General features: G+C 37.4%; 3 protein-coding genes and 1 long non-coding RNA gene across 7 annotated transcripts; all 4 read right to left on the minus strand.

Moving 5' to 3' along the window:
• Window positions 1-21685: 21685 nt before the first annotated feature.
• On the minus strand, window positions 21686-25932 carry LOC103407708 (putative disease resistance protein RGA4). 4 transcript variants are annotated; one of them, XM_070818180.1, is made up of 4 exons: window positions 22822-25932; window positions 22627-22734; window positions 22170-22486; window positions 21686-22001 (listed from the first exon to the last, which is right to left on the minus strand). In XM_070818180.1, the coding sequence occupies exon 1, from the start codon at window positions 25739-25741 to the stop codon at window positions 24878-24880; it is 864 nt and encodes a 287-aa protein (XP_070674281.1). In that variant the 5' UTR covers window positions 25742-25932; the 3' UTR covers window positions 21686-22001; window positions 22170-22486; window positions 22627-22734; window positions 22822-24877. The 4 variants fall into 4 exon arrangements, with proteins under 4 accessions (XP_070674281.1, XP_070674282.1, XP_070674283.1 ...); XM_070818181.1 differs by having other exon boundaries at window positions 25418-25877; XM_070818182.1 differs by having other exon boundaries at window positions 22610-22734; window positions 25418-25877.
• Window positions 25933-26464: 532 nt separating this feature from the next.
• On the minus strand, window positions 26465-28265 carry LOC108171367 (uncharacterized). Its single transcript, XR_011578727.1, has 2 exons — window positions 27639-28265; window positions 26465-27175 (listed from the first exon to the last, which is right to left on the minus strand). It is a non-coding gene; the product is annotated as an uncharacterized lncRNA (long non-coding RNA).
• Window positions 28266-28496: 231 nt separating this feature from the next.
• On the minus strand, window positions 28497-32868 carry LOC139194034 (putative disease resistance protein RGA3). The gene is made up of 3 exons (XM_070818183.1): window positions 32704-32868; window positions 29147-32033; window positions 28497-28988 (listed from the first exon to the last, which is right to left on the minus strand). The coding sequence occupies exons 2-3, from the start codon at window positions 31837-31839 to the stop codon at window positions 28958-28960; spliced, it is 2724 nt and encodes a 907-aa protein (XP_070674284.1). The 5' UTR covers window positions 31840-32033; window positions 32704-32868; the 3' UTR covers window positions 28497-28957.
• A 1405-nt stretch (window positions 32869-34273) lies between these two features.
• On the minus strand, window positions 34274-37385 carry LOC103420048 (acyl-lipid omega-3 desaturase (cytochrome b5), endoplasmic reticulum-like). The gene is made up of 8 exons (XM_029099637.2): window positions 36802-37385; window positions 36609-36698; window positions 36242-36308; window positions 35618-35710; window positions 35174-35359; window positions 35005-35085; window positions 34737-34874; window positions 34274-34619 (listed from the first exon to the last, which is right to left on the minus strand). Exons 1-8 carry the CDS (start codon window positions 37119-37121, stop codon window positions 34428-34430), a joined length of 1167 nt encoding a protein of 388 aa, XP_028955470.2. The 5' UTR covers window positions 37122-37385; the 3' UTR covers window positions 34274-34427.
• Window positions 37386-72089: the final 34704 nt, after the last annotated feature.

Below are 72089 nucleotides of genomic sequence, written 5' to 3' on the forward strand. Positions count from 1 at the left end.
TACTTACATAATAAATAGATTTAAATCTACTTAATAAATATATATATACCATTGAACTTGATGGGATACGAATTATACGAAACTAATTTCAACGATCCAACCGTCAAACTTGTTTGTATATGCTTCGAGATTGCATCATTAAAAAATCGTAAAAAACAAACATTCAGATATCAAGTAACCGAACAAAACTTTTCAACAGTTATAAAACGAAAAATCACGATTTAACTGTTATTTTAACTTCGATTTTTATGATTTTTTACAGCTACACTCCTTGACCCTATATGAATACAATGAATGAATTCGATCTTCAATTTAAAATATTTACACTAGTGGATATCTTATGTTATACTTAATGAAAGTACGAATAAACTCTTAAGTGTTAGTGAATCTATTGTTTTGATGGGATACGCATTCTATGAAACTAGTTTCAACGATCCAACCGTCAAACATGTTTGTATATACTTTGAGATCGCATACGCCAAAAATTGCAAAAAACAAACATTCATAGATTAAGTAACCGAACAAAACTTTTCGACGGTTATAAAACAAAAAATCATGATTTAACGGTTATTTTAACTCCGATTTTGATGATTTTTTACATGTACACTCCTTGACCCTATATGAATACAATGAATGAATTCGATCTTCAATTTAAAATATTTACACTAGTTATGTTATACTTAATGAAAGTATGAATAAACTCTTAAATGTTAGTGAATCTATTGTTTTGATGGGATACGCATTCTACAAAACTCAACGATCCAATCGTGAAACATGTTTGAATATACTTCGAGATCGCATACGCCAAAAATTTCAAAAAACAAATATTCAGAGATCAAGTAACGGGACAAAACCTTTCGACGGTTATAAAAAGAAAAATCACGATTTAACGGTTATTTTAACTCTGATTTTGATGATTATTTACAGCTACACTCCTTGACCCTATATGAATACAATGAATGAATTCGATCTTCAATTTAAAATATTTACACTAGTAGATACCACAAAATCTTATGTTATACTTACTGAAAGTATGAATAAACTTTTTAAGTGTTAGTGAATCCATTGTTTTGATGGGATACGCATTCTACGAAACTAATTTCAACGATCCAACCGTCAAACATGTTTGTATATATTTTGAGATCGCATACGCCAAAAATTGTAAAAAACAAACATCCAGAGATCAAGTAACGAGATAAAACTTTTCGACGGTTATAAAAAGAAAAATCACGATTTAACGGTTATTTTAACTCCGATTTTGATGATTGTTTACAGCTACACTCCTCGACCTAATATGAATACAATGAATGAATTCGATCTTCAATTTAAAATATTTACACTAGTAGATACCACAAAATCTTATGTTATACTTAATGAAAGTATAAATAAACTCTTAAGTGTTAGTGAATCTATTGTTTTGATGGGATACACATTCTACGAAACTAGTTTCAACGATCCAACCGTCAAACATGTTTGTATATACTTCGAGATTGCATACGCCAAAAATTGCAAAAAACAAACATTCAGAGATCAAGTAACGGACAAAACTTTTCGACAGTTATAAAAAGAAAAATCACGATTTAACGGTTATTTTAATTCCGATTTTGATGATTTTTTACAGCTACACTCCTTGACCCTATATGAATACGAGGAATGAATTCGATCTTCAATTTAAAATATTTACACTAGTGGATACTACAAAATCTTGTTGTACTTAATGAAAGTATGAATAAACTCCTAAGTGTTAGTGAATCTATTGTTTTGATGGGATACGCATTCTAAAAAACCAGTTTCAACGATCCAACCGTTAAACATGTTTGTATATACTTCGAGATCGCACACGCCAAAAATTGCAAAAAACAAACATATAGAGATCAAGTAATGGGACAAAACCTTTCGACGGTTATAAAAAGAACAATCACGATTTAACGGTTATTTTAACTCCGATTTTGATGATTTTTTACAGGTACACTCCTTGACCCTATATGAATATAATGAATGAATTCGATCTTCAATTTACAATATTTACACTAGTGGATACCACAAAATCTTATGTTATACTTAATAAAAATATGAATAAACTCCTAAGTGTTAGTGAATCTATTGTTTTGATGGCATACGCATTCTACGAAACTAGTTTCAACGATCCAACCGTCAAACATGTTTGTATATACTTCGAGATCGCATACGCCAAATTGCAAAAAACAAACATTCAAAGATCAAGTAACGGGACAAAACTTTTCGACGGTTATAAAAAGAAAAATCATGATTTAACGGTTATTTTAACTCCGATTTTGATGATTTTTTACAGCTACACTCCTTGACCCTATATGAATACAATGAATGAATTCGATCTTCAATTTAAAAAATTACACTAGTGGATACCACAAAATCTTATATTATACTTAATGAGTATGAATAAACTATAATAATTATATATATTAATTTAACAAATTTATACCCCTAAAAACTAAAATAATTATATAATATAATATAATTATATATATATATATATATTAAATTATGTGTTTTAATGTTTTGAAGTAATATTTATGTGGCAAAGTGTGGTATGTGCAAATTTAAGAAAAAAATATATTTTTCTTAACAGGTCATAACGGGTTATAACGGGTCGGGTCACTTTACCCGTTGGGTAAAGTGACCCGACCTGTTAAGGACCTATTAAGATAACAGGTGTGACACGACACGACCCGTTAAGATAACATGTGTTACACGAAAACGACACGAACACGACATACACGACCCGTTTGCCAGGCCTAATGCCCGTGCATCATCGCCCCAATTATCTCGTTGACATCTGCCACAAGAATGTCCCAATGGGCCTGGTAGAATATTCTGGGGAATCCGTCTGGGCCTGGAGCCTTCAAACCCCCCATTTGCATAGCTGCATTCTTCACCTCTTCTGTCGAGACCCGACCCGAGAGGGCTTCATTCATTTCTTCTGATACCTTATGATTAACGCAGCTAAGTATTTCTCCCCACTCTCATTGTCGAGACGAAGTGAATAGATTCACGAAGTGCTCATCAACAAGCCTCCTCACCTGTTTTGGATTCACCATTGACTCTGTTTACACGCCAAAGAAAGTAATAAAGAATTTAACCTTTTTTTGTGCTTACATTCTCTAATATCTCTTACCTTCTAAATTTTATAAAAATTAACAAACTATTTTTGTTCTGCGACATTAGAGAGGGAAAAAAAATTCAAACACGAAATTTGTGATGTGGCTACAATATCAGTAATTTGCACGATTGAAAAAAAATCGTCACATTATAGATGCATATTTAAATATTATATGATGCATTATTTTGTATATGACGAAAATATTCTTATATTATTTGATATATGTTGCAGTCTTATTAGATTATGAATGTGATTGTGTAAATCCTAGTATATCTTGGAATATCTCTTATATTCTTATTAGGAGTACATTACCTATTAAATGTTGTAATCCTAAAGGGAAAGGTTATTACCTATCTTACTACTATAAATAAAGGCACAATGAGGTGGAATAGAACACACCCACAATTACACATCTCTCTCTTTCTCTCTATCTATGCCGCACCCCTCTCTCTGGCCTCCATAATTGTTCAATAAATTATGCCTACAACACGTTATCAGCACGCTCTTGATACTGCGCTAAAGAGAGTTTGATTTTCAATCAGGGGAGTATTACGTTTTAATCATTCTTTTTATGATTAATTCTTATTTTATTGAATTGATCTACATGCTATTGATTCAATTTAATTTTTTCTGTGTTGAACGTGATACAACGCATTGGAGATGCAATTCCGGCTTTATGAGAAAGATCTCTTACAAGTTCAAAGGCTTTTGTTGTTTCCTGCCAATCAGGTATGCTTAAAATAAAGTAAGATATTTGAAACGACCTTGAAGCATGAAAACATTCCCCATGATGCATGAACCCCCCTATGTTTATATTTTCCTTCCAATATATATATTGTATATGTTCATATATTTGTCAATATATATATTTGTTTCATGCATCGCACAATTAAATTGTTATGTGGAATATGTGAGTCAATGTATAAAATTAAATTAGAAGCAATTTTAGGGTTTCTTAAACCCTAAGGGATTTTTGAAAGAAAGGAGAATGGAATATGGTGCGGCACACCACTGCACCATCACTATGGACACAGCAACCAGGCCACGGCCTGGACTTCACCTCGACAGGGCCTGAAGCCCCGAGCCCAAAACGCTGAAACCAATCTCATTTGGCCGAGTCCATTCACCCACATGTCGTAACCTTATGGTTGCTAGGCTTGTGCAGCAGCAAAGGGCCTGTAGCCCTGGCCTTCAGTCCACGCCAGCAAGCCGTAAAGTTTGCTAGGCCTTGCAACACCCCGGCTCGTTTTGCATGACAGCCAGCTCATTGCGGCTAAGCTTTCTCGCGCCAAACCGAAGGCCAGCTCATGTTGGGCCTTGTCTCGTGCCCTCCATTGGTCTAAAAATTGAAACCCAGTTGCGGCTGGGGTTTCTCCCTCACCCCGTGACTTGAAGTTCACACCCGAGGCCTTTTTTGGGCTATGCCTTTTACTCACCCAACCCGTGCCTAATTATTTTTTTGGGGCAATTTTTCGACCCAATGCTATTATTTTAGCATTCTAAATAATTTTAACCCGTCTGTTATTATTATTTTACTTCTACAATCGACCCTGTATGGCCCGATTTATTGAATTAATTAAAAGTGACCTGCAGTCCATTAATCTGATAATGAATCCAAAATTATTGACCTGAAAATCACTTTTGGACATTAACAATTCAATAATTTATTTTTATACTTTGAACCATTGACATACTTTTGTAGTCTCGAAGCACTCACACTTGAGTTCCTGAAGCAACCCAAATCCACTACACTTAGTTGTATATTGCATTCTGTGTTCTTTCAGGAACCTCTCTTTTATGAACTAAACGTTCATAAACTAAATTGAACCTGTAGTTTCAAATTTAGTGCATTTGAAACCTGAAGTTTTCATAAAACAATACACCCATGAAAACCTGACGTTTTCATGAAAATCATGTTTTAGAACACGAATGTTCTAACCTTGATGTTTATGGATGATTCATTCCCATAGCACCAATCACAATATTGTTTCTTCCAATTCAGTGGATTGTCGAACCGTCACAAGCTCGATTTTCCTGATTTGGACGTTTATAATAGAAACCACTTTATGTGAGGTACAAGACGTGAATCTCCACTTGACTATCAAGAAGCTGAGAAACCATTGAAGCCAACAATAGCATGGAAGAGCTAAATATGATTTTCATTCAAAGACTTATGCTCAAAGCATTACAAATGGAAATACCTCCTGATGGAGGATTCCATAGCTCTTTGGCTCGCTCCTACGGACTGTTTAATCATGAAAGACATTGCCTGAAACACATCATGATTACGTCCATGAATGAGTACAATTATGAAGTTTATAAATCTGATCTAATATTGACTAGAAAATACTTTTCTCGTCATTCCTTGTTTCTAACTCGCCCCTGAAGCAGCAGTGTAGATAGCGGAAGTTTACCAGATTCTCGGATCTGATTACTACCACAAACGTGAGAGCAAGGTATGGACCCAGTTTGGCTGGAGTTTACCGAATAGCTCGACCCAGATCGGTCAAAGCCTACCAAATGGTGATGCATTACTTCAGCAGCGATACACCGAATGGCACATTCTCTCATAATCCAATTTCGAGTTTGTTTTTACAACATATGGTATAATCAGGGCATGCCAAGGTGTGGCATCATGCCCGAAGCATGATCCTTGGTACCTAAGACCTAAAACTTAAAGAATAAGGGAAAATATTCCCGAACCTCAACCCTGCATAATCTATTTTCGTCTCGATAGAATAGATCATTGGTTATGCACATGTTCGTGCCCCTACCAATGTTGTTGAGAAGTACCATTCTAGTAGTCAATACGTGAGACTAATTTTGCTCCACCAAACACCGTTGGAAGAGCAGAATTTTGACATGGATGACCTTGTTGGCCGAATCCTCTTAGTAAACCATTTACTTTGTGAACATTTTTCCATGTTCTTGGATTCAAGTTTGTTGTATGTTTTACTTATGGATAATCTTATTGATATTGTCCTCGAATATGAGTTAATTGAATCATGTTTCTTAATACATGTGACTGATTCAATTAAACACGTGATTAGGTAGGAATGTGGGAATGTTAGTTGTTTAGATGAATGCGTACAATGCAACCTAACTTTACACCTAAATCACATCTCTAACAATGACTTCAGGTCTATCCAACCTGATTAAGAGCATTGGCACGCTCCTCGTTGTATGAATGGTACTGAATCACCATTTAAGGGACCTTAAATTCTCCTTGCCGTTGAGTTTTTAAGGATATTCGAGATGACAATGATCATAAATGAAACCACTGAAGAAAATAGAGTGAAATATCTTTGCACCACCTCCAAAAATAAGCCTGAAGCTTTGATTTGAGGCCAATGGGTTGTCTCCCAACTGGGAACACACCATATGTGGCCGGCCTCGAGCTGGGTGATTGAGCAGTTTACTTGCTTTGGCATGACCTTTTGGGACACTTAAGTTGAACAATGATGCTACAACGTATCTCCTTGCCCGAAGTAAGGACCTTGTGCTTACACGCACACTTTGCCAAGCATGCTCATTAGGGAAATTGATTTTCTATATCATTCATCGCAAAGATATGACACAACTTTCTTTTCACAGTGGATTCAAGGGAATATATGTGGACTAATCCAACCAAAATGCGGACCATATAGATACTTATGATTTTGGTTAATGAATCGACAAATTGGTCACATGTTTGTCCACACACATTACTGGTAAACCTCATGGCTGATTAAGGGTTCACCATCCTACTTATCCCATAAGGTCCGGGAGACTGGATAATGCCGGAGAGTTTATATCGACAGTTTTCGATAAAGTATTGCATGTCGTTTTGAGTTTATAATTGAACATCGAATTCCTATGATTCACCCCAAATAGCCTTGCCTAGTAATCATAAAGCACAATTTAAACGATCGTCTGAATTTTGGTAAACGTACCAAGTTTTCGGTTTCTGGCTAAGGCTATGCAATCTTGTATGCAGTTATGTTGGTCCGCCTTGAGGCCCATTGCCACCCAACCTATATGATGTTACAGTCGGTTACTGCATACGAACCTGACAATTTTCGTATTTATGCATTTGGGTGTGCATTCCATGTGCCAAGTTGCTCCGCCGCAACGTACCACCATGGGTCCTCAAAGAAGGATGTGAACCTTTGTCGATCATGATTCTCCTTCACACTAGCTCTCTTTAAGCCCTTGCATGCGATCTTTTTACTGCTCATTTGCGGGTTGTCACTTTAATGAGACAGTCTTCCCTCCGTTAGGTGGAGATAAGAACGTCAACGTTCCTGGAGAACGGCGTAAATTTCCGTGGACGTTGCCCACTATGTCTCATCTCGATCTCCATACCGCACAAGTGTGATAAGCAAGTGCGATGACTTCTAGATTTCAAAATGTTGCTCCAGACGCATTCCTCTGATCTAGCTAAAGTGACGAGATCATATACCAACTGCAAACATGCCTGCAAGGATAGAAGTACTTAACGGACATCGAGTCAACATCCCTGGAGGGTGTGCTGCCCTTGTTGGACGGTTTGGACGCCCTTGTTGGACGGTCTGGTACACCGGCAGATAGCCAATCAATTTGTCTTGGATTAGAGCACGACAGATCAATTGATTCATAGGATTTACTTCCCTGTAAGAGGAAGACATGGCACAACAATGAATCTAAACTCGATCGCTGTCTCAAATCATTTCCATCTTATGAGATTAATCCATATTACTTTCGAGACTTGAAGTTCTTAGTCCAGTATACTAGTTTGGATGAGCTAAATGGAATTGAAATGAGATTATAATCGATGACGTTTTCACTTATATGGTAGCTACCGACATAAATGAAAAGTGACGATATCGAACCGTGTTCCGTTGATTAAGTGATAACGTAAAACTGATTGGACAACTAAAGTTACAATCCAGGTCAAATTCCTTACCAAAATGTGTATTGGACCTGTTGTTCCTACACTGCCCAAGGTAACCTTGTTGTGGTACAAGTGGGAAAGGAAGCGTTATGAGATGAATGAAATAGTGTCATATGATGCATGCGTTATGGCGCAAGGTTTCTTTCAAAAGTCTTGTGATTGATAGCAGCATTATGAAATGTGGTTAGTGTTTCTCCATGGGGATATAGATATGGAGATTTACATGTAAGTTCTCGAAGAATTACATGGACTGGTTCAAATAGTTCCAAAACCACGGAACACCATTTTAACTTGTTTTGAGGTGTTCACTTATGGATTGAAAAATCCGACGGATGTGGTATACTTGTCTAAGTGATTATTTGATCAGTCAGGGATATGAATTATGCTATTGCGTGTCAAACTATGAAGTCTTATTCCAAATTGTTAGAGTTACAGTTTATGTCGTTGACAAGAATCTCACTAAGACTCTGAAAGAGCTTGAGAAAAGTGCCTCGCACCTGAAAATGGAATTTGAGATGAAGGATATTAGGAAAACTTGTTTATGCCTTGACTTGAAGTTGAAGCATTGTTATGATGATATTTTGGTCTACCAGTCGAACTACACCCCGAATGTGTTTACCCTTGAGTATACTTATAATCGTCCATATGTTATATGCAAATGAGACCCTTGAAGAGGTTATGGAATTCGAAATTCTATATCTAAGTTCAATTTTGCACTTCGTTGTACTTAGCTCATTGTATTTAGACAGGACATCTCTTTTACTGTTGATCTTGGTAAAGATGCAGCACTGCGCCTCCACGCAACCACTGAATTGGTATTAAAGACGTACCCTGAAGGTATTACGAGGGCAAATCTCAACACATCTCAAGTGGATCCAATCCCCCTGATCCTCGAAATGATGCTTGCCTTGTTTGTTATGTTGACGTATGTTACTTATCAAACCCGCACAAAGTAAAATCCCCAAATGGTTATGTCTTTACCGTTAGGGATATCACAATATCTTGGAGGTCCATGATATGACCTTAGTTGCAAAATCTTCGAATCGTTCCAAGACTCACCTCACTTCACTACGCCACAAATGAGACATGGTTAGAAGTTCTTGTTGAGCATATTCGAAGTACTTGTTATGTTTTTATCCATCATTGAGTCCCAACGATGATCCATGAAGATTATGTCGCATGTATCCACCCGAACAAGCCATGATACATCAACAAAGTCAACACCAAGACATATTATGTCTACATCAGCAAAGCATCAGGAGATTGAAGTCATGCAAGCTGATTCCAAACAACCTTGCCGACCTCTACACGACGTCACTGCCGAAGTCAACCTTCCAGAAGCTTGTCCGAGGAATTGGTATGCCTAACTATTCATATGCAAATTCTTGTAGTTCTCATTTGGAAGTTATGTCAAACTCAGAGGGAGTATCCAGAAGTATACTCACTTGATCTTAATGTACTCTTTTTTCCTATGATTAGGAGCATTTTTCCCACTGGTTTTTGCTACCTAACTAGATTTTAACGAGGCACCCATCCTGGGCTGATCATACCCTTGTGAGCTATTCTACTTGCGTCCAAAAGACGTATAGTTTTGACTTAATGCAACTTCTCACGTTTCTCCTTAGACTATGGGTTTTTCCCCACCTTGGGTTTTACCATAACGAGGTTTTGTGAGTTTCACTTTTTATGCATTCTTCCGTTGATTTGAGACTCGCATTTGCTCATTATGTCGACGACTTCATCAACTATATTTGCTTCATCACTGAAGACCTAATACGCCATTTACTTGAGTATTTACACGCTCAAGGGGGAATGTTGCAGTCCTATTAGATTAGGAATGTAATAGTGTAAATCCTAGCATATCTTGGAATATTTCTTATATTCCTATTAGGAGTAGATTACCTATTAAATGTTGTAATCCTAAAGGGAAATGTTTTTACCTATCCTAATACTATAAATAAAGGCACAATGGGGTGGAATAGAACACACCCACAATTACACATCTCTCTCTTTCTCTCTATCTATGCTGCACCCCTCTCTCTCTGGCCTCCATAATTGTTCAGTAAATTATACCTACAACAATACAATATTTTAAGCTGCTTTTGAATTTTTTCGTATAAGGGCATTTTTGTCCAAAACATTTTTGGTGAAGCATATGACCCCCTAATAGGGTCTTCTGACTTTATATATAAAAGATTAAACTCAATTAGTGAAATTATAATGCACAAAAAATATTCAAGTGACAATATTTTTTTCAAGTTCTAAGTTTACTTGTTCAACCATCAGAGGTGGATGGAAAGGGATTCTCTCTGCATCCCTTCAACCAAATTCATCAAATTAATAAATTCGAGCCTATTAAAATTTGATCCAACGGTTAAAATTATTATAACTTTTAAAGAAATTCCTTGCTTTTAACCGTTTGATCAAATTTCAAATATTCGAATTCATTGATTTGGTAGATTTGATGGAAGGGATTCAAAGAGAATTCCTTTCCGAGTTGGATAACTAGAACAAATAATTAAGTAAGGCAGTAGTATAGTTAATTAAGTAATGATGGGTTGGTGGCTGACAATTACACGTGCTTAGCTGCTTATCCCAAGGCTTAAGTAATGATATGGGTTGGTGGGTGACAATTACCCGGCTTAGCTGCTTTGTTTTCTCTTCAAATTACGCGTGCTTAGCTGCTTAATCCAAGACAATTACGCATTCTTAGCTGCTTAAACCAAGGCTTAAGTTATGATCTGGGTCGGTGGGGGACTCGGCTTCTCTGCCCTCCCACTTCTCATACACTCATCCTCTCCTATTTTGTGCAGTCACGGTTAAGTTACGTCAACATTTTATATTGATTTTTTTTATAGAGATAATAAGACAAAAAACAATAGTAATATAAAATGTTAACGTGGTTTAACCATGACCACACAAATATGAGAGGATGAGAGTGTATGGAAAGTGGGAGGGCAGAGAATCCAGGTCCGTCGGTGGGTGCCAATTACACGTGCTTGGCCACCCAACCCAAGGATTAAATTTAAATTTAATGGAAGTGCCATTTAGTCTCAATCTACCATCTGAAACTAATTTTGTCTAGCTTTACACCATGAGACTAACATTCTTAACTTTTTTGGTCTCACTTCATCCTATTTCGTTATAGAAATGTTAAATTTAAGAGTATTTTGGACATTTCACTTTTTATAAATTTAAGAAATTTTTACAACTCAAAGCAGTAGAGAGTAAATTAATTGAAATATTAACAAATGTGAAACGTGTTGTTTTAAGAGAGTCTCCCTAGCAAGTGGTTAATATATAAACGATAACATTTAACATAAAATAAAACAAATTACATAGTTTGCAATCATATTAACATTTTCAAGCAACAACTAAAATTGCTAATAAACAAAGACCTATGCCATTAAGTGGCTGATAAACATAAACAAAGACCTATCACATAAACATAAAGAAAGACATATTACCAAGTGGCTGATAAACCTAAACAAAGACCAATCACATAAACATAAAGAAAGACATATTACCAAGTGGCTGATAAACATAAACAAAGACCTATCACATAAACATAAGGAAAGACCTATTACCAAGTGGCTGATAAACATTTTCAAGCAATTTCTCCGCTTCTTCTAGCTATCACACTCTACCAATTTCAATGTCCTGCACACAACCAAAACAAAAAGCAAAGCTACACATTAGCAAGAGAACCCAATATCATATGTAAAGGAATTCGAAGATAAAACACCAAACTCACAGTCAACGAAATAGAGTAATAGGGAAAGTATGATATAGACTTCAAAGTCACAATTCCTCTTCACTTGAAAGTAAGAGGTCTTATGTTCTAATCTCGTAAATGAGGTATTCGATACCAAATTAGATTGTATATTATGTGCTTTAAAAACCCAATAGCACATGTAAAAAAAATTATCAAACTTTTCTTTATTCTACGACATTAGAGAGGAAAAAAAATTTAAAAACGAAATTTTTGATGTGGCTACGGTATCAGTAATTTACGAGATTGAAAAAAAAAATCATCGTCACAATATAGATGCATATTGAAATATTATTTACTAATCTATATTTTTCAATAGTTTGATAAATATATTATTTATAAGTTTGTATTACATGTTGTTTCTATCAAATGAAAAAATTGGAAACAATGACATTGTACCAAACTTGGAAGAAAATGCCACCTAAAACAACCAAAACCAATCAAGTCATAGTCACTTGTGGTTACATACACCATGTTAATTTTAAGAAACAAAACTCTAATGGAGACCTAAATAGAGTCCCTACAACCTTATCGTCCTTAAATATAGGGACAAATAACTTCTAATGGGTTGAAATTGAAGTTCTCCAAGTATCTCAATACATAGGGATTCGTCAGATACCTCAAAAGAATTCTTAAATATGAGGACTACAAATAGGAACTCAAATAGTGGACTCCATATTAATTTTGAGTGGAAATGATGCTGCTATTTATGTATTTTTACTTATTTTTTGAACCCACTCAAGTGGGACAACTTCTGATTTGCCTTTTTTTCTTAATTCTTAAAAAATTAATAGTAGAGATAATTTTTTTTATTATCAATGATTACAATATGGAGTCCTTACCCATAATTGTAGGGTTACATTAAGGTTCATCTTTAAGTCCTTACCTTTTTGTATTGGTAATAGATGAGTTAACAAGACATATTCAAGATTATATTCCTTAGTGTATGCTTTTTGCAGACAATATAGTGTTGATAGATGAAACTCAGGAAGGGATAAATGTGAAGCTCAACAATTGGAGAGAAGTGTTGGAATCTAAAAGTCTTCGCCTAAGCTGATCAAAGATAGAATATATGGAGTGCAAGTTCAGTGCAAATGGAGGCCAAAATGAGTTAGGGGTGAGGATCGGAGATCAGGAAGTACCAAAGAATGACCGCTTTTGCTACCTAGGATCTATCTTGCAAAAGAATGGAGAATTAGATGGAGACCTCAACCATAGCATACAAGCTGGATGGATGAAGTGGAAGAATGCATCCGGCGTGTTGTGTGACTGTCGTATTACATTGAAGTTCACGGGAAAATTTTATAGGACGCCAATAAAGCCAGCGATGCTGTATGGGACAGAATGTTGGGCGGTGAAGCATCAACATGTACATAAAATGGGTGTAGCGGAGATGAGGATGCTTCGTTGGATGTGTGAGAACACGAGAGAGGATAAGATTAGGAATGAGGTTATCCGAGATAAATTAGGAGTAGCCGAAATTGAAGGAAAGATGAGAGAAAATCGGTTAAGGTGGTTTGGACATGTGCAAAGAAGGCATACTGACGCTCCGGTTAGAAGATGCGACTACGAGACAGAAGTCCAAGGCCGAAGGGGTAGAGGAAGACCTAGGAAAACTTTGGAAGAGACTCTAAGAAAAGACTTAGAATACTTGGATCTAACGGAGGACATGACATAGAACCGAGCGTAATGACGTTCTAGGATTTATATAACCGACCCCACTTAGTGAGAAAATGTTTTGTTGTTGTTGTTGAATGATTACAATATTTTAATCCCTATATTTAGGAATTATACTATAATTTTTTTTGTTATAGATAATATTCTTTTAAAAATTCGAATATTACTCTAAAGTTTATAAATAAGTTCTCAAAGGTTGTGGTGCATTGAAGATGCTCTTAAATACTTACAACTCGCACTAATTATATCTCAGAACTGGGACCCATTACTTCAATTATTCATCGAACAAATCACTTTCCAACTCTTCGACCAAAAAAATCACTTTCCAGCTCTAAAACCATCGCACCTTTCAAGTGGCCATCACAATCAACTCTAGCTTGCCATTGTTGTCAGCTGTCACGATGATCATGAAAGAAAATAAAATAAGACTAAAATCACAAAAAACAGAAAGGTGAAGTAGAAATAGGCACATGCAACAAGAAAAGTGTTAGACCCATTTTGCGACGACGTAGATGCAAACTCTATCGGTGACTAATTTAACAAAATCTATTACTAGACAAAAAAGAAAAATAGGCCCACGTCCTTCGACTTGAAATCATCCCACCACCAATCCAACTACCAATTCACCTAAGAGCAACTCCACCCTTGGAGCCCTCCCCCTAGCAATCCACTATTCAATCCACCTAGTGAACAGTAACTGCCCTTAATAAACAGTAATTGTCATTTGCATCTCCACCCTTAGAACCATTCCCCCTGGAAATTGTAGATTCATAGAATCAATTATAAGAACATAAACAAATAAAACTAAATTGAAAATAGGTGTAGTATTCATGCTTAAGATAATGAATTAAAATTAATGATGCTAATATTCGATTGAAAATATATTTATTGAAAATCGAAAGACTTACAACAGTTTCGTCTACTGACATTTTTAAACACAGAATCGGGAGCTCGTAGGCATCCTTCAAGATAAACTAAATTGTTTCAAAATGAAATACAAGTGTTTGATTCAAAATAAAACTCTGATCAGAGATGAATGCGCAGAGTTCTTCCTCCAAAAAAAAACCCCCTTCTCTGGAATCGGAGAAGTCCTTTTATGGAGATGGGAGCAGGCCGAATTATTGAAGGAGAAGCGGGATTCTCGCTTGCCATGTGCTATCGCTGTAAAGAGGCCGAAAGCGGAAGATGCTGTCGAGGACTGTAGAATCACGAGAGTGGATGAAATGATGGATGAATAGTAAAAGTGATTTTACTATTCATGAATAGTAACTGGTCTGCTACTGTAGTTTTGCCTGAAATGATGGCTGCTACTGCTGCTTTCACTTGCGGCAGACTTTGTCTTCATCTGCTGCTACTGCTGCTACTTACAGAATACAAAGTACTCTACTGAGTGTACATATAGAAAACTACTGATTTCCTATTGGGATACAAGCTATTACATTTTTAAATAAAATTCAAAACTCGTAAGGGTCTTGAGAATCAGGCGGGAAGATATTTCCTTGTGTAGCTACTGCGCATTGGGATGAAGCGTCTGAAGAATTGTCGGAGTCCGAACTATCTTCATTTTCTTCTTGCAGTTCTTTCATGAGGATTTTGGCTAGAGCCTTGAGCTTTGAAGTCTTCTTCTTTTTCGAACTGCTTGAAGATTTGGATGATTTGGGCTTGCCTTTTAGGGAGGAAGAAGGACTAATGTCTGATAATGATTCGATTTCTTCCTTGGTTGGTTCAGGTAGGGCTTCAGCTGATGGGGCTGCGACTGCAGGTAGTGGAGAAGATTCCATGGGGAAGTCTCTGAGAACGACATCAATAATCTTCTGATGGTTGAATTTGTCCCACCATTTGATCATTCTTTGTCGGAAGACTTGACCGGATTCGAGTTCGTAGTTCCACCGGAGGATCCAGGGAACCTTGTATTTTGCCATAAACAGGGCGAACAAAGAGATTCCTTCATCAAAACGTGTTCTATCGAATTTCTTTTGGAAGGTGCCTGATAAGACTTGCTTGAAATCATCTGGCATGAGATCGGAGATTAGGCCATGATCTGACCACCATCTGGGAAACCATGCAGGAAAATTCAATCTGAAACTTCGATCAAAGGTTATAAACCATGAGTGACTAAAATCTTCTGACTGATGCAAGAAAACATTAGTCCAAGCTTGGATGTAATCAAAATAGTTATAATGGTTTGAATGGCTAGGGAAGGTATTACTCTTAAATGGTTTGGGTTGAAAGAGAGGTACTCCCCATTCTGATTCTATCAAGAATTTGTTAATAGTAAGGGAATGATACAGGATTCTGTTTTGGTTACCATGGGTTTTATCGAAAATAGGTTTTATGGTGATGGATGAAGTCTCATTGAGAATGGTGGTATAGTATTTGAGGGTTTTGTGGAATTCACTTGGTTGAAAATGGGAATTGGTTGGGAACATCTTTTTGGCTATAACCTCAGGTGTTTTCAGGTGTTTGTAATTGAAGGGTATACTGAACAGATGCTCTTTAGAAGGTTTAATAACATAAGGGGATGTTTTGGTATAGCTTACTGAGGGAGATGGCGATTGCCTGTAAGTAGAAGAGAAAGGATCATACTGGTTTACTAACGCTGTTTGGTAATTTGGTCGGATACTTCCTAGAGTTGATCCTAATGGAGTAAATCTATTGGTTATGGCTAGGGCCGAGGAACCGGGAATAGGTTCCTGTTTTGGTGGTGGTAATGAGGCGGGAAGCCTCCTTTGTTGGCTACTGCCTTGTGAAGAAGAAGTTGTGTTTTTATTAGACATTCTTCCCCTGCAAAAATTCTCTGGTTAGGAAATCTGGAATGCAGTTATGGCTGCCTTTAATGTATTCAATGTCAAAATCAAAGATTGATAATATGGCTTGCCATCGTGCAAAAATCTGTTTTGATGCAATGTTTTGAACATCCTTTTGTAAAACATGTTTTGCAGATTTGCAATCGACTCTAATAAGAAATTTTTGATTTAATAAATCATCTTGAAATTTACTAATGCATAATACTATAGATAATATTTCTTTCTTAATAGTACTATAATTAGTTTGAGCAGGATTCCATACACCTGAATGAAAACGAACAATTTGTTCAGGTGATCCGGAAGAAGTTTGCTGTTTGAGGATACCTCCATAACCAATGTCAGAGGCGTCGGTTTCAACCATTTTAAAAGAGTTGGGAGTTGGAATGCCAAGACAGGGCAAAGTCTTAACATGATTTTTTAATTTCTGAACAATAGAAGTGTGTATAGTAGACCATGTAGGAGGATTCTCCTTAAGGCGATCAAACAAAGGTTTACACTACTGACGCAAATGGGGATAAAATTCAGAAACATAATTCAAAGAACCTAGGAATCTTTGAAGTTGGGTTTTTTCAGTAATCTGATCTGGGAATTTATCTGCAAATTGGATGACACGGTCAATTGGTTGGATAGTAGATCTATGGATATTATAGCCTAAAAATCTAACACTAAGTTGGAATAATCTAATCTTAGTGGCTGACACAACCAATCCGTTTGATCTAATGATCCTAGCAAACAAGTGCAAATGTTTCCAGTGTTCATCTATGGATTTAGAATAAACAAGAACATCATCAATATAAACAATAGTAAAATGGCTATATTGATTAAAAATCTCATTCATTATATTCTGGAATTCGAACGGTGCATTTTTCAAACCGAAAGGCATAACATTCCATTCATAATGGCCGAAAGGCGTTACAAAAGCAGTTTTATACTTATCAGATTCATGGATTTGAATTTGCCAAAAACCTGATTTCATATCAAACTTTGAGAAAATAGTTGCTTTATTAAGCATTTTTATTAAATCTCTTTTGTTGGGAATTGGATACCGAATCCATTCCAAAACTTCATTTAAAGGTTTGTAGTTAATAACTAATCGAGGAGATCCTCTTTCAAGCTCTGCATTTTTCTGAACATAGAATGCAGGACACGACCAAGGAGATTTACTTTTGCGGATAATTCCTTTATTAAGAAGATCATGGATTTCTGCTTTACAGAAGTCCATTACTTCATGACTCATTTGAATGGGTCTGGCCTTAGTAGGGATTTTTGACTCATTAAATTCCTTGATATAAGGTAATTTTACAATGTGTTGTTTACGATGCCAAAAGGCGTTTGGGATGTCAGAACATACTTCTTTAACAAGCTGTTCTTCAAATTTAATGATTTTCTGAGATACAATCTCTTGCTTGAGTTGTTCTTCAGTTCTTTTATGATGAATATCATCTTTCAAGAATTGAAGGTGTTTAGTCTTATTAGAAATTATATTTAAGAATCGTGAGGTACAATTCTTTTGAAGATGTCTAAGTTTTTTGAGGTCTGTTTCTAAGCAGAACTCAAAGGTGACTTTCTGTCCTAAGACTTTTGAGGTAATCCTATTATGATGAGTTTTAAAAGGATAAAGGAGTGCTATAAAAGGTAATCCTAATATGACAGGGTCAGATAAATTCTTAATCAGAACAAATGGTGTCTTGAAACAAACTTCATTTTGGCAAACATGCGCCTTAGGAAGTTCATATTTAATTTCCATTGGAGATTCGTTAGCAGCACTAAGGATTTCCTTTGACTTGTGGAAATACCTAGTGGGAATTAGTCCTTCTTGAATACAATTCAAGTCTGCACCTGAATCTATTAATGCTATGGTTTCGAAACGAAAATCTTCGATTACTATCATTACTTTAGAATACCATTTTTGGATTCTAATTTTGTGAAGGAGATTTAGAACTAAGTGTTCTGAAGGAGTGTCAGAATCTGACTTAGAGTGGCTACTGGAAGAAGAGGAACTGGATAGTTCTTCTTCGTGAGGGATTTTGACTTTAGTGAGTTGTGTACGAATATCGTGGTTATCAGATTTCAAAAATCAGATTTCCTCTTTAATCGTATTAATCTCTTTTTGGAGGTCACTGACCGTAATTTCTTTCTTAGTCTTACTAAACTTTGCTAGTGTAGTGCTAAGTGAGATTTGTGGTTTCTGGATTTGAGGTTGGCTAGTGCTTACCTCATCTTGGGAGACTAAGTTTTTAAGTTTTTTGAGGTAGAACCTTTTTAGATCGGGATCCTCAACATTGCTTATTAGTTCTAAGAGTAATTCTTCTTGTTTTTCTTGTTTAGTTATTACTGATATGTTTTTACAACAAGCATCGGGACATCTGAGCTTGATGTTTGGGGTAGAGTGCTTACTAGAAGCAGATTGATATGAAGATGATGAGGTATAACCAAGATCATCTTCGGATGAATGACTATTGTCAGTATCCTGGAGTTCTAGAGTTTGGATAAGTTGAAGTTTTTCTTCTTCAGAAACCTTCAACTGGTTTATAATTTGTTTTACTTTACACTTATTAGCGTAATGACCTTCTTTGCCACATTTGTAGCATTTTCCCTTATGACTATTGTCTTTAGAATGGAATTTTCCAGAGGATTTTCTCTTTCCTTTCCATCTCTTAGGTTTGGGATTTTCGTAGAATGGGTTTGGTTTGGCATACTTGCCTTTACGATACTTGGAGTAGTTAGGACGAGGTTTAGAAATCTTAGATTTATTAAAGATTGTTGATTTTTTCTTGAGGTTGGAGGGAGCTATAGGTGGTAAACCATATTGCTCACAGAATGTTCCTAACTCGTACTTGGCTATAGCCTTTTCCGATTGTGCTTGTTTAGATATTTTCATATCTATGCACATTTTTAATCCTTCTTTTTGGATGGTACTTATGATATGTCCATAGGTTAAGCTATCATATGGTATAATGCCTTCTTCGTTTACTAAGGTATTCCTAATTTTATGTGCGAAAAGGTTTGGTAATCCATTTATGAACTTTTCTTTCCAAAATGGTTGATTACTATCATCTCTAAGCATAACTCTTGACATAAATACATCTTTATACCATCTAAAATCACTTAGGGTTGGACACCTTAAGTTGCTTAGTTGGTCATGGATTCTGGATGTAATGTTGGAAGGGATTCCTATGAAATGTTGTATGATTGTATATAGTAAGGTATTGACTGCATCCGGGACACCACGTCCAAGATGTTCATCGAAGATAGGTATTCCTTCTTCATCTTGTTTTACGGCATTTCTTATTAGATTTCTGGATTCTTCTGTAAGGTGTTTCTCCCACCAGGAATGAAGCATTCCCGTGAATCCAGAGACAAGGATGTCTACTATTTGGGTCTGACTAAGGTCATGATTGGTGATATAACTATTTGCTACCATGGAGATATGTTGGAGTTTGTTTAATAACTCTTGTTCTGATAGACCATCTATATTCCATTCATAGAGTTTATCAGAAGAGACAGTGAATTGAGAGTGGAAATTCCGTTCTTCAAACTGAAGATCAGGAGGTGTTGGTCTGGGATACCAGTTTTTGGTTAAGGATGTGGGATTAGTTCTTTTGACGTTAAGACGTTTTACTTCAAGATTCTGAAAGGCTTTTTCCATTTGATAGATGGAATTAACACTTTCATCGTTTGAATCCTGAGTGGAGGAAGATGTTTCAGAATCGTGTGGATTATTAATCACACGAACTGATTTCTCTTTTTCTAGCTTATTGAGCATTTGTTCTATCTTAATAGACGTCGAGGTTTTTAAAGAGGGTGACTCTCTAAAACTTGGGTATTTCTTTACTAAGAGGTTTGACCGACAAATTGTCAATTTTTGTTTCAATTTTATCCAACTGTTTTCCTATGGTATGTAGGCTTTGGTTGGTAAAATTGTTTTGTTCAATAACAGGTTTGATACCTGCATCTTCCTTTGGAAGTTTGAACGGTGAGGCTAGGACTTGCGTATTCACAGTACCAATAAGAATTGTTTCTTTTGGAGGGTGGCTGGAGGAGACAATTGTCTTGTCTTCTTTGAGCCAATTTTCTTTGGTTATTACTTGTACTTGTTTTTCGGACTCATAATGTTTTTCCACGAAGTCGAAGAAAAATATTTCAAGTCTGTTGGTTTGCATGAAATTTTTCCATGCCTTATGGATTTTTAGTTTTTCTTCAGTAGTATACTTACTTCTGAAGATGTTTCGTCGAGGGACGTTTTCTAAGGCTTCGATGTCTCTACATAGTTTTTTACGATCATATTTAAAAGGTTCTTGTCTGGTTAAAACCAATAGCTGGTGATGTACTGGTTCTGCCTCAAAGTCAGAAGCAGTTGGGGATGTTTGTTCTTCCTTATTAGGAATGGATGGGAATTGGTAAGTAGGCTGGACTACTTGAGCGTTTGTCTCAAGTGATTGAAGTTTAAAATTTAAAAGATCATTTACTAATTCTTGCTGGGTGACTGAGGAGCCTGTATCTACTGATTTTAATTTTCTATTAGCTAAGGAGTTGATTAATTCTTGGTCTCGACCTTGCCTATCGTTTGGCATAGATCCAGAGAAAGAATTCCTACTGGAAGCAAAAGATTTAATTGATCTATTGGAGTCACAAGACTTTCTGGCAGGACGATCAAAATTAATTTTAACCGTTCCGTCAAAATATTGTTCTATGTTGTCTAAATTGACTAGACTATTTTGGATGGCTACTGGCCGGCTTTCATTTATCAGACACCAATCTGAAGGAAGATTGATTTCTGACCACCTAATGGTTCTAGGTATTTTAATATTGGCATTCTCTTGATTGGTTTGGATCAAGAGAGTATGATCCTTCGGACTTTTGGTTAAAGCCTGAAAGTTCATATTTGTGCCAGTGACTTTATAATAAATTCTGTAAATTAAGGCCAAAGGCTGTGTTCCTTCGAGGACTTTATATCCTGAAGTTTTAATATTTAGTGTAAGTGCTTTCAGTATGTGTGGGTCGGATAGACTTATGGTGAGATCTGGAAAGCAATCAAAATGGATAGGTCCATTACAGAGACTGGATTCAATCATTCCGAGAATGCTATCACTGAAGTCAGTGAATCTAGCATCGCAGAGACACAAAAGGATAGAGGTATTAAGACCTCTACGTGTTAATGGTTTAGCTGCAATTTGCACTAATCCTATATGAATATAATTATGACCATCTTTCCTATGGGAATTAATTTGTTCTGGGATGAACAATTGACAAGTTTCATGTTCTTTACTAAGAGCATAAGCTTGTTCAACCGTTTTGACATGATGTTCAGTTTTAAAAGAGGCTAATGCCCATTTCTTTTTATAAATATTTTTTGAAGATATTTTTGGGATATTCCATTCAGAAAAATCAAGACTACTGTCTGTTTGAAATTCAAATTTTTGTTCTTCATTGACAATATCAGGTATTGTTCCTAAATTTGATCTAGAGCTAGTGCTGGCCATAGAATTAGATCTAAACAATCTACTCATACCAATAAATATCAGACAATCGAAATACAGAAACTCCAACCACAATCATTTGGACTTTCCAATCAAGCTGCTAGACTAGGACCATAAAGCCGAGTCTGGGATTCTTGAACTACTCAACTTACTCACAATGGCACTCTTAGTTCAATCTCTCCCGGAAATCTTCCCTCCTTCAGCTAGAGAAAACCTGCAATATACAAGAGAACAGAAGCTAACACTAAGCTAACAGTAAATCGTGTGCATCAATCAAAGACGAGCGTTATTGAAAAGGCCAATAGCTGTTTTCGCAAAAGGAATTAAACGAATAGGAAATGATAATCTAGCTCCCAGCAAGAAGAAAAAGGGGTTTGCGCACCAATTCATCGAGGTAAACTTCGAAAGCACCAGTGCCTTGGAGGAAGGACTGCAATGCATTGCCTAGAAGCCAAGGGGATGCAATGGTTACCAAATCTATTTGCACGAAGAGAATAATACCAAGCAGGAGGTGTCGTAATCCCCAACATAGGAAATATATGCTCGCCCGCCATTATAATCCCAAAAACTCCAACTTGAGTACCCGGAACCAGCTTGCTGACCACACGCTTTGGAAGGGGCGGGGGACAGTTCGAAAGTTCAACATGGATTCCAGGAAACGCAGCCTCCAACATCTTCGTCATTGTTACCGCATTCCCCCTACCAAATGCAAATTCTTTCGATAAGAAAATATAGTCCAACCCCGAGGATCCAATCTAACATGTTCAGAGCCAAACAAGTAGAAAACCCTACCCCTTCTAGAAACGAAAACAAAAAAGATACAAGAAAGTGAAACAAACCCTCTAGCTTAAATCAAACCATGCATCAGTAATCCTCGGATTGCAGTAAGAAGATGTTGGGACTAAGTGCGGCATTGCTCCTTTAACAAAATCATGTCCAGAGATCATCTGAAGATTTAAAAGAAAAATAAGTAAACAATACAATGGCAGTGACAATTGATAATCTCATACATAAATATGTACATAATAGTTCACCTCTGATAACCAACAGCTCTACCATGAATGAAAATCCAGGGTCCGCCAATTTCTATTTTCAGGATGCAATGGATTTAGAGTCCTCGTTTCGGATAGAAAATGGATGTTTGGGATATGAGAAATCTTAGGCCACTCGTCTCCACTGCGTTGTTTGCAACACTTTTCAAAGATGCTCGAACATGTGTTGAAGATAAGATTCTGTAGTTGTACTTTGCAAAGGAAGTCTGGCACTGTCTTTAAATCAGGGCAGCAATTAATTTCGAAGTAAGAAAGGCATGGCATGATTGTAATTTCAGATTCTTCTTTCTTCCACCCTTCCACGCCTTCCCACCCTTCCCAGTTAAGCATTCTGCGAAGGCGGAGTTCTTTCAATTTTGGGAATAACAATGGCGATGATTTGAATGATGTTTGATCTTCTATTCCCAAAAATTCACCACCAACCTTTCTCAGTCTGCGCATCTCAGCTATGGTCAGTATTTCAAGGGACGGAAGTTTCCCAAGAGGAGGCAAAAATTCACACTCTTCCCACCATACAATGGTAACGATTCTCAAGTGGTTTAACGATGCCATCCAAATTGGCCAGGCGCTCCCAGTATGCCCAAGAATGTCCAAAGTTTCCAAATCTTTGTGCGGTCGTAAGACATTCAATATTTCTACACTGCTTTTTGTCTGCCTGTAGTGCATATCTCTACAATCTATTCCGAGATGAAAAAGTTGGTTTTGATCCCACAACTGAGCTTTCTCAACCTCACTCACATCTTTTACATCCCCAGAAAGCTGTACGACGAGACTACCCTGAAGGTTCAAGGTTCTCAGATCTTCAAATTGTAATGCTTCTTCCTTGTCACCGCAACACACAACAAACGTATCCAGTGTCTGCAAACTTGTTAACCTCCCAATCCCTTTTGGTAAGTACTCGAGAAAACAACATCCTTCAATATAAAGATGTTTTAAGCTAATCAATTTTCCCATGTTATCAGGTAGTTTTCCAAGTGAGCTGCAACAAAAAAGGCGCAAGGTACGCAAATTGTATAATTCACAAATAGCATCCGGTAATTTCTTCAAACTATTATTCAGAGACAAATCAATATGCTTCAAATGTATCAATTGTCCAATCTCCTCTGGAAGTTCTTCGAAGCCATTACCATACACCAAGTCACCACTCAAATTTAATGTCCTAAGACATTTCAATTGCAAATAAACTCTGAGCTTATTGTAGTTATATTCCATTTAAAAGTTGTGAGTGTGCGCATATTTTTGTAATTGGAAGATGAGATAGCTGTGAAAGTGGACCTTTGGGTACTGAAGCTAAGGTCAAATGGCGAACCTTATCACCCAATACTGCTATTTCATTGGTAGCACCCTCACCCTCACCCTCAATAATCAAGCATTCATTCTTGGTGAGAAATTGTAGAAAGTCATGCACAATATCATGCATTTTGCAACTTACAACTTTACCACTGCCACGATCTTTCTCAAAATCTTGGAAAAAAGAACGTGCTACTAAGTTATCAAAATATGCTTGGCCATCCAGAGAATTACGATAATCTTGTGCCATCCAAAGATTAATCAAACAATCTCTGTCAAACTGATAATCTTTAGGAAAAATAGCACAATATAATAGGCAACATTTAACTTCTGGGGCCAAATCATAATAACTTAGTAATAGTGGTTGGAAAACTTCTTGCTCGACATCTTTTAGACCCCACATTTTACTGCTCAAAACATCTTGCCATTCTCTCCGTGTTGTCTTGTTGTGCATCAGACTACCTAAAGTTTGGGCAGCAAGAGGCAAACCTTTACACTTCTTTACAATTTCCTGACTAATATCTTCAAACTTATTGGACTTGTTGACTTCCTTACCGTAAAAGGCCATGTGATTGAAGATTGATAAACAAAATTGTTCACTCAATTCTCCCATACTGATCATGTGACTTTTTGCTCTCATCATATCAGCAACCTCATGCTGTCTTGTTGTCACCACTATTCTACTGCCTTTAGCACCGCTTTGAATCAATGCTGCCTCTAATTGTTCCCACTTTTTACGGTCTCGAGTCTACACATCAAGGACAAGGAGAAACGTTTTGCCCTCAATGGATGCAGACACAGATCGTAAGACATCGTCCAACTCATTTGAACTTGGGGGATTATTACCAATAATAGCTTTGGCAATCTTAATCTCCTCCAAAGGATCTGACACACAAACCCATGTTCTCTTTTCAAAATGGGTTTTAACTTTGGGATCATTATATACTAGTTGTGCCAAAGTTGTTTTGCCCATTCCTCCCATCCCTACAATAGGGATGATAAGGGTTCCCCTCCCTTGTTCACTACTATCAGTCAACAACTTTGTTATCAAAACATCTTTTTCGTTTTCTCGTCCAAAGATGTAAGATACATCAACGAAAGACGAAGTTAACCGTCGTTCAAGTCGTTGAGTGCCTTTCTCTATGTGAAACCCATACCTTTTTCTTTGATTATAAATCAAAGTTAAACTCTCATTCAGCTCTTTTATCCTAGCAGCAATATCATGACGAATAAAGACCTGACTGACTTGGCCAAAACAAAAACAACCAGAGGAAACAGAAAATCTGACCTTCTTTTCAGGAACAAGAGCAGCTGCGCCTTCTCTTTCTTGCTTCTCAACCTGTTGCCTCAGAAGGTCATAGTTCCACTCGTCCAGCACATCCCCCATCTGGTAAGATATTTCCTTGAGGCTATCCAACCAGTTTCTCACACTTTCGTCCTCCACTTGCCTTCGCTCTGCGTCCTGAAGCACAGCTTGAATAGCTTTGAGATTGCTAGTGAATTCTTGAACATATTTCTTAACGTTCAAAACATTTTCCACCTTATCTTCTATGTAATGAAAAGTTGCTGAAGCCAACCGCTCTAGCAGCACGGAAACGATCGCATCAGCCATGTTTAGTGTTTGGAATCAACTAACAGTGGATTACTGAAACAAGTAGGGAAGTAGGTATGAAGAAGAAAGGCAGGGTGGTTGTGCAAGTGCCTTTCCTTTACCAAGTTTATAGTTTTCAAGGCAAACTCCAAGTCAAGACTCAATTATATTTGAGTTCAACGAAAATTATTAGATGGGGACACCCTGTCCTGATACAAGAATCCAGCTCAAATTATAATACATTAAACTCAATTAGTGGAGAAATTTTTCAGTATGCCCAGAACACAGAGCGGTACATCACGTGTTCTTAGATAAGTGGTGAGGAATTTTATTTTTTATGGTATTAATTTTTTTAACACAAAAATCTCATCACTTATAAGACACGTGATGTACTACTCTGTGTTCCGAGCACATTAAAAAATCTCTCAAATTAGTGAATTATAATACATTAAACTCAATTAGTATCATTAATTAAGTTTAATGTAATATAATTTTCTCTTTGAAACTGATTTTATCTCGCTTTAACTCCTAAAAGAAATGTTAAATTTAAGGATATTTTGAAAATTTCACTTTTTATAAACTTAAGGGATTTTACAGCTCAAAGCAGTGGAGAGTAAATTAAATGAAATAGTAACAAATGTGAAACATGTTGTTTTGAGAGAGTCTCCTTAACAAGTGGTTAATATAAAAACGATAACATTTAAAATAAAATAAAACAAATTACATAGTTTGCGATCATGTTCATTGTTCAAGCAACAACTAAGATTGCTAATAAACCAAGACCTATGCCTTTAAGTGGCTGATAACATTTAAAATAAAATAAAACAAAATTCATCATAACTCTCGCAAATTAGATTTGTTTAAAATATTACAATGTGGAAAGAAGAAACTAATCTCTTACGTGTATACACTCGCAATCACATTGTGTGAATCGAACCCTATGCCCTTAAGTTGCCCTCGTTGTCATCTTTTTATTTATCAACCCTTGTTGTCTTCTTTCGGTTGCCCTTTCCTGTAATGAATCACTTTCCAGCTCTTCGACCAATAAAACAAATCACTTTCCAGCTCTAAAGCGATCGCACCTTTCAAGTGGCCGACACAATCAACTCTAACTTGCCACTGTTGCCAGCTGTAGAGGGTCCTACCCTGCCTCTTGAGCGCATAGGCCACATTCGTGGAGGGTCCTGCCCTGCCTCTTGAGCGCATAGGTCACGGTCTTGTGGCTAGCATGCTCAGTGTATGTCACGACGTCTATGATAACGTTCTCCAAGAAGATCTTGAGCACGCCATGTGTCTCCTCGTAGATCAAGCTGCTGATACGCTTCACACCGCCTCTGCGAGCCAAACGGCGGATGGCCGGCTTGGTGATGCCCTGGATGTTGTCGCGGAGAACCTTATAGTGACGTTTTGCCCCTCCTTTGCCACGCCCAGTCATTTTGTTTCAAGCTTGGATTTCTGCGAAAAAGAGAAAATACTAATTTCACAATTTCCATTAGAAATACACTTGAGAATTGAAAAATAACGAAAAATTTGGGAAAATTCGAGTGGGTGAAGAGATGAGAAAGTTTTGTAACTTTCAAATTTCAACATAAATATGCAAATCCCATCATATATGGAGTTTTCGTTTCTAATTGCACATTTTCTCGGAACCAAACAAAAATTTCAAATTCAAACAATCAAATTCATATTGAAATAGAACAAGTACGGTGAATTGAACATAATCTAACCGAACAACCAAATTTCGAGATTCAAATTTGAATTTGATTAAACAATTCGCAATGAACACTAAGAAATCCATAAAAAAAACCCTAAATTTTATTCCAATCAAATCTATCGAAATTCCAAATTTTTCAAAAATCAAAGGGAAAAAAAATGCTCAGAGAAACGAAATGGTTGAGAAATTGAGACGAACGCGAACCTGGATGGGGAACTGTTCATTACAACTATCCACAAAACATTCTATTGATGTGTCTTGTGTTGTATAACAGTGACAATTCATCACAACTCCTAGCTCGAAGCCTTTGAACCTACTAACCAAGTATGCGATGCGAGCTTGAAACTCCAACTTGAGCAACCGGAACCAGCTTGCTGGCCTCAAGGAAACTTTGGGCTTCTGGCCCATAACTAGCACATTGATGGTCATTTTTCTCATTTTAGACGAATATGAACAATGGAGGGAGACATAATGATTTAAAGATAGGAAAATGATACACACACACCGTTTGTAGCTTCATACAACCCTGTTTAATTCAGTCCGTTAATTTTGTTTGATTTATTCAATATGACGATAAAAAATAAAGACAGATGCATGAAGCTAAAAAGAGTGAAAATTACCTCATTAAAGGTAAACGCTCTTACCTACTTGAGTTACATATGTCTTGCTAGACAATCGTTTTCTTTGGAGAATTATATAGCAATTTTATGAAGGAATTTTGATATGTAAGAAGCTTGAAATTCAGTTGGTTAAGGTATTCATTCCTTAAACAAAATTGCTTGCCTAACAAATGAAAAAAAAACATTGGTTTGGATACCCAAACAAGTTTACAAATAAACCAAAATTAAACCTTTACAAGTTACATTTGATTTGATATAATAGAGAATTTAATAAACTGAAAAAAAAAATTTTAAAAAAAGAAAAAGAAAGAAAGGAGGACGAAGAGTATGACATCCATTGATAGCAAAGAGAGAAAAACCGATAAACTCTTCGTAGATAGAACGATAAATACAACATTACTTAAGTCGTTAAGAACGCTCGTGCATACAAAGTCAAAATTACTTTTATTATTATTTTTTTTTAGAAAACCTCGACGGTACGAGAAATTTTTTATTGATAACGAAAAAAGAAATCACACCTAGTCAGAGGGAGACATAAACATAAACCCTCATAGTACAAGAAAAAAAGATAAAAAACATGCAAAAGAAGGGAGGACATAAACCTAACCCTTCGTAGTTCAATAAAAAAAGGAGAAAAAACAACATGCAAAAGAAGGGGGGACATAAACCTTACCCCTCTAGAAACGAAAACAAAAAGGATACAAGAAAGTGAGACAAACCCAGAGCTTAAATCAAATCATGGTTTGATATTTGAAGAAATTACCCATCAGCATCAGTAATCCTCGGATTGCAGTAAGAAGATGTTGGGACTAAGTGCGGCATTGCTCCTGATCATACATATCCCCACAGGAGTACAGGACAATTTAAACTTGATGATCATCATGTGCCATAAGAAGATTATGCCTAGCGAGTCACCGCTTGATCGACATGGCTCCTTTAACAAATCATGTCCAGAGATCATATGAAGATTTAAAAGAAAAATAAGAAAACAAATTTAATGGCAGTGACTATTAATAATCTCATACATAAATATCTACATAATAGTTCTATTACCAGAAGAAGTAGACGAGATTGGTATTTCAGGGTTCGTACTCTGAAATAAGCTCCAGGGTCCGCCAATTTCTAGTTTCAGGATGCATTAGATTTGGAGCCCTCCGTTCGGATAGAAAATGGATGTTTGGGATATGAGAAATCTTGGGCCACTCCTCTCCACTGCCTTCTTCGCAACGCTTTTCAAGGATGCTCGAGCATCTGTTGACGATAAGATTCTGTAGTGGTACTTTGCAAAGGAAGTCTGGCAGTGTCTTTAAGTTACGGCAGAAATAAATTTCTAAGTAAGAAAGGCATGGCATGATTGTAATTTCAGATTCTTCTTTCTTGCACCCTTCCACGCCTTCCCACTCTTCCCAGTTCCCCATTTTGCGAAGGCGGAGTTCTTTCAATTTTGGGAATAATGATGGCGATGATTTGAATGATGTTTGATCTCCTATTCCCAAAAATTCACCACCAACCTTTCTCACTCCTGGCATCCCATCTATGGTCAGTATTTCAAGGGACGGAAGTTTCCCAAGAGGAGGCAAAAGTTCACACTTTTCCCACCCAACAATGGTAACGATTCTCAAGTGGTTTAACGATGCCATCCAAATTGGCCAGGTGGTCCCAGTATACCCAAGAATGTCCAAAGCTTCCAAATCTTTGTGCGGTCGTAAGACATTCAATATTTCTACATTGCTTTTTGTCTGCTTGTAGTGCACATCTCTACAATCTATTCCGAGATGAAAAAGTTGGTTTTGTTCCCACAACTGAGCTTTCTCAACCTCCCTCACATCTTTTACATCCCCAGAAACCTGTACGACAAGACTACCCTGAAGTTTCAAGGTTCTCAGATCTTCAAATTGTAATGTTTCTTCCTTGTCATCGCAACACACAATATACATATCCAGTGTTTGCAAACTTGATAACCTCCCAATCCCTTTTGGTAAGTACTCGAGAGAAAGACATCCTTCAATATAAAGATATTTTAAGCTAATCAATTTTCCCATGTTATCAGGTAGTTCTTCGAGTGTGACACAATAGAAAAGGCGCAAGGTACACAAATTGTACAATTCACATATAGCATCCGGTAATTTCTCCAAACTACTATTATAAGACAAATCAATATGCTTCAAATGTATCAATTGTCCAATCTCCTCTGGGAGTTCTTTGACGTAAGTATAACCTATCCATTCACCACTCAAAATTAATGTCCTAAGACATTTCAATTGCAAAATAAAATCTGAGCTTATTGCAGTTATTTTTGATTTAAAAGTTGTGAGTGTGCGTAGATTTTTGCAATTGGAAGATGAGATAGCTGGTGAAAGTGGACCCTTGGGTACTGAAGCTAAGGTCAAATGGCGAACCTTATCACCCAATACTGGTATTTCATTGGTGGCACCCTCACCCTCAATAATCAAGCATTCATCCTTGGTGAGAAAATGTAGAAAGTCATGCACAATATCATGCATTTTGCAACTTACGACTTTATCACTACCACGATCTTTCTCAAAATCTTGAAAAAAAGAGCGTGCTACTAAGTTATCAAAATATGTTTGACCAATCATTCCCTTATCTTTATTCCCTTTCGAATTAAGGTAATCTTGTGCCATCCAGAGATTAATCAAACAATCTCTGTCAAACTCATAATCTTTAGGAAAAACAGCACAATATAATAGGCAACATTTAACTGTTGGGGTCAAATCATAATAACTTAGTAACAGTGGTTGGAAAACTTTTTGCTCGACATCTTCTAGATCCCATATTTTACTTCTCAAAACATCTTGCCATTCTCTCCGTGTTCTCTTGTTGCGCATCAGACTACCTAAAGTCTTTGCAGCAAGAGGCAAACCCTTACACTTCTTTACAATTTCATGACTAATATCTTCAAACTTATTGGACTCGTTGACTTCCTTTCCAAAAAAGGCCATGTGATTGAAGATTAACAAACAAAATTGTTCACCCAATTCTCCCATACTGATCATGTGACTTGTTGCTCTCATCATATCAGCAACCTCATGTTTTCTTGTTGTCACCAATATTCTACTGCCTTTAGCACCACTTTGGATCAATGGTACCTCTAATTGCTCCCACTTTTCACGGTCTTGGGTCCACACATCATCAAGGACAAGGAGAAACCTTTTGCCCTCAATGAATTTAGACACACGCTGCAAGACATCGTCCAACTCATTTGAACTTGGGGGGTCATTACCAATAATAGCTGTGGCAATCTTAATCTCCTCGAAAGGATCTGAGACACAAACCCATATTCTCTTTTCAAAATGGGCTTTAACTTTGGGATCATTATATACTAGTTGGGCCAAAGTTGTTTTGCCCATTCCTCCCATCCCTACAATAGGGATGATAAAGGTCCCCCTCCCTTGTTCACTACTATCAGTCAACAACTTTGTTATCAAAACATGTTTTTCGTTTTCTCGTCCAAAGATGTTAGATACATCAACGAAAGACGAAGTTATCCGTTGTTCAAGTCGTTGAGTGCCTTTCTCTATGTGAAACCCATACATTTTTCTTTGCTTATAAATCAAAGTTAAACTCTCATTCAGCTCTTTTATCCTAGCAGCAATGTCATCATGAAGAAAGACCTGACTGACTTGGCCAAAACAAAAGCAACCAGAGGAAATAGAAAATCTGACCTTCTTTTCAGGAACAAGAGCAGCTGCACCTTCTCTTTCTTGCTTCTCAACCTGTTGCCTCAGAATCTCATAGTTCCACTCGTCCAGCACATCCCCCATCTGGTAAGATATTTCCTTGAGGTTATCCAACCAGTTTCTCACACTTTCGTCCTCCACTTGCCTTCGCTCTGCGTCATGAAGCACAGCTTGAATAGCTTTGAGATTGCTAGTGAATTCTTGAACGTATTTCTTAACGTCCAAAACGTTTTTCACCTTATCTTCTATGTAATGAAAAGTTGCTGAAGCCAACCGCTCTAGCAGCACGGAAACGATCGCATCAGCCATGTTTAGTGTTTGGAATCAACTGACAGTGGATTAGTGAAACAAATAGGAAAGTTTATATGAAGAAGAAAGGCAGGATGGTTGTGCAAGTGTCCTTCCTCTACCAAGATCATAGTTTTCAAGGCAAAAGCCAAGTCAATTATATTACGTATCCTAACTTTGAATTCAACAAAAATTAGACGGGGACACGCTGTCTTGATACATGGATCCAGCTAACTGAGTTGAAAATTCTCCAAATTCTAATATATTAAACCCAAATAGTCAAATTATAATGCATAAAAAAATTCAAGTGACTATTTATTTCAAGTTTTAAGTTGAATTTGTTTAACCATCAGAGTTGGACAACTAGAACAAATAATTAAGTAATGAGGTGTTGGTGGGTGACAATTACAAATAATTAGCCATCAGAGTTGGATTACGAAAACAAATTATAATGCAGTAGTATAGTTAATTAAGTAATGAGGGGTTCGTGGGTGACAATTACAGATGCTTAACTGCTTAACCCAAGGATTAAATTTAAATTTAATGGAAAATAACACCTTACTGTAATACGCCAAAGAGTGTTTCTTGAGCTTAATTACCATTTGACAATTAACAGTTTATTGACTTTTTAATTAAAGATAACTTTAGTTTGGAAAATACCTGCAAGAAGAATTCTCAGATTTCTCCGGAAGCTGGAAGTGATGATGGTGGTGAAAACCCTAGCAGAACAATCTGTGATCGATCCATTGCTGCACTCTACAGATATGAGAGAGAGAGGAAGATGGTTATTTGGACCTTTTGAGATATGCTTTATCGAATTCTGCACTCAAGTTGTGGGTCCGGTCAGAGTGTTGTTTGGGCACCCAATTTTTATCTTTAGACACATATTCTTTGGACACATTAAGGGTAGCATTGTAAACCAAGTTGATTATTTTCTGTTAGTTTTCCTAACTGTAATTAGTTAGATGAGCTGTCATTAGCTAGAAGGAAGGATCTCTTACTTGGATATATATGAACCAGAATGTTACCTTGTTGATTAAAGAAATACATAAATAGTTTTCTCATCATGATTTTATCGTCATTTGTCTAACAACCTCTCGATCCTAACCACTTCACCTCTGCTTCTGCACCACCTTTCTCCTGCGCCTCTGCGTTCGAATCCTAAATATACACAAATCTCTTCACACCCTTAAGTGTTTAGCAATTGACTTTTTTTTTATTGTTTAATATTTTTTTTAGTTTTATTTATGGTAGATATTATTATTTTCATTCAAATATATTTTAAAAAATAATAAACGTAACCACCCATAGTCCTAATATGTAGGTTTTCTTATGATTTTTTTTTTTTGAAATTCTAATGGGAGAAGAGTAATTTGGATATTATGAAAGTTTCGCCTTTTTGCTTTCTCTCTTTATCTAATCTAAACTACATATTAATAAAACTTTTATTATCAACCAAAACACAATAAAAATTACCATGCTAACCTTTTAATTAAAACTGAACATAAATAAAAATTATGGGCAATTCAATAATTACATGAAAACGAATTTTACTGTTTTTTACTTGAACCTCAAGGTAATAATAACAGTCTTATTTAAAAATTAAAATTAACTTAAAAGATTCGCATCTGCAATTGAAGTGATTGGCGCTGGGGATTTGGTGGGTATAGTTGGGGGCGATGAGAAGTGGGGATGTACGAGTGGGGAAGGAAGGGGAAGGTGGGGGAGGTGGCTTTGGTACAGTGTGAAACATGTTGGAAGATGGAGAACAGAGAGCAGCATGGATCAGTCTCTTTTTCTTTTTTTTTTTTTTTATTTTTCAATTGCTATTCTTAGTCATTATAAATTTCAGTAAATTAAAAAACAAACTTAATTGTACACGCGTGCGTATTGATTGCTAGTGTACCTATTAATAAAACATTTTTTATCAACAAAAAAATGATGAAAAAACAATTTGATTTTATATCACAAAATAAAATCATCGGCAGTAATGTAATTTCATACAAACCAAATCTTCTTGTTTTTTTTTTTTCCCCTCACCCACATAACATCATACCATATCTCTAAATTTAAAAAATAAAAATGCAACACATTATTCACGACTACACTTCATGTGAAAAACTTTAGGGGGGTGGTGAAGAAAAATATTTTGTGTTTTCTTGCGATTTCATCTACTCTTTGGCCTTGTTTGTTGTCTAAAATTAGCTTGGATAGGATAACTCACGGGACGAGGCAAACTAACAATCTTGTTTATTGTTTATTTGCTAGAAACTAAACAAATCACCAAATACAAGTATCCTTCTCAAGGTTTTAGGGAGATAATGCAATACAGAAAACAATTCATATCTGCCTTCCCAATTGAGCTAACCCCAAAAAAAGAAAAGTCAATTGGACTTGCCCTTGAGGCTTTTGAACAGCTTGGGGTCTGTCTGGTAGTATACAATGTCTCCGGTGTCACTAACATAGTGATCAATGCTCATGCTTGACAACAGATTATCAATCAAGTGAACCGGAAACGGCCCGGATTTCTTCGGCTCCCGGTAGTACTTCCCCAAAACCGGTTTAGCTTCGTCGGTCTGCAATATAATCATGTGAATGCAACCATTAGAATCAACAAGCAGGGCTAATATCTGTAAATTGTGAATAGAAGGTTAATTTGTTTTAAGTGGGGAAGAGCATGGCAAGTAACATACTGCTTCCCTTAGGTGGTAGTGTGGGATTTGAGGGAAGAGATGATGGATAACATGAGTGCCGATGTCATGGTGGATGTTGTTGAACATTCCATAATCGCGATCAATGGTTGTGAGGCCTCCTCGTAGGTAACTCCATTCCTGCAGAATTAAAACCATGAGAGGAAATAGAGCTTCTTAATTAAGAGTCTTAATTGATTTAACCCTTCCGATACGATCTTCACTTGCAGCATGTATGATCAACGTAGTAGGGTTAATGTATCAGTTTTACCTTGCCGCGGTACCAAGGAAGTTTTTCGTCATAACCATGGTGATGCAAATATGTGACCATGTCCAACCACATTACGAAAATCTGCAAGCCGAAGTTGACGAGAATAAGGAAAAAAAAAAAAACTGTCTGCAGGTAAGTGCAACTTATCAGGAAGAAAAATTGGACTAACCCAGTAAGGGACACCATAAAGCTTGAGGATTTGGACAGGGCCTACGACAAATGACAGATAAACAAGCAGGGAAACCATCATAGTCAAGCAAGTAGTTGATGTTATCACATCTCTCCTTTCATTTGGGGCAAACAAGTCACTGTACGGATTGAAATGAGAACCTTGCTTTCCTGGACTTCTAGTCCACTGATAGCGAAAGGCAACCCAACCGAAAAAAGAGGCAAAATTTAGCTTCATGAACCATCAGAAACACACAATTTTGGACCTAAACATTACACGACACTCAGTTTTCTTCGCCTGCACTCCTCTTGTTTCTTGCCCTTGATTCTTCTTTGATTTCTTCAATCAATAGGCTCGAACAAAAGGGAGAAAAGGGGAGAAAAGGGGAGCGCGAAAATCACTCTTCAAAAAACGTATGAGCAATAAAAGATGGTTTTTTCTCACCAGATAGAAAGGATATGCAAAAATGGGGTAAGGCACACTGAATCTGAATTTCAGGGTACTTTCATCGAGACTCGAATAAACCTTCTCAGTCAACTATATCCAAAAAGATAACAACAAACATACAGGTTAATCAATTACTAATTGAAAATTAAGTAAAGCAGCATCAGCGGGCTGGTTTGGTATTGCTGTGCTTTGAAAAAAAGCTGCTGTGAGAATAAGCGGCTGTGCTGTGAGAATAAGCGGCTGTGAAATAAAGCAGTAGAGCGTTTGGTAAACTTTTTTGTAAAAGTGCTTTTGGAAAAAAAAGCAGTCTGATAGTGGGTTTTTTCATTAAATGAGCACTGTAGCTCCATGTGCTTTGAAAAAAAGCCAGTTTTCCAAAGCTGCAAATAGCAGCTTCAGCTTTTTCCTTTGATTTCAGCTTATTCTCACAGCAGCTTCCAAAATAAGCCATTTTTTTTCAGTTTACCAAACACCTAAAACCCTTTTTTTCATAGGTTCTTTTTTTTTAAGCACCTCACTCCCAAACTAGGTAGATTCCAGAACTAATTATTTCTGTTGTGCAAAGTAAGAGCATTATGATTAATAATAGATGAAACAGTTTGAATTAAGAGAAGCACTTACAGGAACCCATGACTCATCGTTCTCAACATGTCCATGGTTCTGATGGTGAGTTCTGTGGCTAATTCTCCTGGAGAAATCACATGAAAATGTAAAAATTTAAATCAGATTAAAAAATCAACAACATTTTCAAAAGGAAAGGCTAAAAGGTCAAAAATATAAAGAAATAACACGGTAGTGATTTTCACACTCTCGTTTTCTTGTGCACTCCTCTTGTTTCCATCATTTATTCTCTTTCGATTTATTCAATCCACAGGCTAGAACAAACGGGAGAAATGCAGGGGAGATAAAACTGGAGCACGAAAATCACTTCACGAAAAAAAATCATTTGAAGCAGGTTATGAAGCAAAGAGATATACGAGGAACCCACCATCCATTATAAGGTACAAGAATTGCAGAATGCAATATATGCCCCACAACACTGTTCAGAATTCTACTGTCTGAAAAGCTTCCATGGCCACTGTTCAATCCAAAAACCAACCACATTAGAAGCAAACAGATGCAGAAAAATGTACAGAAAATGGAGGATGAAGTGAGTGAGTGAGTGAGTGAGGGAAAATTACCAATCATGTCCGAGAACAAAGACAGCCCAGAACATGGTTCCCTGAGCAGCCCAGTACAAAGGCCAAAGATACCAACTTTCCAAGTAAATGGCAGCAGCTGCCATTGCAGAAATCGCAAACAAATCCCTGAAAACATAGGTCAGAGACCTCCATGGATCCTTGATCCAGCAGTGTTGGGGAATGGCAGCTCGGATCTCAGCTATCTTGAATGGAGGAGGGGCACTTGGGTCGAAATCTGCTTCGTCATGGTGGTGGTTGTGGATCCCATTGACGCCATTGATGGGGTTGCTCTGCTGCTTCTGAGTCTGAGTTTCCACCATAGTAGCAAAAGTTGAATCCTTTGGTGGAGGAGGAGGAAACCACTGGTTCAAAATCTCTGTATCCACTGTAGAGCGGGCAAGAGGGCTGCTACAGGAAGTGAGGTTAAGGTCAGAAAGTTTATATTTATAAGCCTAAGCACAGTGCAATGATGGGTGCACGAGGGTACACCGTACCATACACACTAGAGAAACTTACTACAGTATTTTATTGTGATAGTATCTCAGATCAATAAAATCCTCTTGTGTCGATATCTTAGGTAAATAGATAGCCCAAACAACTATTTTCTGAGTCCATTCTTTACATTTTGTACTTCATGCATGATAGTACATATATAATTGATTTGAAAAACTGGCACAATCATCATCCCATTGCATAGAAGAGAACCTTACTTACAACAAAGATGACCAAGTGACAATATTCCAAGTTCATCACGATAGTACGAAATTGATTTAAGATACTGTCATAATGAGATGAAAGTTCTTCTTCATACGGACACAAAAATCTCTATGCTTAGATGAATAAGGTGCATCATTAATGAGCTGGATAACATGGTTGCATGATGAATGCATGGAGCGAGAGTACACCATTAATGAGCTGGATAATATGATTGCATAATGAATGCACGGAGCGAGAGTACACTGTACCATTTAGAAAGAAAAAAACTATTTACAAAGAATATCATTGTGTAGTATCTAAAGTCAAACATGCATTGTTATACATTTTAACTTTACGTTATGATAATATGTGATTGGTCTAAAACATCTCGTTGCATGAAAGTCCTTCATAAGCAGACACGTACAAGAAAGATCTCTACGCTTGGTCATGATGCACTCGTACATTTATTTGTGATACGAAAAGAAAGAAAAGAAAGAAAAATCAAAAGATGGAGTAAAAGGGTGGTCATCATACTCATCACTCATTCCAGTCATCGAGAAATTTGCATGTCTTTTGGTCACAAGTTGTGGCCTTTCGGCCAAATCTTACCTCCAAAAATTGAACATGAGGCAGCCTGCCATGTGCAATTCTCCACCAAATCCTGAAGGCCAGCTGGGTTACTTGTCCATACTATGCCCACTACCCACTATAACTTTGGTTTCTAGCTGTGGCCAATGAATGGACCAAGACCTTTCTACTAAGACTAACTTCAACCATTGTTTAAATTTTCCCTTCTATGTCTCCCATTTCATTCCAACCCTTGTTCTAAAATGGGGTTAAGTCTTAAAACTCAAAAAAAAAAAAAAAAAAAAAAGGTCAGATTTAGGCCAAGATTAGTGGTGGAGCCCATATGTGAGAGTGGAAAACGGGATGTGAAGCCCATTTGCCCAAGATCCACGCTCAGACGTGCTAGCACACGTCAGCCCATCAACTGCCCATCACCAATTGGAACCCACCCATGTGGGCATGTTCCCTCTTGTCGGTCGTAATAATGAGCCCAACGACTCTTTTTTTCTAATCCAATGGCCATAATTCAAATGGACCAACGGTCCAGATTTATATTTGTTTTGTTTTTTTTATATATTTATAATTTTATTGAATCCAATGGTTGATATCTAATATGATAAAATTCAACGGTATAAAAAAAAGATCTAACTAATAACAGCTCTACTAGATTGCAGAAAACCTAGAAGAACATAAAGAAATACTAAGGAACAAATGAGAGAAAACAAGAGATAGAAATGAAATCTTGTGTATTGATGATTCTGAATGAATACAATTGCATTGCTGAGGTTGATGTATATATTCCCTCAAGACTTAGCAACCAAGCTACTATTCTAACTATATATCCGACTTCTAACAAACCTATCTAACAACCATGCTGACATGTCACTCCAATCACTATCCACTTATGCTGACATGGCACTCACCATTTCTGAATTACATTCAACATCCCCCCTTAATCTTAACTAGGATTTCCTAGTTTGAGATTGCGAAAATGTTTAACAAAAGAAGGACTATGTAACCCTTTTGTCAATATATCTGCGATTTGATCTTCTGTGGGAACATACAATACCTCCAAATCTCCTTGTTGTACTCGGTCCCTGACAAAGTGAAAATCTGTGTCAAGGTGTTTGATATGTGAATGAAATACTAGATTAGCACTAAGTGTAATAGCTGACATGTTATCACAGTGAATACTTGGTGGATGACATAAAAACACTCCCAAATCCTTTAGTATGTTTCTCACCTAAGCTATATCAGCTACAGTATGAGCTAAGGCTTTATACTCGGCTTTTGTTGAATTCCCAGACACTGATGTTTGCTTTTTAGACTGCCACGAGATATAATTATTGCCTAAAAATAGGACATAACCAGTGATTGATCTCCTTGTATTCAAGTCGGCTGCCCAATCATAATCTAAGGCATTTAATTGTGGAATTGTATCTGCATAATACATGATTCCAGTAGTCATTGTCCCTTGCAAGTAGCGCATAATTCTTTTCACAGCCCCAAAATGAATCTCAATTGGTGATGACATAAATTGACAAACTGTATTGACTGCATAAGCAATGTCTGGCCTGGTAAAGGTCAAATATTGCAATGAACCTATTATACTCCTATACAAAGTTGGATTTGTCAACAATGTACCTTCTGAAGTTAATAGTTGATGATGAGGTTTGCAAGGAGTTGGAGCTGGTTTACATGCCTTCATACCAGTTTTATGTATTAAATCTTTGATGTATTTTGATTGATTGACAAAGATGTCCCCATTATCTTTATACTGTATCTGTAGCCCCAAGAAATATGTGAGCTTACCCATGTTTTTTAAATCAAAGACTTCAAATAGCTCTTGTATCACACCTTGTATCTTCACAAAATTGGAACCATTTAGGATTATGTCATCAACATATAACAATAAAATGATTATATCAGACCCATCCTGTTTCACAAATAAACTAGTATCAGATGCAGAAGCACAGAATCCCAAAGCTCCCAGATAGGCTGTAAATTTCGAATTCCAAGCTCTTGGAGCTTGTTTTAAACCATACAATGATTTGACAAGTTTGCAGACATGTGTGGGATAAGAAACATCAACAAACCCCTGAGGTTGCTTCATGTATACCTCCCCTTGTAGATCTCCATGAAGAAAGGTATTTTTAATGTCTATTTGTCTCAAATTCCAGTGATTAATAGCAACTAGGGCTAAGACAATTCTAATTGTAGTGTGTCTAACAACAAGGCTAAATGTGTCCATATAATCAATGCCATGTTTTTTAGAAAACCCCTGAGCAACAAGTCTTGCTTTATACCTTGAGATTGTACCATCTAGATTATTCTTTACTTTATATACCCACTTACTGCCAATTATAGCTCTATCTTTTGGTAAAGGTACCAAAACCCCAGTGCCTTGAGCCCTCAATGAGTCATATTCATCTCGCATTGTGACCTGCCATTGACGTATTGTAGATGCTTTTCTAAATGAAGAAGGTTCTTGCACATCAGCTATCTCAGAGATAAATGAATAACCATCCGTGGTTGGATCTTCTTTAGTAATGTGTAAAGAATGAAGCTCAGGAAATGAAGCTACTAAAACAGCATAGTTCTTTTTCTCAATCACTCCATTTTTTAACCTGGTAGTCATATAATGTGTATTGATCCTTGTGTCACACTGAACTGATTCACAATTAGGTAAGATAGGAAGAATTACCTCAAGCTGATTAGAGGAGTGGACATGCAACATGGATGTTGTACCAGAGTGATGACTTGGAGAAGTAGCTTGTACATTGTTGCAACCTGATTCAATCAACTGTGATTCATTGTTATGATGAATAATCCCATTACTATCTGAATTTCCAGAATTATAACTAATACTGGAACCAGGAGATTGAACTTCTCTTTCATTTGATCCTGAAAACTGACTTCTTTCATATATTGATACATTAATCCTTTCTTGAATCACATTATGAAAATTAGACAATTGTTGAGACCTTGCACTTGGTATATTAATATGCACTATCACAGGAGAAGATGACATCTTTTGTGCATTATTGGCACCATTTATATCACAAAACTGCTTGAAAGGATATACCTCTTCATCATGAATTACACTTTTGGAAATGACAAATTTCTTTGTATGAATATTATAGCGCAATACTCTTTTGTATCCACTGGAAAAACCCAGAAAAACACAGTGAAGTGATCTTGGTTGAAGCTTATTGTCATTAAAATGTCTGAGGAAAAGATATACTGCAGTTCCAAAAATCTTAAGAGAAGTAATATCAGGATGACACTTAAACAACACTTAATAAGGAGACCTCATATCCAAATTCTTGCAGGTCATTCTATTTATCAGAAGAGATGCATATGAACAACTATGGTACCAAAATTGAGTTGGTAACTTGGCATTTGCATCAAACTAATTGTTGTTTCCACAACATGTCTATGCTTTCTTTCAGCTAGACCATTTTGTTGAGGTGCATGTGGACAAGAAGTATGATGTACAATTCTTTTGCTTTCTAAAAACTTATGAAACATGTTGCTCATATACTCACCACCATCATCTGATTGAAAGTACTTGACATGTGCATGGAATTGAGTAACAATAAATGCATAGAATTTGCAAAATATTGGAAAAGCTTCTGATTTATTCAACATTGGGAAAATCCATACAAATCTGAAATAGTCATCAACAAAGTTTATGTATATCTAAAACCCTCAACAGACTTCACAGGTGTAGGTCCCCATACATCTGAATGTATCTTCTCAAATACTACATGTGATCTTTCTTGTTTTACAGGGAACGGTAACCTACTCATCTTGCCATGAAAACATGCAGTACATATGGATTGACTAGAATCTGAAGTAACAGACAACTGAGCAACATTCAACATCCTATTTAATATTTCCTCATAAGGATGACCCAACCGTTTATGCCATATTGAACTCTTTTTTTTTCTTTCCAACAAAAGCAGTACTACTCCCAAGCTTTGCAACAAAAGACCTTGAAAACACATTAACAGGAATCTGGAATAACTCCCCATCGTCACTCTTTCTGTGGTACAACACCATCCGAGTTGCCTTATCTTGTATAAAGAAAACCAAATCATCATAAATGAACCAGCATCCATTATCTTTGCATAATTTCTTGATAGATAATAAATTCATTGCAATCTTTGGAACATGCAAAACATTATGTAAAACTAAAGTATGCTGAGGTGTTTTAAATATAGATAAGCCAATATTTGAAATTGGCTAACCTTATCCACTACCAACATTTATCTTTGCATCACCATTATAAGAAGTAATATTGTTTAAGACATCAAGATTTGATGTCATATGGTGAGTTGCACCTGTATTAACCACCCATGTATCAGCAAATGCAAAATCATGAATATTCTGGACTCTATTTGCAGTAGTAGAACTCTGAGCAGTCATTCCATTAATTGAAGCAGGATGTGGATCACCTTGATACGAAAAGTTATTCCTGTGAAAGCATTCTAAAGCAATATGTCCCTTCTTGCCACGTATTTGACAAACCACGAATCCTCTAAAAGGTTGACCATTATCAGTTCTGAAATAGCAATTAGGTGTTGTATGACCCCTTCTTGTACATATCTGGCACTTAGGAGATATAGCAGACTTGTAATTAGTATTTCCAGTCCGGAGTTAACTTTCTTGCTTCCACTGGAGTAATTTTGAGACCCAAAATTTGATGTGATATAAACTAACACACAAATTAAACCCTTTTATTAACAATTGTAGTAAAGATATAAGTAGGGATCGTTCTAGACTGGGGATTAGGAGGGATTGCTAATTTATTTAAAACTGACTTAAAAACATAAAACTAGGTTTAAAAACACTTAACTAGACTCAAAGAACTCAAAACAAACTAAAGCAACTCAAAACAACACAAAACAATCAAATAGACTCAAACTATACACTAGGAATTTCTTTGAACGAATTCTAACTTTAACTTGACTCAAAATACTAAAAGACACAAAATGGGACATATTCTAACTTAAAGAAACGACCAAGTAAAGGGGGATTGGGTTTTGGATGAAATTAAAGTAAAAACAAGCAGATTGTAAACTTAAACAAAGTTTGGACGAAATTGGGGTAAATGGATAGGTGATAAGCTAGCTAGAGAGTCATTCTCCACACATGACACACTTGCATACAAAATGATTTCCAGTTGCTTTTCCAATAAACCATGAACCTCAACGCCTCAGATTAACCGCGAACAGCACTAATTAACCCTCAGATTTTCCTTAAGTCATTGAATTGGATGGATAACGCATCGGCAACCAAATTATTCTTCAATAGTCCCCTACATGAACATCATAATAGAGATACAATAAAAGATCATTAAGCTTTGTGAAAATCATAAGCATTGACAAGGCATTCGTAACTATGAACAACATGATACTCCTGCCAGGAATCTACTTAACACGATTGTGACTAGCAACCTCCACTACTTATGAATATAAGTTAATAACGATTAGGTGAAATTCCCTTATATTCTAGCATCAAATTCATGCATGCAAACTAAGCGGGCCCTCTTAATCAACATACAAAAATAAGTTCTGAATCAAACAGTTAAGTAAATCGCATTCATGATTTATGAAATCACAACTGAAAGTAATCAATTCATATTACAAATATGTTCATGGCTTTGAATTCTCCTCATGTTAGCAAAACAAAGATAATTAAACTTAAACATTAAAAACAAAGCTTGAATGGCAAGCACATCCAAGGGTCCTCTTTCTTCTTCTTTGCTGCGGCACAAGGGTTGTGATGATGGATGAGTGGTGAATTGTGGTGATGGATGGATGTAGGTGAGTTATGGTGAAGGATGGATTGGTATTGTGGTGATCAGAACCCCCAAGTGGTGCGGCAAAGGGTTTTTTTTATAGGGATGGGAAAGGCACAACCTAATTAATTTTTGTAAACAGGTTTGATCCCAAATCCACAAGGAAAAAGAGAAATAAATATCAGAATTTAAGAAGAAAGGGAGTGTGGGTGCGGCACAACTTTGAGAAAAAGGGAAAGAAGATATGTGGCAGATTTTGGAAGAAAGGGTAAGGAGATATGCTGCTAGGACTAGGAGAAAAGGGGAAAGTCATACAATGCTAGGAAAAGGGTAAGAAAGGTGCGGCACATATCAGGAATGAAATTAGGTCTTCTAGAATCATTTATTTAGTGTCCTAAAATAATTAGATATCCTTCTTGCAGCTGGAAATTAGGTGGTTTAGGGTTAGGAAAGGATTAGGACAAAATAAGGTAACTTTGGCTAACATTCCTTCTTTCTTGCTTGCATCTTTAACTTCCTTTTCTTGAATTAATTTCTTTATAACTTCAGCATAATCCTAGCCTCTTTTGGTCTTCAATTTCGTCCATCCACCTTGCTCCATGCATGTGATATCCATTCCAAGCCCAAAACTGCTCCAAAAAACTCCAAAATGTACTTTCTTGCTACTTTAGCCTTTTGGACCTACAAACACACGAAAATAGCTTAAAATACTAAAATAACTATGAACTAACAACATAAATGCAAGAAAACAAGTTAACTGAGCCGCATAAATATGCTCCTATCAGTATCAGCATATGTAAAATCTTGAATATTCTGGACTCCATTTGCAGTAGTAAAACTCTGAGTAGTCATTCCATTAATTGAAGCAGGATGTGAAGCACCTTGATACGAAAAGTTATTCCTGTGAAAGCATTCTAAAGCAATATGTCCCTTCTTGCCACATATTTGACAAACCACAGATCCTCTAGAAGGTTGACTACTATCAGTTCTGAAATAGCAATTAGGTGTTGTATGACCCCTTCTTGTACATATATGGCACTCAGGAGATATAGCAGACTTGTAATTAGTATTTCCAGTCCAGAGTTAACTTTCTTGCTTCCACTGGAGTAATTTTGAGACCCATTGAACTAAGAACCTTTCCCATTATCATGAGAAAAGGTAGAACTAAATCTGTTTCTAGAGTTAAACCTGAAGTTGTTGCCTCCTCCATTGTTTCTTCTATTGTTAAAATTGTTATAACTTGGCATTTGATGAAAATTCTTGCCCTCATTGTTTCCATAACCATATCCTCTATTAAAACTCCCATCTCCATAACCATCATTGAAATTATTTCCTTGTGACCTTTGTGAATTCGAGCTTTCACCCTTCTCATAGCTTTGGCACTGCCCCTGTGAATGTGAGGAATGCCCTTAAACAGACATTGCAGAAATAGACTGAGACAAACTATGTAATCTAGACTCAATGCTTGTGATCACTCATATATTTCATGCATTTATACCATCCATTTCTAAAGTTTTTGTGATGTTTTTGTGTTAAAATTGTGGCATTTTACCTTACCTTGTGTTAGTGTGCAGTTAAATTTGTTTTAGGATCAATTTCAAGTAAAATGGAGAAAAGGAAATAATAAAAAAAAAAACAAAAGAAATGGAAGTGGAGCTTGTCTCCACGGGTGGTGTCTTTAAAAATCATTTGCCTTATTGTTTAAGGCAACTGACAGCAAGAAAGAATAAAAGCAAGAGGGGACATGGCAAGTGGAGATTGGACTTGTCTTCCATAAAGCTTTTGTGGTGGGGAAAAAGAAAAACATATAGCTGATTAGTAGGTTGAAGGGACAGGGATAGAGAGGAGAAAAAGAGAGACTGACAGAGAGGAGAGAGCACGGCAACAAGGAAAAACAGAAGAGGAAATAGGGAGGCACACAGACAGAGCAACACAGCAAAGAATAAGAAGGGAGCACGGCAGAGAGGAAGTCAGGAGCAGAGGAGAGCAAAGGAATGGAGAGCTAGTCTTGTAAAAAAGGGTTGTCTCTTTCTTTGATTCTTCATGGATAATTTCTTATGTATTCAAATAATTATATGTAACTAATTTATTTTGCTAGAGTGAGGCCATGAGCCGCAACATGAATACGTAGATTTATTTTTCAATTGCTTAAGTGTTGTTACATGCTTGCTTTGATATTTTCAATCACTGAATTAAACTATCTATGTACCTTGATGCTTGATCACCATTAGGATGCTTAGAAAAGTTATCGGATGCAATTTTGAACGAATGTCACGTTAAAATTGGTTGTGCTTCTTGTGATTGAGGATTGTACTCTCCTAAGGTAAATATCATGCTCTTAGGGATTACATGGTTTAACAAAAGGATTTTCACCAAGATTAATGAATCGCTCATGTTTATATTTAATCCAAATGTCATGGATAAGTTGCATGTAGTGGTATGCGTTTTAGCTTGAATGTCACAAGTAAAACATACACAAGGAAAATCCAACCTTCAAAGCATGTGTGTTTTCAATTATTTAAGCAATTGGAAGAGCTACGTATGAGTGTTGTTGGTAAAGGTTGAACTCTAGCATATTGTCAATCTATTTTTCTTCAATCATTTATTTTATCTTGAATTTTCTCATTTACTTGTTTTGTTTAGCTGAATCATTATTCCTATAAACCAATTCCCATTTTAGATATTTGTTTAAGTCACATCCAGTAGTATTTAGTTTCGTCAAATTAGTTTAGTTCTTAGAGTTAAATAAGTTAAATACACAAAAACTCGTAAATTGTTTATATCAGTCACTGAGGAGATCGACCTTGCTTGAGCCATTCTATACTACAAACACTTGTTCTCTTGCAAGAATTTTCTATGGTTTAACCCTTTGTTTTACAAGTGGTAAAATCACTATCAGCTTGCTTCAGCCCCTAGAAGTTGTGCAATAAAATTTGTTAGTGATATTGGTGTTTCTCGAGCCAGAATTATTGTCCTTAATCGTTTCAAATTCTGATAGTAACCCAGATAAAGCAGCAATGACCAAATCATTCTCAGTGACCTTCTCCTCTGCAACTACTAACTAATCTTTAATACCCTTCAACCGTAACAAATATTTATCCACAGAGTCAGATCCTTTCTGTATCATGTGAAATTCAGTCTTAAGCTGATTAATCTTGACTACAGACATAAATGCATAACGTTCTTGGAGACATTTCCATGCTTCATGAGAGGATTTGCAGCCAATAACATAGTCTATGGCTCCATCCGAAAGAGTAGCAATGAGCAAACTCAATAAAGATACATTAGTCTTAACCCATTCTTTGTAAGCCATGGAGACTTTCTTTGTCACTCCAGCTTCAGCAATGATACAAAACTTGGGCATACATTGTGATTCCCCATCAAAGAAATAAAAAAGATCATAACCTCGAAGAACATATTAGAACTGATAATTCCATTTGAAAAAATTATCAACTTCTAGCTTCACAGTTATCATACCCAAAAGACTCTTAATCTTGACAGTATTGAACGCCATATCTTCTTAAGAACACAGAATCTTGGCATACTTCAAGCAAGTATTAACCTTTGGTTTGTTGTAATCAATACACTTCTTGGCAATCGGCCTTTTCAAGTGCAGAAGTCTTAAACAATCAAGAACAAACTATTCAACAGAAAAGAATGGCTATCAGCACTTGTACTCCTTCAACAATCTATAGAAAACAAATTGCATTCAACACATTCTTGGCAATCAGCCTTTTTTGAGTACACAAATCTTAAACAACCAATAACTAATCAAGCAATAGAAAGGAATGGCTATAGACCTTTGTATTCATTCAACAATCTCGCAAAAAATGGATGTCAGTCTTAACAGAGAAACTTTCATACAAGAAACCACATTGAAGAAACAAATTTTCACTGCGGCATTTAAGCAAACAGATGGAGTGCAAAATTTAGTAACAAAACCTGAGACTTGAGTTCATGATCGGAAAACCCTATCAGAGAAACTCCAGCAAATCACCAGTTACCAGAAAACCCCGGCGAACAAAAAGAAACCCTCAGCAATCACAGCGGAAGAACAGCCCCAAAAATCGAAACCTTCGGCTCTGATACCATGATAACAGCTATACCAGAATGCAGAAAACCCAGAAGAACAGAAAGAAATGTTAAAGAACAAATGAGAGAAAACAAGAAAGATAAATGAAATCTTGTGTATTGATGGTTCTGAATGACTACAATTGCATTACTAAGGTTGATATATATATTCCCTCAAGACTTAGTAGCCAAGCTACTATTCTAACTATATAACCGACTCTAACAAACCTATCTAACAACCCTACTGACATGGCACTCCAATCACTATCCACTTATGTTGACATGGCACTCATCATTTCTGAATTACATTCAACACTAACAACCCAAATTTAAACCTAACGGCTAAAATAATTAAAAAAATTATTTAACTCAAAATTCACCAAAATTTAGTCGTTTTTCAATATTTATCGGAATCTAAATATTTTTAAAATGTTCATAAAATTAAATTAGGATAGTGTACATAATTTTTTTTTTAAATTACTTAAAAAAAATTAGCTCAAATTTATTCCTTAATAACCTTGGGCTAAAAAATTTAGGTCAGAAGAGTTGGAGTAGAAAAATTGTTTCTGAGTTAAAACCTAAATTTTATGAGCTAAAAATTTTAGGTTTTACTCCTGGAGATGGTCTAAGAGCAACTCCACCGTTGCAAAGGCCCCCTAGGGCTATTCAGTATTTAATTCACCCAGTATACAGTAATTGCTCTTAATGAACAGTAACTGTCTTTTGCATCTCAACCCCTACACTGAATAGCCCTGGCAATAGGCAATAAAATATTAGTATTTTTTATTTATAAAATAATACAAAATAATTTAATTTGTAATTTGAGATAAAATTTTTAATCGTTCTCGTTGCGCCACGTGTCATTATCCGAAAAGACAATTATTGGTGATGGATTTCAATAAGATTTTTATCCGAAAAGATATTTTTTAAAATATTTTATTCACATAATTAATCTCTGTTGTTGGATTAAAAAAGAATTGAATTCCAACACTCCATATTGTGCCACGTGGCACAACGGTAAGATTTCAGAATTTTAAATTGTTTTTTTTTTAATTTATAAAGCCGAATAACGTGGACCGTTGATCTCAGATCTAACGATTGAAATTAAATAAGGTTTTAAATTTTTTTTATCGTTGGAAATCCAACAGTCCATAAAATGTTGTCGTTGAAATCCAACGAACATGGGGAAGCCACATGGCCTCCCCAACAGAAACATTTCAGAAAAGCACCGCGAGCCCCACGTCTGAAACCTTGTCGGACGACGCGCACCCACGCTCACTTGAAGCGCACGCGCCTGACACAAAAAAGAGAGAAAATGTGGCTGACGTTGCCCTGACGTCAGCCTTGCATCATACCCACTCCGGGCTCTCGGGCCAACGACTCCCCACAGGCCTCTCTCTCGGGCCCCCTTTCATCCACACGCCTTTGTGGGCTGGAGCATGCAGCTCGGGCCATTGGGTTGGTGGGGAAGCCTGTCCATCGAGCTATTTAGCACGGTGAAGGTGCTCTAAGGGATTCAGTACCAATGAGTAGCTACTATCTCTAATCATGGAAGGTCAAGCTTTGCTTGATGGTTTATTGGATACTTGCTCCAGAAGAGGTGGAAGGTGACTCAAAGATTCTCATTGATTCCATCTATGGTGTCTCAAAACCTTTCTCTCCAGTATTCAAAAGTCAGCTTGCCACTTTTCAGAACATATATTTTTCTGTATTTTTCATAAGGCAAATTTTGTTGCTGATGCATGCGATTGTAAAGATTTGGTTAGATTTCTGCTATGCTTTCGTGGCACCCTAGGGACTTTTCTATGTAATTTGCTTTTTCTTATAAAAAATATACAAGACTTCTAATACCATTCAAGCGCACTAAAAAATGGAAAGAGATTATCTCCGGATTTATGCATTCAACGCTCAAAGATCAAATGATCCGGGCATTTAAAATTTGATCCTACAGTAAAAAATTATTATAGCTTTTAAACGTTTTTACTAACTTCTCTGCTTTTAACCGTTGAATCAAATTTTAAAGGCTCAGATCATTTGATTTTTGAGCTTCTTATGCATAGATCCGGAGAGGATCTCTTTCCCTAAAACTAAAGCTACTGTTCAAACTATCTCAAAAGCAAGTTATCGCTAACACGTGTAATATTGTTTCAGTTCAGTTTTTTTAGGAACATTGCTATATTTTGTTATAATAGGCTAAAGCGGCAACATAAGTTTAAAGTAAGAAATGCATGTATGAGAATAACATCTCTAGCAAACCAACTAAACTATCTTGTTTAGCTACTTTAATTAAAAAATCACAAAAAAATAATCTAAAACTAACTAACAATTTTTCTTGCTAAAATAACAAAAATATTACTGGCCTTGTTGAAAATGCTGGACTTATTCGAGAGAGTCCAAATGACAGTTTCGTACAGAAAATGCCATTTCATCCACTATTAAATAATAACAGGGACAAGCAAAAAATTTCTTAGAAGTGAGCAATGGGGTAATGGTGTCGGAAGAATCGCCCACATTTGAGCAATAGGGTTGGATGAATGCTTCACTACAACGTGGCTGTGTGGCTCTGGCAACATGTATCAATAAAGATAGAACATCGAGGTTTCACGATGTAGAAGAAAAGAGATAGAAAATTCAGAAGATATTTAGATCAGAATAAATATTGTCTATTACACTTTTCAAAAGAGGGGGTATGCGAAGTTGAATTCAAATCCTCTCCAGATTTTGCAGTCCAAAGTTGATGGACTGCATAATTTGAACCGTTCAAAAGAGGGAAAGAGAGAGATTAGACTTTTGGTTTTTGTGTGGACCAGCAAAATGGACTAATGGGATCATAAAATTTAAAATAAAAAATCTGAATTACTCGATTTGTCGGCTTCAAAATGCGAGATCCAAAGATAGATTTAGATTATGGGAACTTGGACATGCCCTCCTTCATCTTCAAGTATGTCTTTGGCAGCTTTGGTCTGCGGTTATGCCTATTTCTGAGACATTTTTACAGATTGCACTTGCACCAATATGGTTGGATACCCCATTCAACCGAAAGTGTGTTCTTATTTTTGTATTTTTTGAAACTATAAAACAAGTAAATTAAAATACATGAGTTTATCAGTCATGTAGTAACTTCATAAAGCCCAAAGAATTATTGGTCGGGTACGTAAACAGAGGCATTTTTTTTAAAAATATATTTTTACGGGTCATAGAAATTATTTCGCAATTTGAGTAGGTTAATCAAGGTTAGTGTCGGCTATGCCTGGCAATTCGTGACACGACTTGACAACTCGACACAACACAACACGAAATTAACAGGTGTTCGGGTTGACACGATAACGAATCGGGTGTTATTGGCTAACCCAATGAGCATCTGTTAAGATAATGGGTTGGTTCGGGTATATACATGGGTAACACGATACACGATAAGCAAAATATTAATTTAATAATTTTATAACCCTAAAAAAATACTATAATAATTATATATACTATAATAATTATACCCCCAAAATATTAACTAAAATAATTATACCCCAAAAATATTAACTAAAATAATTATAATAATTATATATACTATAATAATTATACCCCCAAAATATTAACTATAATAATTATATATATATATATATATATATATTAAGTTTTAAATTAAATTTTATACCCCTAAAAACTATAATAATTATACGTACAAAATAAATAGATTTAAATCTGCATAATATATATACACACACACACACACACACACCATTGAATTTGATGGGATACAAGAAACTAATTTCAACGATTCAATCGTTAAACTTGTTTGTATATGCTTCGAGATCGCATCAGCAAAAACTCGCAAAAAACAAACATTCAGAGATCAAGTAACGGGACAAAACTTTTCGACGGTTTTAAAACAAAAAATCACGATTTAACGGTTATTTTAACTCCGATTTTGATGATTTTTTACAGCTACACTCGTTGACCTTATATGAATACAATGAATGAATTCGATTTTCAATTTAAAATATTTACACTAGTGGATGAAAGTATAAATAAACTCTAAGAGTTAGTGAATCTATCGTTTTGATAAGATACGAATTCTATGAAACTGATTTCAACGATCCAACCGTCAAACTTGTTTTTATATGCTTCGAGATCGCATATACCAATCACAAAAAACAAACATTCAAAGATCAAGTAATGAGACAAAACTTTTCGACGGTTATAAAACAAAAAAGCACGATTTAACGGTTATTTTAACTCAAATTTTGATGATTTTTTACAATTACACTCCTTGACCCTATACAAATACAATGAATGAATTTGATCGTCAATTTAAAATATTTACACAAATGGATACCACAAAATCTTATGTTATACTTAATGAAAGTATAAATAAACTTTAAGTGTTAGTGAATCTATCGTTTTGATGGGATACGAATTCTATGAAACTAATTTTAACGATCCAACTGTCAAACTTGTTTGTATATGCTTCAAGATCGCATACGCCAAAAATCACAAAAAACAAACATTCACATATCAAGTAATTAGACAAAACTTTTCGACGGTTATAAAACAAAAAATTACGATTTAACAGTTATTTGAACTTCGATTTTGATGATTTTTTACAACAACACTCATTGACCATATGATTACAATGAATGAATTTGATCGTCAATTTAAAATATTTACACAAGTGGATACCACAAAATCTTATGTTATACTTAATGAAAGTATAAATAAACTAAGTGTTAGTGAATCTATCGTTTTGATGGGATACGAATTCTATGAAACTAATTTTAACTATCCAACCATCAAACTTGTTTGTATATGCTTCGAGATCGCATACGCCAAAAATCACAAAAAATAAACATTCAGAGATCAAGTAATTAAACAAAACTTTTCGACGGTTATAAAATAAAAAATCACGATTTAACGGTTATTTTAACTCCAATTTTGATAATTTTTTACAGATACACTCCTTAATCCTATACAAATACAATGAATGAATTGATCATCAATTTAAAATATTTACACAAATGGATACCACAAAATCTTATGTTATACTTAATGAAAGTATAAATAAACTCTAAATGTTAGTGAATCTATCATTTTGATGGGATATGAATTCTATGAATTTAATTTTAACGATCCAACTGTCAAACTTGTTTGTGTATGCTTCGAGATCGCATACGCCAAAAATCACAAACTTGTTTGTATATGCTTCGAGATCATAACTGTCAAACTTGTTTTTTTATTAGACTCTTATTTTCGAGTGCAGATGTAATACTTAAATAACAAATATGTTTTAATGTTTTGAAGTAATATTTATGTGGTAATGTGTGGTATGTGCAAATTTAAGAAAATTTATATTTTTCTTAACGGTTCATAACGGGTCGGGTAAAGTGACCCGACCTGTTAAGGACCCGTTAAGATAACAGGTGTGACACGACACGACCCGTTAAGATAATAGGTGTTACACAAAAAAGACACGAACACAACAGATACGATCTGTTTGCCAGGCCTAGTGCCGGCACAAGAATTTTATTACCATGAGAACCTATTAAGAAAATAATAGTATAGATGCTGTGGTGTATTTTATATATAAAAGGAAATATGGTACGTCTGTTTGACCAAAAAGTCAGAGAAACCACATTATTTGTATTATATTCTATCACACGTTTTTAATAGAAATTATACATGCGTATTTGTATAGGTGAAACGCTAGCTTTATTAGATCGGTTACACATACTATACTTTTACAAGCCAAAAATTATTTTGTGCTCTGATGTATAACAAGCATTAGAAAAAAATCGCGAAAAAGAATCCAACAATAAAAAATCCTACAACCACAAAAGTAAGTTTATAGATTCAATTGCATAAAAAATCCACTCCCTATCACCTATTTTTTTTTCGTAGAAAACCTTTATTGACATTTAATTTATTAAGAAGGCATGTGCTAGGATCTCTTTTTGTTTTTTGTTTTTGTTTTTTACTAAGAAAAGAAAATTAGAGCACACAACCCCTATTCTCTACTCTTTATATATATATATATATATTTCTCTTTCTATAAAGATAAAATCTTGAGCGTTCAAACAAGAAATGAAGGAAAAAAAAAGGGGAGATAATCCTTGTCCATCACCAAAGTCCCATATACCAAAATTAAAAGCTGAATCCGAGCAATGAGGAGGGTGTGATCCCAAATTTGAAAATTAAAGGGAAAAATATAAGCTTTTTAGCCAAAATAATCTCTGAAATTTGTATAACTCCTCATTTTGGCTCCCGAGATTTGAAATCAATATAGTGGTTCCTGAGATTTTTTCTCCTTTCTGCCCTAAAACATAAAAGAAAAAGTTGATTGAGATTAAACAGTATGATTGCACCCATTTCTAATTTCGTTTAAACTTTTTTTATACAAACGCATTAGAAGGAGGGAGTGAAAGAAATCAAAATCTAGAGATATCAAATATTATGAAGTGAAATTTCTTAATCAATTAAATTACTGTTCGTTTAATTTTTTTAAGCAGAAAAAAGGTAGAGAGAACATTTTTAATTTATATTTTGATAAGATTTTCTTTATATATAGCTGATGCTATTAAGCAGGAGAGTTTTGGAGATCCTCAAATCACATCCGTTCATCGTACATCATGTTGCAAATTTTTTATTTAAAATTGAATATAAACAATACCTGACAAAAACTGATCGCACGATGTACAATGAACGGATATGATTAGAGGATCTCCAGAATCCTTACAAAGAGGATCCGGATGTTATTTAACATTGTGTCATTCATGAGCTTTTTATAATCACAAGAGTCTATTTTTATTTAAATTTTCTGAGTTAGAAAAGGAATCGTGTGAATTTGAACAATTGATAAAACAACGAGAGATCGATACATGGCAATATATTAATGGTGTGTTTACCAATCGGGAGTGGAATGGAGAGAAATGGAATTGAATTCCTCCCGAAGCATTCCGCCGTTTACTAGCAATTGGGAATCAGATTTTATGTGGGGTCCACCCAATTTTAGGAGTTCAATTCCAGATTTTCCTGGAATTGGATTACCTCTGTAGAGGTGGTAATTGAATTCTGGGTAGAGGGCTCCATCACAAATCAAAGTTTTCTACCCAAAATACCCATGTATATTCCTAAAACAACTCCTACCTTCATCAATCACTCCCTTCTGTATTTGTTTCTCTCACAGCATAGACCACCCTACCTTCGCAATCTGAAATGATGTCGTAGCACTTAATGACGAATGCCTGCAATTTGGAACAACGATCGCCTAGGGTTTGAAACGATGCCACAACGACGACCATGATTTGGAACAACGAACGTCTAAATCCTCAAGGAAATTGCGATTTGCACACCCAAACAGAAGAGAAGGAAAGAACTTATATCACTTTCACCCTGAAAAATTGGATTTTTTTTTTTGTTGATGGGGTGGGTCATGGCTTTGTGGTTCCTCTTGAGATTGGATGGTGGGGTGTGAATACTGTGTATTGGGCAACATCCATTGGACGAGAGTTTAATGGTGAGTTTGAGCGTTTTGGTCAAGCGGTTGCAAACAAAGATTGGAAAGAAAAGGGGAAGAGAGAGAAGGAAGTAAAATTTGATTTTAGTTTACTTTATGTTGGTATTTCTAATAGGGTTTAGGGTGATTAAGAGTTAGAAGCAAATAAAAAATGATTCTTTCATATCAATTTGAAGTAATCTATGTGATTAGGAAAATTTAAAAGTTTTATAAAAGATAAAAAAATTATTCTCTCTAGTAAAAAAATAAATAAATAAAAGAATAAAAGTTTTACTAAAAATAATTAGCATATAAAATAAATTAGTTAAAGTAGGGGTACTTTAGTAATCATATTAATTGTCATTCTGATTAATGTGAATTAGTAAACAGTTTATATATATCAATGTCATTCCTACTCCGATTCTAGACAGTTTTAGTAAACAACTCCGACAGAAATCTGATTCTGATTTCACCTTATTCTATTTCCTCATCAATTCAATTCATTTTCGATTCAATTCCTCTCAATCTGATTACAAATTAGTAAACGAGCCATAAATGTGAGCTATGCACCCATTCCCAGAAAAATATTACATATTTTATATATATATTCTTCTATTTCCCCGCTTTTTCCAATTTGCCTTCACTTTTCAATACACAATATTGACATGAGGAGGGCAAAATAGTAATTTTATATCTTTTGAGAAAATGACAATCATATCCCCAATTTTCCTATTTTACCCTCACTTTTGATACACAATATTTACATAAAGAGGGCAAAATGGTAATTATGTAATATTAAGAAAAATATGCCCTTATTAAGAGATCCCATCATCATTGTCTCATACTCTTTTTAAAAAATTAAAAAACTAATCACACTCCTTAATCATATCCCCATTTTCCTATTTTACCCTCACTTTTGATACACAATATTTACATAAAAGAGGGCAAAATGGTAATTATGTAATATTAAGAACAATATGCCCTTATAAAGAGATCCCATCATCATTGTCTCATACTCTTTTTAAAAAATCAAAAAACTAATCACACTCCTTAATCATATCCCCATTTTCCTATTTTACCCTAACTTTTGATACACAATATTTACATAAAGAGGGCAAAATGGTAATTATGTAATATTAAGAAAAATATGCCTTTATTAAGAGATTTCATCATCATTGTCTCATACTCTTTTTAAAATTTTTAAAAACTAATCACACTCCTTAATCAAAAACAAAAAAGAAAATGAAATTGTCCACACAAAGTGTATGCTCATCTTCTTGTATATATAAAGAAAAGAAGGGTGAGAGTGAGACTGAGTGAAAATGACAAATGACCGGTACAGTGTTTCACGTTGGGGTTATTTATTTGTTTTTGGTAAATGGGATTTCAGAAAAATGTTCCCTTTGCCAGATTACTGTGTGTGTGACAGTGAGTGATTTTTTTGATCTTGCTCAGTCTTTACTTGAATATCAACCTCATATTTGCATCTGTCTAGAATACCGAACACTCTAATATATTGTTAAAATTATATGACAAGAGAGCAGTTAATCGCGTGTAATTTTTTAAACATATGTGATTTAAGCTAATCAGCCGGAGAAGTGTGCATGTCCCTCTGCACATGAGGAATGAAAATGGTTAGACAAATGCCTAGAAGTTAGAACTCATGGTTCTCCGGCGTCTAACGACAATATCAAAGGAATCGAAAAGTGACACTAGAACAACTTTGAAAGAGGGATAAAGCAGGAGCGTGCAATGCATTTATAATTTTTATGCTTAGTTAATTTTTCTTTCCTCTTCACTAAATATAGCAAGTGCTTGTTCATAAAGTCAGTATCGAGCCTGATAGGTAATCTCTTCGAGCTATAATTTTTCTGAATTTTTTGTTAAATAGATAAGCAAGTTAGTTTAATTATGTTGTTAGAAATGTCTTATCCATGTATACTTTAACTTCCAACAAAATAGAATTAGTGTCTTCTCAAGTTCTTCTTTCTACATTTTACCTTCATAATGTGTCTATTTTACTCATTATCAAAAAGGGAATTGTTATTAGCACTTCAAAAATTTCATTCTACACTCCTCACAAGTGTATTTTTCTTTCTAATTATAGAAAGTTTGGAGTGTCAAATGAGATTTTTAGAGTGCTAATAACAATTCCTATAAAAAAAATGAGTATATAGACATAAAAGATTCTGTTTATACCATATTTAGGGTCTCGTATTTAGACCTCGTATAAATACTCGGAGGACTTAAATGTAATTATGTAATAAAGGAAGGGGCAAATATGTAATAAGTGAGGAGTCTTTATTCTATAAAAGGACCCCTCACCCTCACAATTAGGGGAGGCCTTATTCTCACCCTCAGAGGCCATTTCTGGAGCCTTCTCACCCCTCTCACATCTCCTATCATTACAGAGGTTCTCTTCCTCACCTCTCAGATAAATACATAATTAGTGTGGACGTAGCCCAAACCTTGGGATGAACCACGATACATCTTGTGTTATTTACATTTCTTGCAGATTCACAGTCGGATTTACGTTGTTCCAAGACCTCCGGTTTTATGCATCAACATTTGGCGCCGTCTGTGGGCATCGACACGAAAAGCTATGTCGGTTCTCTCTCAAATTTTCACCTCCGCCGTGAATCTGTAGAAACTTGGGATCAAAATCTACGCTCATTCCACATCATCGTTGAAATCAACCCAGCTCATGAAGTTCCAATTCTCACCTGTTTCTATGAGGTTCATGAAAAGAGAAGATGTGGAAGAAAATCTCTCAGAACTCAAAGTGGTTTGTTAGTGATGAGGAGGGAGATCAAAATCAAAACTCTGGTGGGTTCATCATCGTGCCCAGGCCCACAAGCCCAATGTTAAAGCAACAAGCCTCATCAGTTCATTTATCTCGGTCTTAGTCTTCCTCGCATGACCCACCTGGCCAGCATCCAGATCTTGTGAGTTCGGGTTCACCATCGTCTCCTTAGTTGAGAGAAGTCGATTGTCAACTCCGCCTCCGCATCATTGCCTCTTAGATTTGTAGATCCATTGATGGCGACGTCGATGTCACCATCGTTAGAGCGGATGACGCTACCATCTCACTTGGAAAAGCTATCTCGCAGATCTTGAGAAGTGGGTGGTGCAAGAGATTATGAGAATTCACAGATCTGGCGGAGGAAAATGGAAATGACGGCATTTGAAACAGTGGGTTTTGATTCGTGAGAATTCGCATAATCTGTTCGACGATTTGATTCAGAGAATTTCCACTTACATCTCTTCTCCTGATTCCACTTCTTCATCTTCTGCGACGGTGAATGTGAGTTCGGGTTCGAATTTCGTTCCTGGAGTCCTTCCTCACCGGCCCTCTCGTTCATCTTCTTCGATTCCACTTCTTCCTCACAAAAAGGCAGGACTGCAGCAAGCCCATTATCAGAGGTGCATGATGTTTCCTGGAAGAGGTCAGATGATTCCCATCATGAATGCATTTGATCTGCCTGCTAAGCGTGCAAGAAGTTGTAGAAATGGAGGCATGGTTGCCATTCACGCCGTAGCGAAACTTCCCGGGCTGCCGACAAAAATCGGCCTGAAACCGCATTCAGCGAGGGCCTGTTTGAAAACATGTTTGACAGGCTCACGGTTCACTGACCTTCATAGAGGCAAATCAGGGCAACAAGCTTCCCTCCGCCACCAAAATCGACGACATCAAGACGTGGCAGAGCAGCACATTGACGAAGCACCACATTGAAACTTCCCTGTTTGGAATGCGGACTTGGAAGGTTAGGGAAGCAGCAACAGAAATTCTTTTTGCTCCGGCGCGCCAAGCAAACTAGAAACTCTCTAAACGCTAAACCTTAGGCAATTCAATCCACCAGGAAGCAGCAGCAAGCATGGCTTCCCACACGCCAAACTTGGAGTGCCAGATGTACGAAACGCGGTACCCAGATGTTGACATGGCGGTGATGATCCAGGTGAAGAACATCTTCGACGTAGGCGCATGCGTCTCTCTCCTCGAGTACAACAACATCAAGGGCATGATTTTCTTCTCCGAGCTCTCTCGCCGCTGGATTTGGAGTGTCAGCAGCCTCATCAAGGTAGGACGCATCGAGCCCGTCATGGTCCTTAAGGTCGACAAGTGTCACGGGATGACTCTTTAAGCCTTCCGCCCGTGCGGCACTTAGACTTGAATACCTCGATGAACAAGCTAAGTAAGCCTTCGAAGCCTCGCTTCCCTGGATCGAATCACAAAGAAAGCTAAGATAGCTTGGAGAATGCTAAAATCACTTAGAAGATGGGAGAAATGAAGCTTTGTATTGAAACTTAAGAGAACTTTACAATTGCTTACAATTCTTGGATGGTTTGGCCAAATGGCCTTACCTCCTATTTATAGGCCTAAGTCACCTCCTCAATGGAGGGTTCTAGAATCCCCTACTTACATCCAAAAATATCTAGCATAGTTCTAGATACAACTTGCCTAATCTAGATTATTCTAGGTGAGGCTTAAATATGTACACTTGTGTGGAATGTTCCGGAATGCCCTAGATTATCTTGAATGCTCCGCCACGTTCTTGATTTCTCCGGGACGTTCCAGAAGCTTCCATGAAGACATGGCTTCATGGGCTTAGATATATGATGTCTTGGGCATTTTCTTTGTTTTTAACACATGGCCCGTGACATCCTCCCCCACTTAAGCCGTCGACGTCCTCGTCGACTCTTGCCTCTCGAATGTCTGAATCAAGTCCTTATATTGCCATAAGGACGTCTCCTTCTCCCATGTTGCTTCGGAGTATGGTAGCCCCTTCCATTTGACAAAGTACTCCACATGCTTTGGTTGTCTTGGTCGCACCACGACACGCTTGGCTTCAATGCTCTCCATTTCTTTGTCAAATGCCTCCGTCATCAAATGGGGTGCTTGATGAGACTCACCTCGACTTGGTTCCTCATCGTCCGCATGATAAGGCTTCAAGTTGCTCACATGGAACACCGAGTGAAACTTGAGGCGGGGTGGGAGTTCTACAACATACGCGGCTTTGCCAACCTTCTTGATGATAGGGAATGGTCCCTCATATTTCCGCAACAAGCTTTTGTGCAAGCCACGAGTACTCTTGTGCTGAGACGCATTGAGCTTCACAAAGACTTGGTCGCCAGTTTGGAACTCCACATTCATTCGCTTGCGATCCGCCCATTTCTTCATCTTCTTTGAAGCCTTCTCCAAATGAGCTCGAGCAAGTTCGTGGGCTAATTGCCACTCCTTAGCGGTTTTGAATGCGGCTGGACTATTCCCCGTGTAGCCAGTCACGACCGTGTTCGGGGTCAAGGGTTGTTGCCCTATAGCCAACTCGAACGAACTTTTCCCCGTCGACTCTGAACGTTGCAAGTTATAAGAGAATTGGGCAACATCAAGTAACTTAGCCCAATCTCGTTGATTGGCACTAACATAGTGCCGCAAATAAGTCTCTAACAATGCATTAACCCACTCCGTTTGTCCATCAGTTTGGGGATGAAAAGCTGTGGAGAAGTCTAACTTTGAGCCAAGTAGCTTGAATAGCTCCTTCCAAAATCTACCCGTGAAGCGAGCATCTCGATCACTGACTATGCTCCTCGGAACACCCCAATACTTCACCACGTGCTTTAGAAACAAGCGTGCAACTATTTCGGCTGTGCACTCCACAAGTGCGGGTATGAAAGTGGCATACTTGGTGAATCTATCAACCACGACGAAGATAGATCCACATCCATCAGACTTGGGCAAATGTGTGATGAAATCCATGGTTAAACATTCCCATGGTCTTGATGGGGTGGGAAGTGGTTCCAACAGTCCTCCCGGTTGCTTTTGTTCCACTTTGTCTTGTTGGCACACAAGACAAGTCTTCACGTATGAATCTACATCATCCCGCATTTGTGGCCAATAATAAGCATCGCTCACCAAAGCCAACGTGCGGTGAGTGCCAGGATGTCCTGCCCACATTGAGTCATGGACTCCTTAAGGATTTCTTTCCTTAAGCTTCCCCACTTTGGGACATAGATCCGCTTGCCCTTGGTGTATAGCAAGCCGTCCTCAAGCCAAAACCTTCTTGTCTTCCCATCCTTGACAAACTCCACAATGTTCTTGGCTTGGACGTCATGTGATAAACCTTCTCGGACACGGTCCAAGAGATGGCTTTGCGGCTTGAGTACTGTAGCCATTAACTCTACTCGTCTACTTAGAGCATCGGCCACCACGTTCTCCTTTCCTTGCTTGTACTCTAACTTGTAATCAAACTCCGCTAAGAACTCTTGCCACCTTCCTTGCTTAGGTGTGAGCTTTTGTTGGGTTTGAAAGTAGCTAGTGGCAACGTTGTCCGTCTTGATGACGAATGAGGTACCAAGCAAGTAATGCCTCCAAACTCTAAGGCAATGGACGATGGCGGTCATCTCCTTTTCATGGGTCGTGTACCTCTTCTCGGCATTGTTTAGCTTGCGACTTTCATAGGCTATCGGATGTCCTTCTTGCATCAACACTCCTCCTATGGCAAAGTCGGAAGCATCAGTGTGCAACTCGAATGGCTTACTAAGGTCGGGCAACCTTAGTATAGGCTCCTCCATTAGGGCCTTCTTCAACCTCTCAAAGGCCTCTTGACACCGGTCCGTCCATTCCCATGCATTGTTCTTCTTAAGAAGGTCTGTTAAGGGTGCTGCTATGGCTGAATACCCTTTTATGAATCTCCGATAGTAGTTGGCTAGCCCCAGAAAGGATCGTAGTGTTGGTACCTTGGTCGGCGGTTCCCACTCTTGAATGGCCTTGATCTTGCCCTTTTCCATCATAAGTTTCCCCTCCTTTATCTTGTGGCCAAGAAATTCTACTTCTTTTGTGGCAAATGAGCATTTCTCCTTCTTGACATAGAGTTCATGCTCCCGAAGGGTCTTGAACACTATGCGCAAGTGCTTGACGTGCTCCTCCAATGTCTTGCTATAGACAACGATATCATCAATGTAAACCACGACAAACTTGTCAAGATAAGGATGGAATACCTTGTTCATCAATGTGCAGAATGTTGCGGGGGTATTGGTCAGACCAAATGGCATGACTTTATACTCGAACACTCCATATCTGGTCACCATCGCCGTCTTCGATTCGTCTCCAGGGGCTATCCTCACTTGGTAGTATCCCGATCGAAGAGCTAACTTTGTGAAGTACCTTGCTTCACCAAGTTGATCGAATAAGTCGGCGATCAACAGAAGTGGGTACTTGTTCTTGATGGTAATCTTGTTCAATGCTCTATAGTCGATGCACAACCTTAGGCTACCTTTTTTCTTGCGTTGGAACAGGACGGGTGAACCATATGGGGACTTGGAGGGTTGGATGTAGCCAGCATCAAGTAGCTCGTTGAGTTGCTTCCTCAATTCCTCCAACTCGGGTGGCGACATCCTATAAGGTGATTTGGAGGGAGGCTTAGCACCAGGCTCCAACTCAATCGCATGGTCGACCTCTCTCCTTGGTGGCAACTTCTTTGGCAGTTCCTTAGGCATCACGTCCGCAAACTCCATAAGGACGTCTTCCACTTGTTTTGGCAAATGCCCGTACTTCTCTTCCTTTTCATTCAACATTAGGGTTGCAAGAAATGTGGCCTCGCCTTTCTTCCAAGACTTGGCAAATTGAATTGCCGACAAGTGCTGGGTACACTTCTTGGCTTGCCTTTCCAATGGCACCAGGCAAGGTTGTCTTCCATCGGCCAGGATACAGAAAATATTGTAGAAGGGAATGGGAAAGGCTCGTACCTTGTCCATGAACTCTAACCCAATGACTACGCCATAGTCGTCCATCTTGACTATGGTGAAGTCGATCTTTCCCTTCCATGTGCCAATGTCTACTTGTACATTGCGCGCAACTCCAACAATGGGGGTGGCAACAGAATTTACCGTCTTCACGCTACCAGGCTCCTTTGTGACTCGGAGGCCAAGCCTTGTGGCTTCCTCCGACGTCATGAAGTTGTGTGTTGCTCCCGTGTCCACCAACACACGCGTCGTCTTGTCACCAGTCTTGACGTCGACGAACAATGATCCTCCCCCAACTTGAGCCTTAGGTTGTGGGAGGGTTGTCTGGATGGCATTCAGTAGACGGATGCATCCCATACTTACATCGTTACTCTCCCCGGCCTTGTCCTCCTTGAAAGTCATGGCCTTAAGGGCCTTCTTTTGTGGGCAATCTCGCATCATGTGAGGGTCGTCGCATAGGTAACAAGTGGGTTGCCAAGACTTACCCTTGCCTTTGTCATGCTTATCGGTTTTCTTCTCCTTCGGTTTGCTTGTCTCGACCTTATCCTTCGGCTTATGTTCTCCCCCACTTCTCTCATGGTTACCCTTCTTCCCCGTGGACTTGGAATCACCTTGGTGGCTTGATTTAAACTCAATCAAGGATTCGGCAGCGGCAATGGCATCAGACAATGTTTGCATATGTTTCCTTTGTAGTTCGAGTTTTGCCCAATTTTGCAGTCCACTCATGAAGTACATGAGCTTGTCTTCCTCTAACATGTTGGGCACCTCGAATAACAAGCTCACGAAGGCGTTGACATAGTCTTTGACGCTCCCCGTTTGCTTGAGCCACCTTAGTTTCTCCTTGGCTTCGTACTTGGCATTTTGGGGATAGAAGTGCAACATAAGATCTTTCTTAAATTCATCCTAAGTGGTGAGAGAGAACGTACCTTGCTCAATCTCCATGCTCCGACGACGCCACCACATAAGGGCATTGTCAGCTAAGAACATGGTTGCCGTTGAGATTTTGGACTCGTCATCTTCAAGCTTCAGGTACTTGAAGTATCGCTCCACGTTCCACACGAATGTGTCGAGCTCCTTTGCTTCCCTCTTCCCATTATAGGATTTGGGTTTAAAGGAGTCGATTACCTTGGAGTCCAACGCCTTGATTTCCCTCGGCCCTTGCACGAATTGCTTCACGACTGCTTCTTTACAAAATGCCACATCTCCCTTAAGTTCCCTTGTGTCCTTTATCTCTTCTTGAAGCGCCACAAACCTTGCCTCTATGTTGTCAAGGTGAACCTGGACTTCCTTCCGCATCTTGTCTGCCATGGTGTTGAGAGCGCCAAGGAGCTCATCTCGTAGCCCTTCCACCAAGCCACGCAGTTCATCCTTACCATTGTCCACCATGGTTTGGATTTCCTCCTTGTCGACAACGTCCTCATCAAGTCGAGTATCGAACTCGAGTATGGTTCGTTCCACCTTCTCGAGTCGCTCTTCCATGGTCTCCATCGATGCTTGCAAGTCCTTTAACTTTGGCTTACTCTTGGCAACGTCTTGGACCTCGGCAGTACGCTCCCTTAGATCGGAGACTCCGGACACCATCTCTCCACTTGCCATATCCTACTTTCCTTCAAGTGATTCACGAACCTGGCTCTGATACCAGCTGTCACGGGATGACTCTTTAAGCCTTCCGCCCGTGCGGCACTTAGACTTGAATACCTCGATGAACAAGCTAAGTAAGCCTTCGAAGCCTCGCTTCCCCTGATCGAATCACAAAGAAAGCTAAGATAGCTTGGAGAATGCTAAAATCACTTAGAAGATGGGAGAAAGGAAGCTTTGTATTGAAACTTAAGAGAACTTTACAATTGCTTATAATTCTTGGATGGTTTGGCCAAATGGCCTTACCTCCTATTTATAGGCCTAAGTCACCTCCTCAATGGAGGGTTCTAGAATCCCCTACTTACATCCAAAAATATCTAGCATAGTTCTAGATACAACTTGCCTAATCTAGATTATTCTAGGTGAGGCTTAAATATGTACACTTGTGTGGAATGTTCCGGAATGCCCTAGATTATCTTGAATGTTCCGCCACGTTCTTGATTTCTCCGGGACGTTCCAGAAGCTTCCATGAAGACATGGCTTCATGGGCTTAGATATATGATGTCTTGGGCATTTTCTTTGTTTTTAACACATGGCCCGTGACACAAGGATGGAGAAAATGATGAGGTTACTGTTATGTTGGAGTCCACCAAACCTGCCACATCTACCAATGGAAAGTAGGAAGATAAGCTTTTTTTTTGCTTTCTTTTTATCTTATTCCTTTTGCATGTGGCAGACAACACAAAGGATAAAGACAGAAGGTGGAGCAACCAACAACATCAGCACATGGAAACATGCAAAAACAACCCTTTGTTATGGGCGGTGCTGGTGGGGCATCTTCTGGATTCCTTTTATCATAATCTGACTGAGGAGAAACTTAAACGTGTACATGAGTACAACTTTGACCATCCTGATGCATTGGACACCGAGAAACTGTTATCTTCAATGGACAAGTTGAAGCATGGGCAAGCAGTAGATATTCCAAACTATGATTTCAAAAGTTACAAAAATAGTGTACTTGAAATTCCCCCGCTTTGTTGATGTTGTGGCACACCTTGATGGCCCAGATCGGAGTGCACCTCAAGAGCACTGCCTAAGAAACAGAGTAGGTACCACCGGCGACCCGCACTTCCAGTTCCTCTCATCAGCTTTCCGGCCAACCAAATTTCTGCTCTGCCTAGCAACGCAAAAAAAAAAAAAAAAAAAAAAAAAAAAGTTCTTACTAAAGCCAAAGAAGATATCCACACTGTCATCATGCATGTTCATATTTTCTGAGAAAGCTATGGGAAGACTTAGGAGGAAGATAAAGGTTTCCTTACTTTAAAACGATGTAATTTTTTTTTTTTTATCTTTCAGAGACATCTGTATAAACCCCATCAGAGGGTAAAAAAAAAAAAAAAGGGGCAAAGCCCAAAACAAATGGGCTGGCATGTCGTGAAGGGCGAAGACCCATAAGCCTGAAATAGCACCAACCAGGTCATCAAAAGTACGCCCAGTACTCCACAATTATTCAGCAACCTGGCGCTATTACCACCAACTAGGTGATCAAAAGTACGCCCAGTACTCCAAAAATTATTCAGCAACCTACTGCTATTACCACCAACCAGGTAATGAAATGTACAACCCGTACTATAATATCATTTGGCAACTCGCCATTCATGCCACCAACCAGGTGATGAAAGGTACAACTCGTATTCTCCTTCATGCCACCAACCAGGTGATCAAAAGTACGCCCAGTACTCCAAATTATACATGAGCATTACTCATGTCATTCATACATAAACATTCATGAACATAACTTATATTAATCATACATAAACATTCATGAGCATCACTTATGTCAACATTCATGAGCATCACTTATGGCAACATCCATGAGCATCACTCATGTCAATCAACATAAACATTCATGAGCATCACTCATGTCAATCAGCTTCAAAAGCTTCATTTACAAAGCTCTAGCTTCAAAAGCTTTATTTACAAAAGCTCTAGCTTCAAAAGCTTCATTTATAGAGCTCCAGCTTCAAAAACTTCATTTATAGAGCTCCAGCTTCAAAACTTTACTTGCAAAGCTTCACCTACAAAGCTTCAATGCAGGGTATACAAATACCACCTTCGAACAACCGCCACTTCGACCCATCATGGATTCAATTTGAAGTCTCCAGCCAACAGAATCTATTGACCGAAGACTTGGGGGACTACATTATGTACCATATGTTGGGCCTCATGAAAAATACTTGGGGGACTTAGCCCATTACTTATGTATGGAGGAGCGAGCCCTTATTCTATAAAAGGGACTCCCTCACTTTCATTAGAAAGCACCCATTATTCATGTACTGAGGAGCGAGCCCTTACTTTATAAAAGGGACTCCCTCACCATCATTAGAGAGCAACGCCGCCAGCTGAGCAACCGCCTCGCTGCGAGCATCACTCCTAACCCATCACTTATGTATTGAGGAGTGAGCCCTTATTCTATAAAAAGGACTCCCTCACCATCATTAGAGAGCATCAACTCTAGCCCTTATTCTATAAAAGGGACTCCTTCACCTTCAAACGCTGCAAGCCGAACCAACCAAGGTAACATAAGCCACGAGCCGAGCAGCCTCGCAGCGTGTGCTACTTCTAGTTGAGTGTCATTTCAGATTGAGCACTGCCTCATATCGAGTATCAGTTCAAGACAACATCTAGTTACTTCGGCCCACACATGAACTGAATTTCAAGTCTCCAGCCAAAAGACTCTCTTGATTGAAGACTTGGGGAACTACTGTTTATACCATATTTAGGGCCTCATATTTAGACCTCGTATAAATACTCGGGGGACTTAAATGTAATTATGCAATAAAAGAAGGGGCAAATATGTAATAAGTGAGGAGTCATTATTCTATAAAAGGACCCCTCAGCCTCACAATTAGGGGAGGCCTCATTCTCACCCTCAGAGGCCATTTCTGGAGCCTTTTCACCCCTCTCACATCTCTTCTCATTACAGAGGTTCTCTCCCTCACCTCTCAGATAAATACATAATCAGTGTGGACGTAGCCCAAACTTTAGGATGAACCACGATACATCTTGTGTTATTTACATTTCTTGTAGATTCACGGTCGAATTTACGTTGTTCCAAGACCTCCGGTTTTGTGCACCAACAGATTCTACACCTCTAATAATAGTTAATTAGGGGTGGAAAAGTTATTTGCTCCTTGTTAGGGACTTTAGGCTAAGTTGAACTTGCGCTTTGGTGGACACCTTTTAGCTTTCCATGGTTCGTTTGCATATGAAGTTCCAAGATACCTCGAAAGAATTAACGTGTCTTATGAAGTATATTGGTTAGATCAATGACTCAAAGATAGCATGATTAGGCAAATGATGACTTGCCTCCTAAAGTTATAGGAGATCCAAAGGAAACCTAAAGGAACCGTTGAAAGCCTAGAAGGATGATTTCCCTAAGGATTCAAAACTGCCTGCACTTAGAGAAGTTGATGCAATGCAAGCAGGGAAATCATACCTTTCACCTATGATTTCCCTGCTTGGTGCAATGCAATCCTGAGTCATCTTTGTTTTTTATCTCTGTTCTATTCTGTGCCTTTTGTATTGAGTTGATCATTCCCTTTTATAGGTGGAGGGTGTCTTTCCTAGGTTTCCCTAGGGAATCCTTTGGTTTCTTTACTTTATCTCGTTTTGGCTAAGTCTTCATCTCTCTTCCCCCTAGCGCAACTATGACTTTCCTTTTTAGCATAACATTGATGAACGCATTTGCTCCCATGAAGACATTTCGCCCGATCTACCTAGAGCACCCTCTTCCCTGGTTAGCTTTCCACACAACCGCTACTTTTGGCGACAAGCCTCCTTGTTTTCCATCATCGTTCTTATGTGTGAGCTGGGAAAGGAAAAATCATTTGTTTCTTCATGAGTGGACGCCTTGCACTAGGCTTTCACATGAACCAGAGGCTTTGGATTTTGGTTTCTTCCTAATTGGGTTAGTTGGTTTGCTAAGAGAAAGGGAAACTTAGTTTGTTCTTTCCTAAACTCACCTACGTGGGATTCAAGGTTATGGGCCTTGATCCCTGGTGCTCACAAGCAGCCCAAAGTCTTCCATAATCTTGATTCCACATAAACTTGATAAACTTTCGTAACCATCCACATCACGATCCACTTGGCAAGCCTTGGCACGTGGCTTAAGCTTACGCGATCATGTATCATAGTTAGCTTGATTTGTACATGACAATGATGTCGTGTCAAAGCTTGGCGTAGTGAATATGCATAGGCTTGGCATGATTATCCAAACGCTTATTCCCTAATTTATTATTTTATTAGCGTGGCATTATTGTAAATATTCTCGATCCACACTTATGCATGTGTTTAAGCTTGACTTGGAATATCTTACGACAATAGGGCTTTGAGATGTAATTGGACTTGCATGTGCAATTTTTAGGCCCCAACACTCCAAATAATGCTTTATAGGGCGAGCACATAAAGACTCTTTACAGGTGGCACTAAGTAGCTAGTTAGGGAATAAAATTATCACCCTCTATACTGAAATTAGATCGAGCATGTTTTCTTAACAGAAATGAGAGACTGAAAAAATTAGAGAACTTAAAGATATGAGACATACGGAAAAAAATCGTATTAGGTAGTCTTTGATTTCGATTTCATGTAAGTAGACATTTCATCGAGCTATTATTCTACTCTTTCACATTCCCTCCTCTCTTTTACTCTAGCAAGAAATGACTATTCGGGTCCTAGAAGAATTGGTAGCTTCCTAACACCACATACCTATTAGTTAATGCTTAATAGTATTACTGTATTAGCCACAAATTAACCTAAATTAAGATGGCCGACTAGAAGTGCTCAATTAATTCATTGGGTTGTCAATGGGTACCAATTAAGATTTTTTAGTTTAATTTCATTAGGGATGACACTTCACTTGTTAAACCTGATAACGGAAGATAACCGTCCGAATGGAGTGAATTTAGAGATGAAAATTCGGGCATATTTTGGACATGGGAAAAAACCGTGAATATTATTCGCTACAATTTTAGATATGGTTATAGAGGTCCTAGATCCCTATCCGTCCCCGAATTCGTCCCTGAATAATATATATAATATAATGCAATATGATACTATATATATATAATATATGTATATTCACGGAACCATTACCCATGAGAATGAGAAAGTTGCATTCATGAGAGAGTTCGAAGGTTTTGACTTAAAACTAATGAAAATTCAATGGTATTGATGGGAGAGCTCAAACATCAGCCAACATCATTACTGCTTCGAATTCAATGCTTTAATTTTTATACTCCACAATATCCCTTCATTTTATACATCATAAACTCCAAGTTTATCATCTCTTGGCAAGAGTTTGAGAGTCAAGGAGTTGGTGCATATAACGGTTGTGATGACCCATCCCTAATTTTCATTGTAATTTCCATTTTCGTTTGTGTAAATTGACATTTTTACCGTTTTTGGAAACGTGTAATCTAACGTGGATATTGTTTTCGACTACTATTTATTTTTCCTAGTTTCATACTTAAATTGTACTCGTTGATACAAACACGTGAGCGCATGTTAGATTCGAAACGAACTGGTAACGAAAAAGTTATGCTCCGTTAAAGTACGTTAATCATAGGTATTTTGTACACGCACGTACGAATTTTATAGTGTTTGAAACACTGAAAGTCATTCAATCCCACAAAAAGGGGATTCGTGTTCCCTCTCCCTCACACAAACAGCCAATCACTTTCCCCCATTTCCTTTCCTCCATTCCTTTTTCGATTTCCTCTCCTCCATTCCTTTTTCGATTTCCTCAAAAGTCTTCACCATTATTTATGAATCACCAATCATATCACTCCTTCACATCTCTCACCCAATCAGAAAGCAACTCATTTTTTCTCTCTCTTCTCTTTCTCCTTCGCCGAGCTCCTTCACTCTGCAACTCACTCAAACGAACACCAAACCTCACCAACGTGATTTGAAAATTACATGGTCGAACTCCTCTTGTCACTGCGACTTTGGCCATATTGTTTCCCGTTCGACTTTGGTTAATCTTCAACATTTGAAGCTGTTGTATGTCACGGCTCACATTAAAGGTTATCTAATCTCCAAAATTTTCATCGATTATGGCGACGGTTAATATTATGCTCGTATCCGTTATGAATGAGCTATGATGATCTAACGATGAACTACATTTATGATTGGATACTCACAAGTGGGATTTAGAGTTCAACATTTTGACGGTCGAACTACATTTACGATTAAGACGTATATCTACTTTGAGTACTTGTCCAATATAGTCTGGTGCCAATTTGGCGTACTTATACTCTTACGAATATAATCACCGTGACCAAACCCGGCGCCGACGATCCGTGAACTTTGCAAAACTAGCAGTCTTGTCTTCAGGCTCTAGAACCGAAAGACGGAGACAAGTTCCTTCCTCGGCCGTAGTTACGATATTCAGAAGTCAACAGCGTGCCCAACACAACATGAACTCGTTTTACTCACTGGCCGAGCTTGGTCGTCGAGTTGGCACGCCCCGCACACAACCGAATGACGTAGTTAGCTTTTTAATTACTCAGCCCGCGCGCCACATAGGCTTAGTAGTTTTTAGGGTTAACATATTCATACATATTTGTACATGCTCATCTTACTACACCTCGGTGTTAGTACTCACCCTAAGGTCAGGGCCAGTCTTTCACGTGTATGTTCACATTTGCACCGTTCATTCACCTTAGATCCAAGTTAGGTGCCAGTCCTGTCGGATAGATTGCATTAGGCAATTCCGACTCGTATGTGACCATGCTTTTGCACCAGCCTTCACGTGATCGTAGTACTAGAGCGTATTGATTACACCCAGTCATGTTCGTGTCAGAAATTATCTGTACAAACATGTGTGTCAGCTTAGATGGATGAGCACTTGTTTATACTTGATACTACTGTGGCATTTGATATATCATGACTTGGCATATTTCTGGTGATATTGTTGTTGTATAGTTTTTTACATACTTATGTAGCATGTTTTAAGGAAACTATACTTGTTTTACAGCGAGGGATTACTATGTTTGAAAATAAAGGTTTTCTTACAAACGTTGTTTTGCTAACCCACTCAACTTTGTTTTTCGCCCCTCCCGGACCTAGATAGTTGTACTCTTTGTGGCGTTCAAGGAACTTTCGGCAGTTCTGACATTATCTCTGTTTAGAAGTATGAACTTATCCACTGTTGTATAATAAGTGTACTTTAGCTACTTTGACTACTATTGTAGTCGTGCTATCTATTATGCCCTGAATAATTGTAGTGGGTTCTTCCCTCGACTGTGCACTCTTTCAATATTTAGTTTAAATTAGTTATAGTTT

The sequence above is a fragment of the Malus domestica genome, chromosome 03, assembly GCF_042453785.1.
Source record: "Malus domestica chromosome 03, GDT2T_hap1".
Classification (NCBI taxonomy): Eukaryota; Viridiplantae; Streptophyta; class Magnoliopsida; order Rosales; family Rosaceae; genus Malus; species Malus domestica.

Excerpts from the sequence above, each read along its gene's own strand:
- LOC103407708 (XM_070818179.1), bottom strand. The coding sequence starts at position 24,051 with ATGGAATATAACTACAATAAGCTCAGAGTTTATTTGCAATTGAAATGT.
- LOC139194034 (XM_070818183.1), bottom strand. The coding sequence starts at position 31,839 with ATGGGGGATGTGCTGGACGAGTGGAACTATGAGATTCTGAGGCAACAG. Across the intron at positions 28,989-29,146 it reads ACCCTGGAGCTTATTTCAGA|GAGCCATGTCGATCAAGCGG; the intron begins GTACGAACCCTG and ends GATTTGTTAAAG.
- LOC103420048 (XM_029099637.2), bottom strand. The coding sequence starts at position 37,121 with ATGGTGGAAACTCAGACTCAGAAGCAGCAGAGCAACCCCATCAATGGC. Across the intron at positions 35,711-36,241 it reads ACGATGAGTCATGGGTTCCT|TTGACTGAGAAGGTTTATTC; the intron begins GTAAGTGCTTCT and ends TTTTGGATATAG. Across the intron at positions 35,086-35,173 it reads TTTATGGTGTCCCTTACTGG|ATTTTCGTAATGTGGTTGGA; the intron begins GTTAGTCCAATT and ends TTCGGCTTGCAG.